This window comes from Chelonia mydas, chromosome 15 (genome assembly GCF_015237465.2).
Source record: "Chelonia mydas isolate rCheMyd1 chromosome 15, rCheMyd1.pri.v2, whole genome shotgun sequence".
Lineage (NCBI taxonomy): Eukaryota > Metazoa > Chordata > Testudines > Cheloniidae > Chelonia > Chelonia mydas.
In genome coordinates this window covers 4,574,976-4,647,064 of record NC_057856.1, presented here as the reverse complement: position 1 = coordinate 4,647,064, position 72,089 = coordinate 4,574,976, and the positions used below count along the sequence as shown (strand labels likewise).

General features: G+C 47.7%; 1 long non-coding RNA gene across 1 annotated transcript; it reads left to right on the top strand.

The window, feature by feature from the left end:
* The first annotated feature begins 20,278 nt into the window (after positions 1–20,278).
* LOC122463047 lies at positions 20,279–55,726 on the top strand. Its single transcript, XR_006286023.1, has 6 exons — positions 20,279–20,326; positions 42,695–42,765; positions 43,372–43,575; positions 44,101–44,209; positions 54,434–54,516; positions 55,593–55,726. It is a non-coding gene; the product is annotated as an uncharacterized LOC122463047 (long non-coding RNA).
* The last annotated feature ends 16,363 nt before the right edge of the window (positions 55,727–72,089 follow it).

Sequence of the window (72,089 nt, the reverse complement as noted above, 5' to 3'; positions counted from 1 at the left end):
TGAGCTGCGCCCCTGACGCGCTCTTGCCTCTCCCTGGAAGGAGCCCAGCCCTGGATGGCGGTGCTCCCTGGAACCAGCTCTGCAGGCCGAGTCTGGGTGCCAGAAGATGCTCCCTGAGGCACTTGCTCGCTGCTGCCCTAGCACTCCACCGCGACATTAGACGGTTGTGTTTGGCCCTCACCAGCCCTTGCTTAGTGGGCTGAAATTGGCACATCAGCCTACACACCTCTCTCTCAAAGACGCCATTACCAGTTCCCTCTACCCCCCCGGGCTCTGAGGGAAAGCTGAGACGTGTCCTGAGTCACTGTGTGGGATGCATAGAAACCCTCATCCATTACACCCACCTCGCCCCCGCCCCCGTGAGCACCCCACACCACAGCTCCACGCCAGCAACAGGAACACACACAGGCCTGCAAAGAGAGCGAAGGTTAGGGGATGGGAGTAGCTCCTGGCTCCCCAGTCGATAGAGCTGCAGTGATTTGCACGAGGCCCTGCTCTCCACGTTCTCCTGGCTAGCGGATTGGCACTGAGGCAGTTAACCAAATGAGACCCACCCGTACAGGTGAATGCCCCCTTCACAGAAGAGAGTGACCGCGCAGACACGGCAGTGACAGTGGCGAACGGCAGCAGCCAATGGAAGCCTGGGAAATTCATTGAGTGCATGTGATAGAAATAGAAGATGTGGCTGTCTCTGGGGTGCGACACTTCACACAGCAATACGGCAGCGTTCCCAAAACCCCCAGCCAGAGACCTGGCACTAACACAATTCACATCCCTTCACAAATAGCACCGCCCACTTATCCATTATTACTGGCTGGAGGGAGTGGCTGGTAACTAACACTGCGTGTGCTAAGGATCGCTGTGGATTCCAGCTACACACTTGGCAGCCACAGGTTGCTGTGTGTGTTACTGTACACGGGATGCGGCAGCTCCCCCATGCTCCTGGCACTTAGGCAATTAAATGAGCCAGCCAATGGTCTGGGGGCAGCTTTTGCTATTAGGATGGTGCATGTAGGGGGGAGGGATAGCTCAGTGCTTTGAGCATTGACCTGCTTAAACCCAGGGTTGTGAGTTCAATCCTTGAGGGGGCCATTGAGGGATCTGGGGCAAAAATTGGGGATTGGTCCTGCTTTGAGCAGGGGGTTGGACTAGGTGACTTCCTGAGGTCCCTTCCAACCCTGATATTCTATGTATATGCACATACAATTACCTGGTGTAAATATGACAAGAGACACTGAAATGAAGTTGCCTGATTAGCCAATATGTCTCCCTCTCTTCCACAGTGAGGTAAGATCCCAGGCTATTTAAATCAGGGTCCAAAAGTGTAGCTAGACATCAGGACATTTAATGTCTTTTCCTGTTCTCCTCAAATCCTCTAGGCCTCAGCATTGCCTAAAGTCCATCTAGTATTCCCTGTTCCATCCCGTCCCTGAGAGACTCACCTGCCAAATGACCTGCCCAGCCCCTGCTCCTGCTCAGAGTCTTAGGTCAGGGAGCAGAAGGATCGTGCACAGACTGCAAACAGCAAATCACAGCCTGTGAACGTGAGTTACGTGCTGTCTTTCAGCCAGCCATAGGCTCACATTTGTCTTTCCAAATGAGGCATCGAACCCTGGCAGATGGCAAAGTCGGTGAAACTAGGGCTGACCAGTGAATGATAATTCCATTTCCCAGTAACGTCTTCGGTTTCAACATTTGGTTTTGTTCCATGCTGGAACAAAACCAAATACTTTCCCCATGTTTTGGGGCACCAGCTTGAGTTGAAACATCTGCTTTCAGATTGACACCTGGAGTTTCCAGGAAGGCTAGAGTGTCTGTATGGAGCCTGCTGGTTAGGGCACTCGTCGGGAGAGTGCGGTTCAAGGCCTTGCTTTGCCTGATTAAGAGCAAAGTTTTCATCCCTGATCACACTCAGTGTCCGTCGCCCTCAGAGCAGCGACGTGAGCCTACATTGCTATCAGGCCAGAGCCCAGATCACCAGGCTGTTGATTGTGAGAGCGTCTCTCTCAGCAAAACATTTTGCCTTAAATGAAATAGTGTATTTTGTCATGGTTTCGTTGCTGTGTAGACTTCTGGGCTTGGGCCTGAGCTCTGGGACCCGCCTATTTCATGGAGTCTGACAGTGTCTACACGGCAATGAAACAGCCCCATAGCCCGAGCCCAGCAAGCCTGAGTCAGCTGGCACGGGCCAGCCACAGGTATTTCATTGCAGTGTAGACATAAAAAAATCCCTGTCTCCGGCCCTCAGTTCCCAAGTGCAAATGGGACTAGCCTTGCAGTGCCACATAGGGCTGTTGGGAGGATAAATACATTCGAGACTGAGATGCCCACATACTAAGGTGATGGAGACCACAGGAGTACCTAAGAGAAATAGTGATTTGGCAGGGTTCAAGGTAGGAAATGGGAGAGGAGAGGGTGTTACTTCTGCCCCTCTCCCAGTCTGAGAGCAGCCAGCTATTTCCGTTACAGTGATCAGTAACAGGCATTGAAATCATTGTCCTTCGGCTTCAGAGTTCACAACTGCAGAAGTTCTCACCTTCTCAGAGCTGCCCCCTTGTAGAGACAGACAAGCAGCTCTGCATCACTTCACATTCCTGGAAACCTGAAAGGCTAAAAACTTAGATTTAAAACCCTTTTTTCCCCAACTACCATTCTGCAGTAAGTGACGGGCCCACAAGGGAAGTGTGTCTTTGCCATCCTACTGAGCTGTGGCGCAGTCTGAAATCTGCATGCCGGCACATTAAAGGGAACGGATTAACTGCGAAGATGCTTTAATGAACAGTCAATATGTTTTGTGACTCGTGAAAAGGAACTCCTATCTAACTAAAGATTAAGAAGGGATTGGCCTGAATTTACGGGACTGAGCTAAAAGGAGACAATTACAAGTGTGGCACTTGAGACGTGTCGGACAGGCCAAGCAACTGGGCCTAACAGAACAGCATTCCCATGCAGGGAGCCCTAGGACACTCATAGCGGGCTTTGACCACAGTGCATTCAGTTACACTAGTCCAAATCTGGAGTCACTCCATTGACTTCACTAGGGTTCATCTGGATTCCTGTAGATGTAACGGATAGCAGAATGAGGTCTCCTTTCCTATCTAACTACATTTACAGAATAATGTAATGTACCTTTCTGGAGTGTGGGTACAACTGGGGTGGGTTCTGCTCTCATTCACAATGGTGCAAGTCACGAGTAACTCCACTGAGGTCACTAGAATGATCCTGGTGTTAAACCAAAGGGGATCAGAATCAGTGTAAGATCTTTGGGGATAAGACTTAGGTCCCCAGTCTCTGTAAATCCTGAGGAGTTCCACAGAGTCACCAGTGGATAAGGGACACCAGCTGTCACAGCCAGCATGGTTTCCATAGGCTTTGTTAGTTTATGCTGTTACAGACCCAATAAAAAGGAATAACAGAATTTGTAACATTGGTGAGCTTCCTCTTCTCTGTGACTGGGCTGAGCTTTCCACCCAGATCCTGGAATAAAGAGGAGGAGAGAAAATTCACCACTCTAGCTTCCTGGAGGTTACTGAAGACTGTCAGACCACTGGGAATTTGTTAAGAATTTTGTTAGAGTTTGTTCTTGTCCCTCCCCCTTTCCCACCTGTTGTCACCATACCTGTGGTCATGTAATTTTTAGTGCCGTTAACTCATGATTTTATTGCAGTTCTCACATTTAGTGTTTTTTTAGAAAGCTGCAGCTCCAGGATTCACGTGATTATGTGAGAATCTGAGCTTGCTTTCTTTCCAAACAGTAAGTTTCTAGGCCTCCTGGTTGTGGAGAAAAGCTTGAAAATGTGACCTACAGGCTCAGAAGCCAGAACACACACACACACACACACAAAGAGGGCTATGTCCTTCTATTTCTGCTAACTGCTGTGAAAGTGGTGATGGCATTTATCAATATGTAGGAAATAAGATAGAAATAAGCAGTGGTTAGCTGCAACTAAGCATGCTCAGAGATACCCAGGAAAGGCCTCTGCTAGGAGCTTGCTGGTTAAAATGGTTAGAGAAAGTCAAACAAAGACAATTACTTCTGCTCTGACACTGTCCACGCTGACTCACATGTGGCACACACCACAGCTCAAACACACAGCGATGAGACAACAGTAGCAGCACAGACATGCCAATGCAGCAAAACTCACAGCAACCCCCACATAGGATGCGCACGCACATGATTCAAACACAGGGACATACACACAGATCACAGCTGCCTTACAAATACAGGCCTACGCTCAGGGCAGCAAAACACACACACGTCTTCTCTACAGTGCAGGAGCTCCTCTGTTTTCCCAGAGGATTGCCCCCTTTACATCTTGTCATCTCAATTTCATATTTTCCACAAAGGCATGATGAAGACAGCCCTGAAAAGAACCCCAGCAAACACCTTGCCAGAGAGGGAAAGAAGAACACAGAACTCTTTTCTCCTACTTGTGACAAGTTTTGCAATATTTTCCCCTTCAGCAGCCAGTCCCATTGTGCTGGCTTTGTGTGGAGTGCAGCAGACAGCACAAAGGTGGCGTGTGCTCATGTTACTAGGGGAGTATGGTGGGGAAGGTGTCCATGTTTCGTTAGCCCCACCTCTGCACAGAAAGCCGGAGACAAAGACTGTGGGAATCAAAGGAACAGGAGACAAAGTTTACATCTCTCTCCCTTATGAAGTGAGAAAAACTCCTTTTCTTTTTGCGAATACGGACTAACATGGCTGCTACTCTGAAATCTCCCTGATTGTTACTCTCCCACAAAACTGTGAGGGAAACCCAACTGTTCGGTTGTTCTCTCTGCTCCTCCATTGCGTAGAACATGGGTAAGGATCCCGTGTGAGGACTGACTAGCTTGCGCTGCTAGAGTGTTTGGAGTTGCTTGGCTGGAAGGCACTGGGAAAGGGTAGAGGATGCTGAGGCCTCCGACCCTGAGGATTGAAAGCAGGTTTCTGGAGCAGTGTTATCCCTGTGCTGTCACAGCTCCCAGAAGCTCCTATGACACACAGCTGGCTCCCTGAACTCACTGAGTGCCTGGCACCAACGTCTGCCACTGCGGGGGGAGAATCCTGCACCTGGCTTGGAGGGCCAGTTTGCTAGCAAAGAAGCCAGGAAGTGATTTATTTAAGACAGGCACAGGGAAGCCACCTGAGTGTGGATGCTAAAGGATCTGGTGCCAGGGTGTGGGAGAATGCCTTCACATGCAACAGCATCGCAGTCCTGCTGCACACGTGACCACAGATGGATTGAACTCCGCCCTTCCTGCAGACCCACCTTATAAAAACACATCCGCACCTGATGGAGCTGGCATGGAAACACAGAACTCCCTCTCCTGCTGAACCGCATGACTGCCTAAGCCGTGAGCACGCAGCTCACCAGCTGTTCAGGAAAACAGCTAATCAAAGACAGAGAGAAAAAGCAGCTTCTTCCTTGCTTAATATTGGGAGACATTTATTTTATCATTGATTTTTAAAGACGAAGGTACATCTAGCCAAAGCCACATGAGATAATGCTAATACTGTCCCACCAAACAATATCATGTTCCTGATGCTCTAAGACACAGAGACAGAGCTTCACCCGGCTGTACAGAGTTGTGCCATAAGTTGTCCCTGGAGGAGAAAGTGGGAGAAAAGAAAAGATTCAAAAGAAGGGGAAGGAGAAAGAAGAGCTGCCGCTTTTTTCTAAAGCAGGTGAGTTTAGATCTTGGAGATATTAAGCAAGAAGAAAGAGTAGTAAATCTGTGTGCCGTTCTGGTTGACCCATCTCAAAAAAGCTATAGTAGAATTGGAAAAGGTACAGAGAAGGGCAACAAAGATAATTAAGGGGCTGGAACAGCTTCCATCTGAGGAGAGATTAAAAAGACTGGGACTTTTCAGCTTGGAAAAGAGACGACTAAGGGGGGATATGATCGAGGTCTATAAAATCATGACTGATGTGAAGAAAGTGAACAAGGCAGTGTTAGTTACCCCTTCACATCATACAAGAACCAGGGGTCACCCAATGAAATTAATAGGCAGCAGGTTTAAGACAAACAGAAGGAAGTATTTCTTCACACAGCGCACTACCAACCTGTGGATCTCATTGCCAGGGAATGTTGTGAAGGCAAGAACTATAACAGAGCTCATAAAAGAACTAGATAAATTCATGGAGGATAAGTCCATCAATGGCTATTAGCCAGGATGGTCAGGGATGCAACTCCATGCTATGGGTGTCCCAGCTTCTGGCAGTCAGAGGCTAGGGAATGGATGATTGGGGATGGATCACTCAATGATACCTGGTTTTGTTCATTCCCTCTGAAGCACCTGGCATTGGTCACTGTTGGAAGACAAGACACCGGGCTAAATGGATCATTGTTCTGACCCAGTATGGCCGTTCTTATCCGCAGTTATGAAATTGGGCACACATTCTGTTTGTCTACCTAAACTCAATATGCATCTCAGATTGATTCATGGCCACATTCTACATGTGTGTGGGGGGACGGGGGGAGGAGAGATGCATGCATGTGTAAGCGAACAAGGTCAGTGTGTAGAGAGTTTGTGTGTCTGTGTGTAGGGGCAAAGGGAGCATACAGATGGGCAGTGTTCAGAGATAGGGTGTGTGCAATGGAAGATACATATGTGCTGTCTCCATCTTTGTAAAGCATATTCTTTGCAGTCAGGTATGCTTACCCTGTATAAACTGCTGGCTAGCCCTTTCTGATTGTATCGATCTGCCACCACTGGTTAATACCGCAAGTCCCTGCCTTGATCAGTACAAATGTTGTCACCTAGAGGCTGACCTTTTCCCTTTCACACTCCCTTTAGCAAAGTCCCAGCTGACTGGAAACCAGCAAAGGTTAAACCTCTTCAAATCCAGTGAATTCCCCAATTCTAACAATACTGGCCCAGTGCAGTCTTCTCAGCCATCTCAAAACAAACTGGAGAGAGCTCCCCTGAAAGAGTCAAGGCACGGCAAAAGGACACACATCTCATTAATCCCAGTCAATCTCTGCGCCCTTTCCTTTCAACTAGCTCAGCTCTTCTGAAATGTATCGATTAGCACGGCTGAGCTCTGGAGAAAGGTCAGCTTACAGGGGCCGCCTGCTTCGATCGGAAGGATCTATTAGACTATGAACCATGCAACTCTGCTCTCCAGCTTCCCACCCAGAGGGCTGCACACCCGCTTCTCCATCCCTGATGCATCTCAGCTTTCCTCTGAATCATTCTCATCTCGAAGGCCTGCTGGCCACAACTTAGAATCATAGAATCATAGAATATCAGAGTTGGAAGGGACCTCAGGAGGTCATCTAGTCCAACCCCTTGCTCAAAGCAGGACCAACCCCAACTAAATCACCTAACACTCAAACTAACCCCCAAACTAAACTTCCTCCTACTTGGTTAGAAACGAACAGAGGTATAACTGGAAGGATGGGATGCTGCAGCCAGCACCTCTTAAACTTATATCCCCCATCATTCCTCCATATGCCAAACCCATGCGGCTCCCATCAGCCATGCCCAGCATTTACTCGTGCCATACTAACATTCCAGTTGCCACATCCACTTTCCCCACACGTCCTTCTCTTCTTTTGCCACCTCCCTGTGGTATGATGCTATGTCATGGCAGAACCACCAGAGGCAGTGTGGGCCAGTGCGTGGGACACTGGAATAGGCTTCAGCTTCCAACTTGGCCACTAGCCTACTGCATGAACTTGAGCAAGTCCATCCACTCCTACCCTTTGTCGGTCTTCTCTATGTCGACTGCAAGTTCCTCGGGGCAAAGACTATCTCTTATCGTGTGTTTGTGCCACAGCACACACATTTAGAGGTATCGAGCTTCATTGCAGCCTGTACAAATGCTAACAACCAGACAGGTTTTTAGATCATGAGACGCTAGCATGTCTGCTAGGGTGAGTGTGTGCATGACATGGTCACTGGGGATTGGCTAATAAAACAGTGCAGAACCCCACCCGGGGTGCGGGACTGGACTTCCTTCCCTCACAAGGACAGAGCTGATACAGTGTGCTGAGAGGGGAGAAAATAAAGCAATGAAAACAAAAAACCAGGAGAACAGGGGGAACAAAAGAGGTCCCAGCACTTTGCTGCCAGACAGCACAACCCATGAAAGGGAATGAGCTGCCTCAGCCTGCTAGAGAAACAAGGTGAAAGTAGGTTTCTTTTCTTATCCTTACCACACGCAAGTAGAGTTAAGTCCCACATGGTAGAGATGGAGGAACCTTGTTAAATCTAGTCCACCTCCCAGGCACCATGGCAGGGCTGCACCACCCACGATACTTTCCATATCCAGGCCAGTTTTCACAGTCCCAACAGATGGGGCATCCCACCCCTCCCCTTTGGAGATGATTCTACAACCCAACACTTCTCCCTGTGAGGCAATTTTTTTCTGATAGTCTGCCTTTATTTTCCTTTTCTTGATGTTACCCCATTACTCCTAGTTATACCCCTTGTGTCACATTAAATTATCTGTCTGCACTTCTTATGTATACTCAGTTAATGGCATGGCACCCACCTCTCACAAGCGTCCCTTCTGCTCAAGTATGTCTGTAGTCCTTAAACAGTCCCAGCCCTGGTATTGGGCTGCAACCCCAGGGCTTCATAGAATCATAGAAGACTAAGGTTGGAAGAGACCTCAGGAGGTCATCTAGTCCAATCCCCTGCTCAAAGCAGGACCAACACCCACTAAATCATTCCAGCCAGGGCTTTGTCAAGCCGGGTCTTAAAAACCTCTAAGGATGGAGATTCCACCACCTCTCTAGGTAACCCATTCCAGTGCTTCACCGCCCTCCTAGTGAAATAGCATTTCCTAATATCCAACCTAGACCTCCCCCACTGCAATTTAAACTATTGCTCCTTGTTCTGTTATCTGCCACCACTAAGAACAGCCAAGCTCCATCCTCTTTGGAACCTCCCTTCAGGTAGTTGAAAGCTGCTATTAAATCCCCCCTCACTCTACTCTTCTGCAGACTAAATAACCCCAGTCTCCTCAGCCTCTCCTACTAAGTCACATGCCCCAGTCCCCGAATCATTTTTGTTGCCCTCTGCTGGACGCTCTCCCATTTGTCCACATCTGGACACAGTACTCCAGATATGGCCTCACCAATGCCGAATAGAGGAGAATAATCACTTTGCTCGTTCTGCTGGCAATGCTCCTACAAATGCAGCCTAATATGCCATTAGCCTTCTTGGCAACAAGGGCACACTGTCAACTCATATCCAGCTTCTCATCCACTGTAATCCCCTGCTCCTTTTCTGCAGAACTGCTGCTTAGCTAGTCAGTCCCCAGTCTGTAACAGTGCATGGGATTCTTCCATCCCAAGTGCCCTCCCTGATTGGCTGCTTCCTGCACAGTCTCTCTAGGCCACTTGGTGAACAGCTCCACTGCTTCTTTCCTGAGACAGGTGTGGCAGGATCATAAGGCCTCTAGCAGTGGGCTTCTGGGCCTAGTCCACCCCATCACAACCTCTTTCAGATATCTGTGGGCTGACCATGCTCCTGAGTCAATCATCACTCAACCAATCTATACATATTCAGATCTTTTTAATTTGTCCTAAAAAATTGAGCCCTCCAGCCCCAGGATAACGTGGGCGCTCTTCTGTGAGCTTCCTCCAATTTCTCAACAACATCCTGGGTCACAGAGCACTTAGAGGGACTGCAAAAACTCAATACCCTCCCCCCCCTACACACATCTGGAAAAGCTGGCCCTGTGATTAGGCCATTGACTTGGGAGACCTGGGCTCAGTTCCCTGCTCTCCCACAAACTGTTTGTGTGACGTGGGGCAAGTCTCTGTTCCTCGTACATCGAAGGGGGAGAAGAGCACTGCCCTACCACACAGGGATGCTCTGAGGATAAATCCATCACAGACTGGGAGGTGCTCTCAGACACTGTGGCCAGGAGGTCCAGATAAGTACTATAGATGGATTCTGAAGGATCTGCTGAGCATGTCAAAGGGGGCATACATTTGGCCAAGATCACTAAGTAAAATAAAACAAAATTCATTGAGCAATAATGTAACCAAACCAGACAGAAAATGTCCCTGCACTGGGGTAAGACAAGCATCTAGCCAGATGCTTCTCCACGTGGGCACCAATGATACTGCCAAGAATGACCTTGAGCAGATCACTGCAGACTACGTGGCTCTGGGAAGAAGGATAAAGGAGTTTGAGGCGCAAGTGGTGTTCTCGTCCATCCTCCCCGTGGAAGGAAAAGGCCTGGGTAGAGACCGTCGAATCGTGGAAGTCAACGAATGGCTACGCAGGTGGTGTCGGAGAGAAGGCTTTGGATTCTTTGACCATGGGATGGTGTTCCAAGAAGGAGGAGTGCTAGGCAGAGACGGGCTCCACCTAACGAAGAGAGGGAAGAGCATCTTCGCAAGCAGACTGGCTAACCTAGTGAGGAGGGCTTTAAACTAGGTTCACCGGGGGAAGGAGACCAAAGCCCTGAGGTAAGTGTGGAAGTGGGATACTGGGAGGAAGCACGAGCAGGACTGCGAGAGAGGGGAGGGCTCCTGCCTCATACTGAGAAAGAGGGGCGGTCAGCGGGTCATCTCAAGTGCCTATACACAAATGCACAAAGCCTTGGAAACAAGCAGGGAGAACTGGAAGTCCTGGCAAAGTCAAGGAATTATGATGTGATTGGAATAACAGAGACTTGGTGGGTTAACTCATATGACTGGAATACTGTCATGGATGGATATAAGCTGCTCAGGAAGGACAGGCAGGGCAGAAAAGGTGGGGGAGTTGCACTGTATGTAAGAGAGCAGTATGACTGCTCAGAGCTCAAGTATGAAACTGCAGAAAAACCTGAGTCTCTGGATTAAGTTTAGAAGTGTGAGCAACAAGGGTGATGTCGTGGTGGGAGTCTACTATAGACCACCGGACCAGGGGGATGAGGTGGACGAAGCTTTCTTCCGGGAACTCACAGAAGTTACTAGATCGCACACCCTGGTTCTCATGGGAGACTTCAATCATCCTGATATCTGCTGGGAGAGCAAGACAGCAGTGCACAGACAATCCAGGAAGTTTTTGGAAAATGTAGGGGACAGTTTCCTGGTGCAAGTACTGGAGGAACCAACTAGGGGCAGAGCTCTTCTTGACCTGCTTCTCACAAACTAGGAAGAATTAGTAGGGGAAGCAAAAGTGGATGGGAACCAGGGAGGCAGTGACCATGAGATGGTCGAGTTCAGGATCCTGACACAAGGAAGAAAGGAAAGCAGCAGAATACAGACCCTGGACTTCAGAAAAGCAGACTTTGACTCCCTCAGGGAACTGATGGGCAAGATCCCCTGGGAGAATAACATGAGGGGGCAAGGAGTCCGGGAGAGCTGGCTGTATTTTAAAGAATCCTTATTGAGGTTACAGGGACAAACCATCCCGATGTGTAGAAAGAATAGTAAATATGGCAGGCGACCGGCTTGGCTTAACAGTGAAATCCTTGCTGATCTTAAATACAAAAAAGAAGCTTACAAGAAGTGGAAGATTGGACAAATGACCAGGGATGAGTATAAAAATATTGCTCGGGCATGTAGGAGTGAAATCAGGAAGGCCAAATCACACCCGGAGTTGCAGCTAGCAAGAGATGGTAAGAGTAACAAGAAGGATTTCTTCAGGTATGTTAGCAACAAGAAGAAAGTCAAGGAAAGTGTGGGCCCCTTACTGAATGAGGGAGGCAACCTAGTGACAGAAGATGTGGAAAAAGCTAATGTACTCAATGCTTTTTTTGCCTCTGTCTTCACGAACAAGGTCAGCTCCCAGACTACTGCACTGGGCAGCACAGCATGGGGAGGAGGTGACCAGCCCTCTGTGGAGAAAGAAGTGGTTTGGGACTATTTAGAAAAGCTGGACGTGCACAAGTCCATGGGGCCAGATGCGTTGCATCCGACAGTGCTAAAGGAGTTGGTGGATGTGATTGCAGAGCTATTGGCCATTATCTTTGAAAACTCATCGCAATCGGGGGAGGTCCCGGACGACTGGAAAAAGGCTAATGTAGTGCCCATCTTTACAAAAGGGAAGAAGGAGGATCCTGGGAACTACAGGCCAGTCAGCCTCACCTCAGTCCCTGGAAAAATCATGGAGCAGGTCCTCAAGGAATCAATTCTGAAGCACTTAGAGGAGAGGAAAGAGATCAGGAACAGTCAGCATGGATTCATCAAGGGCAAGTCATGCTTGACTAATCTAATTGCCTTCTATGACGAGATAACTGGCTCTGTGGATGAAGGGAAAGCAGTTGATGTGTTGTTCCTTGACTTTAGCAAAGCTTTTGACACGGTCTCCCACAGTATTCTTGACAGCAAGTTAAAGAAGTATGGTCTGGATGAATGGACTATAAGGTGGATAGAAAGCTGGCTAGATTGTTGGGCTCAACGGGTAGTGATCAATGGCTCCATGTCTAGTTGGCAGCCGGTATCAAGCGGAGTGCCCCAAGGGTCGGTCCTGAGGCTGGTTTTGTTCAATATCTTCATTAATGATCTGGAGGATGGCGTGGATTGCACCCTCAGCAAGTTTGCAGATGACACTAAACTGGGAGGAGAGGTAAATACGCTGGAGGATAGGGATAGGATACAGAGGGACCTAGACAAATTGGAGGATTGGGCCAAAAGAAATCTGATGAGGTTCAACAAGGACAAGTGCAGAGTCCTGCACTTAGGACGGAAGAATCCCATGCACCGCTACAGACTAAGGACCGAATGGCTCGGCAGCAGTTCTGCAGAAAAGGACCTAGGGGTTACAGTGGACGAGAAGCTAGATATGAGTCAACAGTGTGCTCTTGTTGCCAAGAAGGCCAATGGCATGTATAAGTAGGGGCATTTGGGATGTATAAGTAGGGGCATTGCCAGCAGATCGAGGGACGTGATCGTTCCCCTCTATTCGACACTGATGAGGCCTCATCTGGAGTACTGTGTCCAGTTTTGGGCCCCACACTACAAGAAGGATGTGGAAAAATTGGAAAGAGTCCAGCGGAGGGCAACAAAAGTGATTAGGGGACTGGAACACATGAGTTATGAGGAGAAGCTGAGGGAACTGGGGATGTTTAGTCTACGGAAGAGAAGAATGAGGGGGGATTTGATAGCTGCTTTCAACTACCTGAAAGGGGGTTCCAAAGAGGATGGCTCTAGACTGTTCTCAGTGGTAGCAGATGACAGAACAAGGAGTAATGGTCTCAAGTTGCAGTGGGGGAGGTTTAGGTTGGATATTAGGAAAAACTTTTTCACTAGGAGGGTGGTGAAACACTGGAATGTGTTACCTAGGGAGGTGGTGGAATCTCCTTCCTTAGAAGTTTTTAAGGTCAGGCTTGACAAAGCCCTGGCTGGGATGATTTAATTGGGGATTGGTCCTGCTTTGAGCAGGGGGTTGGACTAGATGACCTCCTGAGGTCCCTTCCAACCCTGATATTCTATGAGAGTCTGGCAGCAAAAGCTGACGACAATAACAGCAGTTTATAGGAACCTAGTCACAGCTTCATTACTGGTAAATATGGTACTACTGCTGTACTGAAAAACCAACCCCACTCTTCCTTCTCTGCTATTGGCCCATCTCCTTCCGTGGGATTCTTACATCAGAGGTCAAATCAGCCACGTCACTCCTGTGGCCCCAGCATCATTGTGGAATTGTGACATCAGAGGTAAATCAGCCAATCACCTCCCTTTCTCCTTACAGTTTTGCACATGGGCCTTATTTGACCTCAGAGCTTTGCGTTAGCCAGTCATGTTCAATCTAGGATTACTAACCCATGAGTGAACCTCACCTCAACTATCATCGGCCCCCTATCTACTGTCATCAGAGGCTCACTTTAACAGAGAGCACAGATAATCTTCTGCCTATCAAAGCAATGAGTTCCCTTCGTAGGGGCTGCTGCCAGGAAGTCAGTTCTCTGCTGTCACACAGAGGAGAAGGGCATTTCCCCAGCTGTTGACTACCATGTGGAAGCAACACTTGATAATATTTTTCTCCCTCAGCAAAAGCATATTGATTATATCACAAGCAGGATTACTGCTAAGTGTGCTGGCATTAGGTGTATCTCTGACTGTGTGTGATCGATGCCACGTCAGGATTTGCTGCTGGGATTACTGCGAGAGAATCCACCTCAGATTTCCTATCACATTCCACAGCCACTAAATGCCATGGTGATTCCCACACTGGGAGCATATCGAATTAGAGATGGCTGAACCAGCTGTGGTAACCAGGACCAAGCCAGATCTTTGCTGAGAAGCTAATGCCACCGGCCTTTACTGAGGTTCCGAAGAGCCCAGTTCACTTTTTGAATCCAATATTGTTCTAATGTCCGTGTTGCTGTGACTCACAGCCAACCCCTGCTCCCTGCAACATTCCGTACAGCACACAGGCCTTTTCAATTCAGCAAGGGTTGCTATACCCAGGTACTCCCATTGGCTCCAGTGTCTGGGTTCTGTACACGGCGCTGGAAGGAGATATCCTGAAATACATGAAGAAAGCAATGCCCAGGCCCACCCTGATCATACGTGAGGTGTGTGCACCTAGGGAGCTGCAATGCCCTGCTGTGCTCTGTGTGGGACCAAGCGTGGCTCAGTGGTTTGGGTGCCACTTAGAAGACCTAGGGATAAGTCCCTGCTCTGCCCCAGACTCCATGTGTGACCCTGGAAAAATCGCTTAGGGTGTGTCTGCAGTGCACGCTTCTTTTGGCGGGGTGTAGTGTAGATACTGTTGTGGAAAAACCACCACGCATTGTGTTTGGTTCAGAACAAGCATGAAAGCCAGCTTTATTCAAGCATGCACATACAGGGAGAGTCAGCCTGAGCTGCTTTGCTGTAAACAGAGATACAGGAGCTTATATTGCTGAAAACCACAATTTGTTAAACTCACTTCCTTCAACAGCGTTTTCCTTATTTGGCATATAGTGCAAGCTTCAACCGTAGCTTTGCCTTACTTGGAGTTTTGCAAAAACAAGCTTTTCCTGTTATTGACAGATGTTTTCCTTTCAGGTTAACAGTTTTTCTAACTTCTAGTGGTTATGGTTACATTTCTTATGCTGTGCTGTTTGCAATCAACCCTCAGTGGAATTACTCTGGCCTTTGATCTCTGGTGTCCCTTTTCCAGCAGGCCTGAAGCCTTAGCTGGCTATAAAGGCAAATCACTGGACGTATCACTGTCTCTTCCTGAGGTTGTGCCTAGGTTCCCTTTCGGGGCCCGAGGCAGGGTTGTCGTCACAACCACTTTGGTTGTTTTCAGGAACTGAATCTGCCGGTTGGAAATCCCCAGCGTCTGGGTCTAGACGCCTTGTTTTCTTGCAGTGGGAGGCGTGGATCCAGTTGGCGAGTCCCTTGCACTTGACCGCTGTATGGGTGGTCAGTAGAACCTGGTAGGGGCCTTTCCAGTGCGGTTCCAAAGAAGTTTTCCTCTGATATACCTTAGCATATACCCAGTCTCCAGGCTGAAGAGGATGGCACGGTGTGTCAGCTGGTTCCACCAGAACACTTTGGACCTGTGAGTGGATAGACCTAATACAATGAATTAACGTCTGACAGTATGTCATAAGAGTATCATCGTTTAGTTGCAGGCCCAATTGGCAAGGGAGTGGGGGAGGGGATGCTGGCATACACATGGGTCTGGCCATAAGGATTTCATATGGGGACAGGCCATGTTTGTGTGCAGGTGTGCTCCTCATATACATGAGAGCAAGGGGTAGGGCATCAGGGTATTTAAGGCCAGTTTCAGCACAGATTTTAGAGATTTTGTTCTTTAGCTCCCCATTTTTGTGCTCAACCGCTCCTGCACTTTGAGGGTGATGAGCACAATGCAAGTGTTGGGTGATGTTAAGAGCCTACTAAATTTGTTGCATGATTTGGCCTGTGAAATGGGTGCCTCAGTCACTGTTAATAGAGAGAGGTAGACCAAACCAGGGAATAAAATCCCTTAACAATTTTTTTGTTACGGTGAGGGAATCAGCCTTGGTACAAGGGTAGGCCTCTGTCCATCCAGAGAACATACTCATAAGAAAAACACTTTGGCATATTGATAAAATTGATCTGAATATTTACAAAAGGTCTCCACGGGGTGGGGTGCGCAGCTGATTTTGTCCAAAATGGTCTGCCACTATTGTGGGCTAGGCAGGTCGGACAAGAATTGCAGTACTGCTGTGCCATAATGGAGAAATTTGGGTCATACCAATGATGCAGTACTGAAGCGATCATCCCCCCTTTGCTCACATAGAATATCAGGGTTGGAAGGGACCCCAGAAGGTCATCTAGTCCAACCCCCTGCTCGAAGCAGGACCAATTCCCAGTTAAATCATCCCAGCCAGGGCTTTGGCAAGCCTGACCTTAAAAACCTCTAAGGAAGGAGATTCTACCACCTCCCTAGGTAACGCATTCCAGTGTTTCACCACCCTCTTAGTGAAAAAGTTTTTCCTAATATCCAATCTAAACCTCCCCCATTGCAACTTGAGACCATTACTCCTCGTTCTGTCATCTGCTACCATTGAGAACAGTCTAGAGCCATCCTCTTTGGAACCCCCTTTCAGGTAGTTGAAAGCAGCTATCAAATCCCCCCTCATTCTTCTCTTCCGCAGACTAAACAATCCCAGCACCCTCAGCCTCTCCTCATAAGTCATGTGCTCTAGACCCCTAATCATTTTTGTTACCCTTCGCTGGACTCTCTCCAATTTATCCACATCCTTCTTGTAGTGTGGGGCCCAAAACTGGACACAGTACTCCAGATGAGGCCTCACCAGTGTCGAATAGAGGGGAACGATCACGTCCCTCGATCTGCTCGCTATGCCCCTACTTATACATCCCAAAATGCCATTGGCCTTCTTGGCAACAAGGGCACACTGCTGACTCATATCCAGCTTCTCGTCCACTGTCACCCCTAGGTCCTTTTCCGCAGAACTGCTGCCTAGCCATTCGGTCCCTAGTCTGTAGCGGTGCATTGGATTCTTCCATCCTAAGTGCAGGACCCTGCACTTATCCTTATTGAACCTCATCAGATTTCTTTTGGCCCAATCCTCCAATTTGTCTAGGTCCTTCTGTATCCTATCCCTCCCCTCCAGTGTATCTACCACTCCTCCCAGTTTAGTATCATCCGCAAATTTGCTGAGAGTGCAATCCACACCATCCTCCAGATCATTTATGAAGATATTGAACAAAACCGGCCCCAGGACCGACCCCTGGGGCACTCCACTTGACACCGGCTGCCAACTAGACATGGAGCCATTGATCACTACCCGTTGAGCCCGACAATCTAGCCAGCTTTCTACCCACCTTATAGTGCATTCATCCAGCCCATACTTCCTTAACTTGCTGACAAGAATACTGTGGGAGACCGTGTCAAAAGCTTTGCTAAAGTCAAGAAACAATACATCCACTGCTTTCCCTTCATCCACAGAACCAGTAATCTCATCATAAAAGGCGATTAGATTAGTCAGGCATGACCTTCCCTTGGTGAATCCATGCTGACTGTTCCTGATCACTTTCCTCTCATGTAAGTGCTTCAGGATTGATTCTTTGAGGACCTGCTCCATGATTTTTCCAGGGACTGAGGTGAAGCTGACTGGCCTGTAGTTCCCAGGATCCTCCTTCTTCCCTTTTTTAAAGATTGGCACTACATTAGCCTTTTTCCAGTCATCCGGGACTTCCCCCGTTTGCCACGAGTTTTCAAAGATAATGGCCAAGGGCTCTGCAATCACAGCCGATTCACATGCGCCAATTCACATGCGCCAATCCATGGGACATACGAGCAAGATAGGGGAGCACTGCTTTGGGCGCCACCAAGCTGCTGTCTGGGGAGCACCAAAAGGCATCCTGATGCAAAGTACATCCATCCCGCCTCCATCCGTCCTTCTCTGGTTCTGGGGATGAATTTTGCCTAAGAGCTAAATCATGGAGAGAGGCAGGCACGCAGGGGAACTGTGAACTGAGGAAAATAAAATCAAATGGAGCCGGAGACCCGGAAAGTGCCACCTGTCTGGCAGTAGCATCTGCCAGTGCATTTCCTCTGGTATCATCATCATAAGGTTTTTGGTGCACAGTACATTTTACAATGGCAATGGCAGAAGGGAGTTGAAGGGCAGAGAGAAGAGCATTAACAAAGGGCCCATTACTAATCTTTGCCCTCCCCGCCCCGAAGTGAGAAATCCTCAGTGTTTCCATAGTTGCCCATAATCATGAACTACCCCGAAGGCATATCGAGAGTCTGTGTAGATGGTAACAGACTTGTCCTTGGCTGAAGTACAAGCACGGGTAAGGGCGACAAGTTCTGCGACTTGGGCTGAGCGTGCTCCCGGAAGGGAGTGGGCCTCCACAGACTTGTGTTGGGAACAAACAGCATAGCCGGCCACGAGCAGGCCTGCAGGATTTCTGAGGCAGGACCCATCTACGTAGAATAGTAGATCAGGATTATGAAGCGAGGTATCCTTTAGATCAATTCTAGGAGTGGAGGGTTCTGCTGTCTCAGCTAAACAGTCACGAGGTTTTCCCTCAGTTGCCACAGGAAGCAGGGAAGCAGTGTTAAGGACAGGGCAGTGAGTAAGGGTTACATTTGAAGCATTTAAAATCAGCATTTCATACTTAGTTAGTCTAAAGTTGGAGAGGTGCTGGGTTGTCCTTTTCAGAAGCAGAGTGGTCACAGCATGCGGGATGGCAACACATAAGGGGGAACCCAAGACGAGAGTAGCAGAAGCCTCCACAAGGGAAGCGGCTGCAGCTCCCGCCCAAAGACAAGGAGGGAGTCCAGCTGCTACGGGGTCCAAAGGTGAGCTATAATACACTATGGGGAGTTGTTTGTCACCATGAGTTTGAGTAAGGACGCCCAAGGCTATTCCCTCCTTCTCATGGCAGTAGAGGGTGAAGGGCTTCTGGTAGTCAGGTAAATCCAAGGCAGGGGACCTGGTAAGAGCCTCCTTGATTTTAGTAAATGCTTCCTCGGCTTTTGCGGTCCACAGAAGAGGTTCAGGGACCTTGTCAAGGGTTAATTCTTGCAGGGGCCTAACAATAGCTGTATACCCAAGGATCCACTGTCGGCAATACCTGGCCATACCTAGGAAGCTGCGTATTTGTTTCTTAGTGGTTGGTTTAGGGACCTGGAGGATGGCTTTTATTCACGCAGAGGACAAGGGTCTCTCTCCAGCTGAAATATCATGTCCCAAATAATGGACCTTGGGCAGACAGAGCTGTAGTTTAGACTTGGAGGCTTTATGACCCTTCTTGGCTAGAGCTTGCAATAGCGTAAGGGAATCAGTTTTAGAGGCCTCTAAAGATGGCGATGCTAAGAGTAGGTCATCTATGTATTTGACTAGAGTGGACCCCATTTTGAATTCAATGTCATCCAGATCCCTTTTGAGGATCTGAGAGAACAAGGTGGGTGATTCAGTGTAACCCTGGGGTAACCTGGTCCAAGTGTATTGACATCCTTGGTAGGTGAAAGCGAACAGATATTGACTATCTTTGTGGACAGGGATAGAGAAGAAAGCCAAGCAGAGGTAGACAACCATGAAGTAAATGGCAGAGAGAATAATAGCAGGGTTCGGGACAACTGGGTAGATAGGGAGAACAGCAGCACTGACTGCACGGAGACCCTGGACAATGCGCCAAGTCTGCTTGCCAGGTTTCCTTACAGGTAGAATGGGGGTGTTACATTTACTGACTGTAGGAATAATAACTCCTTGTTGAATTAGTGAGGTAGTTACTTGGCAGATTCCCTCCTTGGCCACTCTTTCAAGAGGATATTGCTGAACTCTAGGAAGGGGCTTTGTCGGATCTAGGCGAATTTGAACTGGTCGGGCAGTCCTGATGCACCCTACCTGGTTGGTGTGCTCAACCCAGAAACAGGGAGGAACCTTGGCCAGCAATTCCTGTTGCAACAAGGAAAGGCTGGGGTCAGTCTCCTCTTATGGGGCGCCTAACTGCAGGACTGCCAATACCTCATTTTGACTGGGGTCGGGGCATCCAAATACACACTGTCTGGGGTGCAATAAATTGTACAGTTTAATTTGCACAGCAAGTGTCTTCCCAAAAGGTTAACAGGTGAGCAGGGGCTGAGGAGGAAAGCATGGTGCTCAGACAGAGGACCGATAGAAACAGTCAGAGGTGAGGAGGGAATAGGAGTGTTGCTCACTCCCACTGCATTTACTATTTCTGAGGTGTCATAAATATAAAGGGAAGGGTAAACCCCTTTAAAATCCCTCCTGGACAGAGGAAAAATCCTCTCACCTGTAAAGGGTTAAGAAGCTAAAGGTAACCTCGCTGGCACCTGACCAAAATGACCAATGAGGAGACAAGATACTTTCAAAAGCTGGGAGGAGGGAGAGAAACAAAGGGTCTGTGTCCGTCTGTATGCTCCTTTTGCCAGGGACAGAACAGGAATGGAGTCTTAGAACTTTTAGTAAGTAATCTAGCTAGGTATGTGTTAGATTATGATTTCTTTAAATGGCTGAGAAAAGAACTGTGCTGAATAGAATGACTATCCCTGCCTGTGTCTTTTTTGTAACTTAAGGTTTTGCCTAGAGGGATTCTCTATGTTTTGAATCTAATTACCCTGTAAGGTATCTACCATCCTGATTTTACAGAGGTGATTTCTTTACTTCTATTAAAAGTTTTCTTGTAAGAAAACTGAAAGCTTTTTCATTGTTCTAAGATCCAAGCGTTTGGGTCTGTGGTCACCTGTACAAATTGGTGAGGATTTTTAGCAAACCTTCCCCAGGAAGTGGGGTGCAAGGGTTGGGAGGATTTTGGGGGGAAAGACGTGTCCAAACTACGTTTCCCACTAAACCCAGTTAAAGTTTGGTGGTGGCAGTGGAAATGCCAAGGGCAAAGGGTAAAATTAATTTGTACCTTGGGGAAGTTTTAACCTAAACTGGTTAAAGTAAAAGTGCTGGTAAAAGTAAGCTTAGGAGGTTTTCATGCAGGTCCCCACATCTGTACCCAAGAGTTCAGAGTGGGGAAGGAACCTTGACATGAGGTTACTGGGGGGGAAGGGAAATCGCCCGCATAGAGAGTAGATTGCGAGGCAGCGGTATCTAGCAGGCAAGAGGTAAGGGTGCCATTAATTACACAGTTTACACATGGTCCCATCTGGTTCAAAGGAACAAGGGAAGTGATGATGTCACCCATCTCCTGGCTATCCTAACAGCTTTGAGGGCATAAGGGAACAGGGGAAGAATATTGTGGTGAAAGGGCAAGGTCAATTGACCAGTCATGGCAGTAGGGACAATTGCTTTTCCAATGGCCCACCTGTCCACAGAAGTAAAAGGTGTCATTACTTTGCCTCTGGGTAGGGAGATGGTGGGGACCTCTGTTGGGTCTCCCTCCTCTTCTCCTTAATGGGCAGTTGCTGTGGGGTTTCTGTATATTCTGGATCTGGAGGGTCATTAATTTAGTTTCAATGTCGTCCTTTTCCTTTTCTAACTGACAGTAGTAATGCTGGGTGGCTGCCAAAATTTCATCTGGGTTTTTTCCTTCCCAATCCACGGTACCAATTTTTAATTGGTCTCCCAATCGTGGGTTGAGTCCTTGGACAAAGGCAGCCACCACGGCTTGTTTAGCATCTTGCTCTGCATTATCTATGCCAGAATATCCCTCGAAAACCTGCTTAAGGCACTGCATATAATCGGCAGGGTTTTCTCCTTTAATTTGTCTACAAGCACTAATTTTAGTCCAATCTGCCTTTTTGGGCAGATTTTGAGGACCGCATCCAACAGGTTGTTCCTGTGAGTTTAAGTCCCAATTATGGCCTTGGTCGTCATTGGGCCAATTTGCCTCACGTAAGTGGCAATTTAATGTTTCCCTGGGTAGGACTGCTCTCAGGAGTTGATTTAAATCTGCCCAGTTCGGGTTGTAACAGCTTATGACTGTTCTTAATTCTTCTTGGAATTTGACAGGGTCTTCCCTTATTTTAGGGAATCTTTCAACCAAATTATACAAATCTGTGGGAGACCAAGGGGCATGTACAGTCACCAGGATTGCCTGGCCTGACTCACTTAAACCTGGGCCTGGGAGTTGGAGCAAGGGGAACGTTGTCTCATGATGGGGAAACAGGGACAGAGGGTTGAACATGGGGGGCCCCTGGGATTGTAACTTCTGTAGTCTATCACGAAAGCTTATGCTCAAATAAATTGGTTAGTCTAAGGTGCCACAAGTACTCCTTTTCTTTTTCTGTAGTCTAGTATTCTTTGCCGGTGGCCCAGATGAATTTTCCGGCAGTCCGTCTAATCGGTTAAATAGGTATCGAACGGAGTCTGTGGGATCCGGGGGCGACTCAGGGGACAGGGGTGAAATTGATGCTGATATCAGTGCTACTACTTGGGGAAGGGGTCCCTGGATAGTGGAGTCAGCCTCCAGATTGTATTTTGGTGGAGACATGTGGGATCTATTGGCCCCTCTATTTGTTCCGCCTTGAGTGGATGGACCTGCGCTAACGATCTCCCTATCCAGTTTGCCCTGGGCGGACGATCCTGCACCCGGCTGTCTAGGTGATGTAGGGGCAGCCAGTTGCCTACATTCTAAGTATAAATCTATAAGATCTCCGCATGGGGCCGAGGGTTTTTTTTCTTGGAGAGGCCTTAAAGGATAAAGGGGTATCTGCTGGCCAGCCGGGGTTTGGGGAAGAGTTAATTTCTCCTTTGCCTCTTTTAATTGCCTCCTGGGAGTCCTTGAGACTCCTCATTTGAGATTCATGGCACTGTTTTTTTGTTTCCCCATACCAATCGAAATATGCATCAAACTGCCTTGTCCAACATTATTGGCAAGAAGTGCGCCTCTGAGGTGCACAATCTTGTCAAGGTTGAAAATTCCCTCTAAGGGAAACTGTAACTTCAGATTATCCCTGGTATACCAATTTCTTTAGAAACTTGCAAGTGAAAGGACTATAATTTGCATACATGTAGTATGCTGGTGTGCCTTTTGGCGGGACGGTGATCCTTTTTGACTCACCAGCCCCTATTTTTTACCTGGCGAGGCGGGAATCATCTTGGATCCTCCGGCCCCCAGTATCCTGGGCCCTTTCCTGGCAAGGCAGGGATCCTTTTGACCTTCCAGCCCCTACTGCTCTGCCATAAACAGAGATACAGGAGCTATATTTCTGAAAACCACAATCTGTCAAACCCATCTCCTTCAACAGCGTTTTCCTTATTTGGCATATAGTGCAAGCTTCAACCGTAGCTTTGCCTTATTTGGAGTTTAGCAAAAACAAGTTTTCCTGTTATTGACAGGTGTTTTCCTTTGCGGTTAATGGTTTTCCTAACTTCTAGCAGTTATGGTTACATTTCTTAAGCTGTGCTGTTTGCAATTGCCCCTCAATGGAATTTTCCACAGTTTCTTCTTATGCTTCATATACACAGTTAGCTTGACAAAAGTTATAGGCCTAGAAGTTTAGGCCTACTAGATTTTCCCTCACAATACATAGCCTCCAGCCCAGGTACAAATAGCAGCACAGAAAGCAAGGCACAGCTTAGGCTAGCAAACACACTCCTGAAGGGTGGGATATGTATGTAAGTGCAAACCTCCACGCTTCCTTCTCACCCACTCCTCTCCATCTGCACTTTTCTTTTCCTGCTGCTGCCTGCTGCTGGCACCTGTCCCCACTGCCAGAGCCTTTCACTGACACGTGTAGCTAAACACTGCAGTGTGGACGCAGCTTGCTGTTCACTGCGGTTTGTAGCTACCCGTACACCACTCACCACCATTAGTGCTCTGTAGGGTTGATGTAACCTGAGTCTTTCTGGGTTCCAGTTCCCATCGGTGCAGTTGGGATAACCGTCCTGCGTAAGGATGATTCTGAAATGCTCAGGTACCGTGGTAGAGAAGTTCAGATAAGTATCTTAGCAGGATAGCAATGGAAAGGGGCAGCAGCTAGCAGCTTTGCTCCTGTGCAGAGACAGCAAGTGTTGCTCCAACCAGTCGCTGCAGGTGTGCACACACTACACCCTCTCCTAGAGAACTGACTTGCGTTTGTTCTGCTTGTTTGGGGTCCCCACCTCCCACAAGCCCCACTACAACCCAGTCCATCTGAGATGAAAAGTGCACATTTTTGTCCTCAGTGTCTGGACCCACCAGGCTGATAAAGTACACTGGCATAAAAGGCACTAGAGAAATGTAAATGTATTCTTTGGATGAGGCACTTGGATTAGCATGGAAATCTTTACATTTCCACCCCACATCTCTGACCTCTGAGGTTCCTTGATTACACTAATCGGTATGCCATCTCCTTGACGGACTCCAGCACAAGGGTGGGAGAACCTCCCCCGGAAGGTCCCTGCCTGTCCCTCGGAGCGGAGATCCCTGGAGCGGGCACTTTGAGTGGCAATGCTGCCATTGGGAATGCACCAGCAGGAGCATGTTGCTTTTAATTATTTTGAAAGAGGGATGATTTTTCCCGATCGGTTCTCGAACACAAAGCCAAGTCAAATTTCAGCAAATAAACAAAGCTGGCCGTTATGTAATCTGCTTTCTTGCAGCATCTCTCTTTCAAGATGCAAGTCTCTGGAAGGCTTTGATTGCAGAAACTAGGGCACTTGCTACCTTGACAACATTTCCAGACGTGATCTGAATACAAGCCCCACTCGTCACCAGACACCCTGGATTCAACTAGGGATCCCTAGCCAACCTATAAGGAGTCTCCTGCACTCAGGGCTGTTTTTAGGACAAAGGGCTCCATGAAGGACTGTCATGGGGCACAGCTGCCCTGTAGAGCCCCTTCTGGGCCAAGCATCACATGCCTGGCACTCTCTGACTCAGTTTCCCTCCATGAGGTTGGTCTCCGCAGCTCTCCACACACTGGTTTGTGCTGGAGATGCAGCTCAGGCCTCTCGTCCAGTCACCAGCCAAATTTAACCCCTTCTGAGGTAGCAAGAATCCAATTAAAAACTCCCAACAAACAAAAAAGTTTGTCTGCCTCCAGTGGGCTTCTCTTTGGTCCTCCCTCTAGGCTCTGTTCTCAGCCACTGCTGGGCTCTATTTCTTGCACCCTTCCCTACTCTGGTATAGAGCGTGTAGCCCCCTGGCTGGTTTACCTGGCTCAGGGCCTTCCACAGGAGCTCACCTGGTTCTTCTTCCACATGGGGTTGGAGCCAGACTGATCTTGCTATCAGTCCTTTGATAAGGCACAGCTTTCCATTAATCTATCACCTGATCCTTCTTAGTCCCGCCTCCCTCAGGCTGGGAAGCAGCTAATTAATTATAGCATCAGTGTGGCTGGCCCCAGCTCCCCTTAAAGGGGCCAGTCACTCTGTGACAGGGACCTCCATGCTGCCAGAGGCGCTTGGTGGAATTTTATTATTTATTTAGCTTGATATGAATATATGCAGTGGTGAGCTGGAGCCGGTTCGCACCAGTTCGCTAGAACCGGTTGTTAAATTTAGAAGCCCTTTTAGAAGCCCTTGTCCTGAGGGACAACCGGTTCTAAAAGGGCTTCTAAATTTAACAACCGGCCAAAAGTGGAGCCTTAGGCACCAACTCTGTGGGTGCTCCGGGGCTGGAGCACCCACGGGGAAAATTTGGTGGGTGCAGAGCACCCACTGGCAGCTCCCCACCCCGTGCCTGGCCCCAGTTCACCTCCGCTCCGCCTCCGCCCCTGAACGCGCCGCCCCGCTCTGCTTCTCCGCCCCCCCTGGCTTCCCGCGAATCAGCTGTTCACCCCGGAGCACCCATGGAATCAGTGACTAAGGCACCACTTTTGATGTGATCAGTGGGGGGAGCAGCCGCTCCCCCGCTAGCTATGCTCCCCCGCCCCTAGGAGCCAGAGGGACCTGCCGGATGGTTCCTGGGAGCTGCCCCAGGTAAGCACCGCCAGGACTCCACACCTCACCCCCCAGCAGGTCCCTCTGGCTCTTAGGGGCAGGGTGGGCACCCACTATGGTGGCCCACAAGACCCTCCTGCCCGGTTCTGGGGGCAGTCAGGGGACAGGGAAGGGGGATGGATGGGGCAGGGGTCCCGGGGGGGGCATCAAGGAACGCCGGGGGTTGGATGGGGCAGGAGTCCTGGGGAGGTGGGGGTGGGCCACGACCTCCTCATGGGGTGAGGGGGGAACCGGTTGTTAAGATTTTGGCAGCTCATCACTGAATATATGTACATAACTACGCTCCTCTCCCGAGCCCCAATCTAGCATCATAGCTTCAGCTGCTTTGCCAGGGTTAGCTGACGAAGCACAGTAATGTATATGATGCGATATGCTGCCCTTGCCCACAAAAATGCCAACTCAGAGCCCTCTCAGCCTCCCCAGAAACCTAAGGACATTGATGGGTGCACACAGCACGCCCTGCAGATTTAGGCTGATTTGGATTGAAGGATGGAGTCAGTTCCATAGTCAAGGGGCATTGATTTGCCCTGCCAGCAATTCCCTCCCTTTTAAACCAAGAGGGGTCTGGTTTGAGCTGATCTCCACTGATCTGAAATGCATCTGCGCAGTAACTCACAGGACAGAGATGTCTCCAAGTAGGCAGGTCCCAGGCCGGTTAGGTTCAAACGATCTCCGCCTCACCACCCACACTAGCCAGTGCAGATCCCAGAACATGTGGTCCCAGTGAGACACTCCGCTTAGCATGCGAGAAGCTGCATTCTGTACCAGCCTCCATTTCCCAAAGGATCTAAGCAGTGGAGAGCACTGCAGTAAAAGACATGGTAGCAAGGCCGGCATGCGGGGATAGGATTGCAGGCTCCTGGCCAGACATAAAGGATAATGGTTGCCCTGGCAGCTGCAATTTGATTGTCCAGCAGTACCTGGGACTCTAAACAGCCCTCCAAACTGTGAACCTGAGGGAGCGGGGCCTTGGGGGAAGAGGTGGAGTAGGAGGGGGGGCTCGGGGAGAAGGGGCAGCACAAGGGTGGGGCCTCAGGGGGAATCGGCATTGGGGTGGGGAGAAGGGGCTGGGCAGGGCCTCGGGGAAGGGGTGGTGTGGGGGCAGGGCAACAGTTCAGGTGCCAATGCCCCCCCTACAGCTTTTGGGGAGTTTCTGCCCCTCCTGGGACAGGGTGAAAATTGATTCCCTGCTTCTGCAGGATGTTGTTCCAGAGGTTTATTGACAGTTCAAGTGACTTTTGAGCAAAATCCTCTTTTTTCTGATTAATGTCTACTGCAGGGAAAGACAGGTGTATGTTTTTCAGAGCTTGGGTGCTCTTCTGACAAATTGTTTGGCAAGTGATATTTTAATTTGGGGGACTGATTTGAATTGTATTCTGAATGAGAGATTGGATAGGAAGCATTTGGAACCATGTCCCCTGTCTTCTCCATGTCTTGCAGCACTTGTACAGGCTTCTTATTTGACTGAGGTGTGGAGACATTTTCACCCTTATGTGCAACAGGACACCTAGTTGGGTGATAGTGCCAGCTCTTTCCCTGTGGCTCATTTGGACAGTTTTTATGTTTTTACTCATCATTTATCTCGTTCACTCTCTAGTTGTATTGTCCCGACTGGGATTTCGGATCATAGTTTGGTCTTAGTTGTATTGTCTCTTCTTTTCTATTCAAGACCGTCTTCCTTACTGGCATTGTAACACTTGCCTTTTATAAGACATTCGCTTTCAGAACTCTTTCAATTATTTTGGGGGAGCTGGGTTTTCCTCAAAGGATGTTTTCCCTTCCTTGAAGCAATGGTGGGAGGTGAGTAAAGTTAATATTCAATGTTTTTCTCAGCAGTACACGCAGCAGACAATCTTGGGCTTTCACTGGGGTCTGGAGGAGCTAGAGTTGGGGATTGGGGAACTTTGAAAAAGACCTTTCATGGCAGAAATGATGCTGGGTTCCTTGAAAGCTTGAAATATAAAAAAACCAGCTCTTGCAGGACCTGGTGGATAGCAATGTTCAGGATACTGGTGTTAGAGGGCTTTCCTTTCACTCTCTCCCCTGGTTCTTGTCATGCAGACAGAAAGCAGAAGACCAGAAGTCCGAAGTGCAGGCAATTAGATGTTTATTGGGGTTAGTTTCCATCAAGCATGTGTCCCATAACTCTGACACTGCAGAGCCTTGTTTCCCAGTGTCCCGTTCTTCCCTCCTCAGCAGGCATAATTATACCTGAAATGCATGCCTACAGTCCTACCCCTTACATTTTATGGTTATTTTCCATTTTGGGGCATTGTGGGTCTCGGATCTTCATCCCACCTCTTTTGTACCCATAGGAGGGGTAAGGAGTGAGGTTGTGCTGAGGTCAGGGACAGGCCTTTCTCTGGCCTTTTAGTGTTTTATACCTTCCCTCCAATCCCCGCTTGCCCCTCCCGACTGCTTGCTTGACCTTGCCTTGAGATAGGAGTGGAGGCAGTCTTCAAGTGTGCATGCATATATTACACTCCCACCATGCCCAGTAACACTTTAACTGTTCTTATCTGTTCCCATTATACTAACAAACCCATCTAGCTGGGGAGAAGCAACATACACAGTGTCTTTGTCCTTTGTTCACACATATTAGTAAGAATATAAGTGGATCAAGGATCAAACGGGCAAGCAAGACCCATAATTCTATCTCAGGTAAAGATACAGGCCTGAATCCTTCATTGTCACTGGCACTCCTAACAACTGGTTAGTGCCCAATTTTTCAAGGCCTTTCTCAAATGGATGCACCTATCTGGTTTTTCTTCAGCCTGGAAAAGAAACATTCAGAATGGAAGATGATTGGTCATTTCAAAACATCATTGGGCTGAGTGCTTTCAGATCCTGTGGGGATTAGGAACTTTGCTGTGAATTTTTTCTCAGTGCTGTAGCTGCAGAACCTGTGTGTCCATCTGAGATTTGGCAGCTCCTTGAGGATCTTCTTAGGATCTCAGCATTGGATGTGGACAGACATGTACAGGACCTGACACTCTCAGAGTTGACTTCCGTTCTAAATGTCTTTGCTCCGAGGAAGGTGCCTTGATGGTTTGCCTATTGAGTTTTGTCTTTGGGGGCCTGGCTGGCTCCAGGTTTTTTCAGGAAAGCCTCAGAGAGAAGATATTGCCACTCAGTTGCTGCTGAGTGGTTCTTACCCTGTTGCCTAAGAAGGGGGACTTTTGGGAGGTGAAGAATTGGAGACCTGTGTCCCTGCTTTGTTCCAACAAGAAAACGTTTTCAAAGGCATTGGCAAATAGTCTGAAAACCGATTGGTTCAGTCATGCACCCTGATTAGATCTATTGAGTCCCCAACAGGTCCATTTTTGATAACCTTTTCCTATTGCAGGATGTAATTTTGACCTCATAAATGTTTGATTTGCATGTTGAGTTGATTTTCCTTGATCAAGAGAAGGCCTTTGATCATGTAGATCATGGATTTTTGTTTCACACCCTTTGTGCTTTTGGTTTTAAGCCCCGGGTTGTCTCCTGCATTCAGTTACTGTATAATTCTATATGGTGAACGGTGTTTTGAGTGCCCCATTTCTGGTCAGTAGGGGAATCAGACAGTATTGTTCCCTGTCTGGTTACTAGACGCTCTTTCTATCGAGCTTCTGTTATGCATGTTGCGAAAGCGTCTTTCTGGCCTTTCTCTTGCTGTTCCAGCTTGAACTCCAGTGAAAGTCTCTGCTCATGACTGACGACATGACTCATGATTGCGATGTCCAGGTTTTGACTGAATGTCAGCACTCTTTTGAGCAGGTTTCCTCTGCTTGCATATGTTGGGGAAGAGTGACAAATTCCAGCTGAGGCCTCGCATGGGGGCTATTGTGGAGCCAAACTGGCTTTAAGGCACTGGGAAATATGCTGAGACCGGATGATATTTTGGGTCATAATTGGGAGGGAGTTAAGGAAAAGTAGGAGGGGAGGGTGCAAAGGTGGAAGTGGTGTTTGCCGCGACTCTCCTCCCCAGGGCAGATGTTAGTCACTGATCATTTAATTGCCTCGATGTTTTGGCATAAGTGTGTTGTTCTGGATCCCCCACCACTCTTTTTAGAAAAGCTTCAGAAGGGTCCTGTGGACTTTTTCTGGGTTGGCATCATTGGCTGAGGTAGGGAATTTGGTAGCTGCTTGTAGCAGAGTTGCTACTTTTTGGTTACAGTCTCTGCAGCAGCCGCTATTTGTCAATGAGCCAGTTCCTTGGAAGCAACTGGCCTTTGCCTTTCTTCAGGAGGTAGGGCCTTTGGGTTTTGATCAGGAACTTTTTTGTTGGACCCTGGGTTCTTCAGTTTTGAGGTGTTACCCAGTTTTTATCCGACCCATTTTATCGTTTGGAGATTTTTTAAGCTGAGGCCGCAGAATAAGGGGCTGGAGGTCCCAGGGCTGTTTGCTGAACCCCTGGTTTACAACCCTGATGTGAAGATTCCTAGTCTTATTTCTAGGAGTCTTGTTGCTTCTCTTATTGCAACAGGTGCAACAAAACTGGTTCATTTAATTGATTTTACTAATTTTAAATGGGTCTCAGCGGATCTCTTGTCTGTCAAGCTGGGTTTTCATTCTGTTCACTGAGTTTCTCGGTTTTTATCAGAGGTGGAATCAGCTTTTGCTAGGTGCAGTATTGCCAGTTTGGACAGCTGCATCCTTGAGCAAGCCATTCCTGGTTATATTAATGGTTCTATTTTCTTGCCTGTTTCTCCCTCTGTGGATGTTGACAAGTCTGACAGCTCGCTTGCCTTTAGCGGGCTTCTGGATTTACCTTTAGTAGCTTAGGCCACAAATCATTGTATATGCTTGTGGAAAAGATTTGTCATTTATGAACACGTGCTGATTATCCTGATGCAGTATGGAGAAGACAGATTCTAGTGATGGACTCCAGCCAGCCAGCCTGGAGAACTATGTACAAGCCTCCAATTGTGAAGAGGATGGGTGATCTCCAGAGGAGACTTCTTCACAGAGCTATTGCTACGAATGTGTTTGTGCATCGTTTGATTCTGCAGGTGTCCATGTCATGTCCTTTTTGTAACATGGAGGAGACTGGTTTTCATGTTTCTTACTTGTTCCACGTTACAGCTGTTATTTGTTTTACTGCAGTGTATTATTCAGTTATTGTCCCTTGATTTTTCTACTACCGTATTTTGTTTTCCTGTTAAGTACAGGTTCACAAATAGATCTGTGGTTGCCTTGCAAACTTTATTTTGGGTCAAGCAAAGATGGCCACTTTAAAAAGTAGAGGATGTAAATTATTTCGTACTGGGGTTGTTGACATTCTTTGTTTTTTTAGAGGGTTTACATCTTCATCTGGAGTTTAGATATTGTACTTTTGTAAGTGATTTGGGTCAGTTTATTCAGTGGTGGACTACTGGATATGCACTCTGTATAGTTTGGGATGGGCAATTATTTCTGACTTTATAATTTATTTTCTAGTTGTTACTGGTTTTATTAAAAGCCTCTCCCAGAGTCGTTTCGGCCAGAGAGAGCACAAGCATGAGAATGACTCCATAGCCCAGTTATTGGGGCACTCTTTGTTCAAATCCCTTATCCCACTGGGTGGAGGGGAGGACTTGAACTGGGCGGCTCCCATGTCCCAGGGAAATGTCCTGACCAGTGGGCTGTCAGCTCTGAGGGAGAGCCTTCTCCATCTCCTCACCAAAGCAGCATACAGCACCTGTCCCCAAAGAGGATTCCTGGCTAGAAGCCGACCTAGATGGCTGCCTACAGCCTGGACCTAGGTACTTATCTCTGGGGGTGCTTATCACACACCCCTGCCATCGACATCTCTCATTGGCTAGCTTAGGCAGCTCCCCACCTAGCCTGCTGGCTTTTTATGAATCACAGACTACGGTGCCTATCTCTGCCCATTCATTGTGTAGGAGCTTAGGAAGTAGCTCAGACTTTGTGTATTGCAGTGATTTTCCCAAGCACCTAAAAGTTAGATGCTGTGACACTCGCTCAGCATTACAACATGTCACACTTTCTGTGCATTCAGGCCTTTCTCGGTTGCAGTCCTGTCGACCTTTTCCATTGGGTTTCTTCTTACTATGTAAAAGCCCACGTGTTCCTTTGTTTAGGCAGCTGGCTTTGCAACAGCGTCTAAAGGATTTTTATGCAGTTGGAATCATTTTAACATTAACATTTTCCCTGGATTCTTTTATGGCTTTGTGCAAGTTTTCCTGCTTTTGGACGCCTGTTGGATACCCTACAATGACGGCAATGTGCATTCATCTGCACAGGGCTGCCCTTTCTCCAGGATGCTGTCACTGCTCAGCCATTGGTCCTCCAACTGCAGTGCTAATTTCCCATTGTCCATATTTGCCATAGGAACTTTGCGAGCTCTCCTGGGCTCTGCTTGTTTTAACGCCTTTTGCTCTGCCCTTGGTTTGTTCTTGTGCCTTTTGGAGTTCTTTTTCAAGTGCTGCCTTTTTTAGCTGGCAGCGGCTTGAAGTCTGGTTTCTGCTTTGTCACAGAGTTTCCTGGCTTCTTCACTTTGGCTTCCAATTTCCTCTTTACAGCCTCACTTTTTGTGCACTCACCTTTCTGGCATCAGAATATCCCAGCTAATGCTGCTGGGAAACCAGGCAGAGCTCTGTCTCCTAGCTGTGCTTTCATGGCACTGCCGTTGGGACAGGCTGTGAGCATGGAGGTGTGCTCAGCTCTCGCTGAGTCAGTCTCATCCCCTCGCTGCTCAAGTACTTGGAGTTCTCACACACTGGTGCTGTGTCTCCCTCATGCACAGCAGATGGTCCTGAATGCTCTCATCTGGGATTGGAAGTGGGTTTTCTTGCTATAGCAGGGACTTACCTGGTGTGGCTTTGGGTCAGTCCATTGCCTCAGATTCCCGCTGTGTGCCGCCTCAGTTTCCCCTCTCAGATGGTCATCCACCAGCTCCCAGCATGACTAGGTCACTGAGAGGACCTAGGGACAGATTTAAAACAATATGTATGTGCCCAAAGGTGCAGTTAGATGCCTAGTGGAATTTAGAGTCACCTATGTGAGTTAGGCACCTAACTCCCATTGACTTCCTCTCCGTGCCCACTCGCTCCTCTATGACAGTCTGTCATTTCTCTGGGGCTCAGCTCCAGACCTCCCAGGCTCCAATCAGTCCCTGCTGCCCATTGTCGACAGGGGTGACTGTACCTCTTCACATGGTGGCAACATTGGGAGAACCCAAACCGACTCTCTGCTCTCGGTTTCCAGCCTTGGAACATTAAACAGCTGGCTGCCTGTCCCCTAGCCCCACAGGCCCTGCCTTTCCTTTCTAGGCCTATTCCTATGCCGGGGTGGCCAACCTGAGCCTGAGAAGGAGCCAGAATTTACCAATGTACATTGCCAAAGAGCCACAGTAATATGTCAGCAGCCCCCCATCAGCTCCCCACACCAGCTCCCAGTGCCTCCTACCCACCAGCAACCCTGCCGATCAGCGCCTCCCCCTCCCTCCCCGCACCTCCCAATCAGCTGTTTCATGGCATGCAGGAGGCTCTGGGGGAGCAGGAGGGAGGGGAAAGGGGGTGGAGTGGTTGCAGGGCTGGTGGCAGAGCCAGGGGCTGAGCAGTGAACACTTCCCAGCGCATGGGAAAGTTGGCGCCTGTAGCTCCAGCCCCAGAGTCGGTGCCTAAACAAGGAGCCGCATGTTAACTTCTGAAGAGCCGCTTGGGGCTCCGGAGCCCCAGGTTGGCCGCCCCTGTCCTAATCACTCACCTGGCCGCCTCACCAGCCCCTTCCTGCCTGCTGTCTTGCCCTTGAATAGTGCAGTCCCTTCCTGGTCTGCTCCCCAGAGTCTCTCTCCTGATTGAACGGAGAGTTCCTGCATATCTGGCGGCAGACCTGGTTTGGGGTCACATCTCCCTGCAGGGTGACCCTTGGGTTTATTCCCTCCCCCTGGGGGAGGTGGGCTAAGCTTGGCACATGTGAGCCTGAGCCCCAGCCCCCTGAAAGGCCAGCCCACACTGTGACATTGCTACGTCTGGCATTCCTTTCCAGAGGCTGGGTTGGCCGGGTAGCCTCTTAGGTGGGAATACAACTCACTGCCTTTTCTGCAAAGGTTTGATATCTAGTCTTACTCCTATTGGCTGTCCCTGCTGGGACTATGGGCTTCTGGACCTGCGGCAAGCACACTGCTTGTAGCTTGGTCTCCATGCCCAGGGCCAGTGATTCTGCCATTTCCATAGCTTGTCCACTGTCCACCCGTCTGTCCAGCATAAGCTCTGGCTGTGTGAGAGCTCTTCTTTGGAAGCCTGGAGCTGCTCTAATTTACACTGCAGCTGGTTCAGCCTCCGGCCAGCCCAGAATCAAGTTTGTCAGACAAAACAGATAAATAATTCCTAGTGCTGGCTGGGAAAAATGTCCCCTACCCCAAAAATGTTCAATGAACATGACTTTTTTGGCCTTTTGTCGGCAATATTTTCTTAATCGTTGGGCAGTGGGAGGGGGTGGGGCGGGGCAGGGCTGGGGTTGGCTTTTCCATAAAGACCTGAAAAATTTCAGTGATAGGAGAAATGTTTTCTTAAAAATGTCTGTTTAATCAAAAAGCCTTTTTCCACAGGAAAAAAATGGATAGGAAATTGTTAACCAGTGCTAATAATTCCTGATATTGTTTGTCTAAGAAAGCCATTGTTGTCCACAGTGATGTTCTGTAACTGTACATGGGATGGGTGTTGTCCACCAATCAGTCACTCTGGTTAGATACGAAAGGTTGTGACATCAGAGATAAATCAGCCAATCATCCTTCTGTGTCCAGCTGCCCCTTCTCCCCAGTGGCTTCTGACATCAGAGGTAAACCAGCCAATCATCTTCTTGTCTCTTCATTCCCAGTTCTATGACATCAGAGAAAAGTCATATACAAGAACAAGGGGATAGTCAATGAAACTGAAAATTGGCAAATTCAAAACTGACTAATGGAAATATGTTTTTCATATAAAGCTCAAATACCCTCTGAAACTCATTGCCACAAGAAGCCAAGAGCGTAGCAGAATTTAATATGTGGTTGGATCTATCTATGGATAAAAAGAATATGCTGTTATAACAGTAAGTATTTAAAAATAAACAGGAGTTTGGAAGGCATGTAAGCCCTCATGTTTCAGGACCTAACCTACCCACCAGACCTGGGTCCAGGTCCTGGCAGGGTGAAAGGGCTCAAGCAATTCTGCTGTAATCCCAGTGCCTTGAGAGACACATCCCCACTGCACCATGCCCCACCAAGGGGCTCTCATTTCTCTGGCAAACGCGCCTCCAGCCTCCACAGTACCTGCACCAAGGTGCCTGGCAACAAGACCGAGGATCAGTCATTTCACTGCTCCCTAGTTAGCTGTTTGGTAATAGCAGTGTTGATGTTCCCACAGCAATTGCTATTAAAGAACACTGATACCTTTTCCCCAAGGGAGCACATATGTTACTGAATCCTTCAAGCGGCAGTAAGTTACCTGCAGATACTCAGTATAATTCCATGTGCCTATTGACATGACTATTTAATTAAAGAACATGTAGCCACAGCCTGTGCAAATCTCCTCGTCAGTTAGGCGTTATGCCCGGGGGATATATAACACGCCGTTAAAGGAGCAGAACCGTGTAACATTTTCCCTACACAAACAGCAAGCTAAAATTTTCTGTCTGGATGATTTTTAGTTTAGTTTAAGGGAAAACAAATATAGAACATAAGCTTCTTTGCAGGAGCTGCGTGTGTCTGCATGCATATGTGTGTGTCCTTTGCAAAATGGCAGCTGCCTCCTGCCTTCAGCAGACTCCAAGAAATTTAACAGTGCAACATACAGAAAAAGAACTATACCATTTACACAGTGGCCTAGAACTTATGCCATGTGGAGCAGCAGACCTAAGCCAAATTACCCAACCTGCCCTATTCTCTATGGCTACACCCCAACATGAACCTTTGAAACAGTTACATGAAAACCTGGTGGCGAGGTGCCATCCTGTGATTTCCCTCTCATCTGAGAACTGCCCCCATTGTAGCAATGTGTAGAAAGGAGTACAGACTGCAGGAGGGTAGAGTTTGGAGGATCACCAGGAAGTCAGTCTGTGGGCACATGGCTGGAATGCTAGCCACAGTTGCAGCACCTCTGTGATTAGTTCACTCACTAAAAAGCCAGTTTAGTTTTAGAAACATGGAGTCCTCTCCTGCAATTACCCAGCTTGCAGGATATGAAATATGGGGGCAGCCATCAGTCTGGTGAGACCCACCACAAGAGTGGTGTGATTAATAGGCAAACAAAGCAGCAGCTAGACACAGCGTAAACAGGCAGCATAGGGGGACTCAGAGCACTGGGACAAAAACCTCGCACAAGCATGGAAGCGAGAACTGAATCTGTACACAGAGCTTACTGGGGAAGTAGAAAATGAAGGTAAAGCTTTTTTACTCTCTTGTTTTGGGAAAAGGGACAAAAAATGAGTGAGACACTTGCCAGGAGTAATGCCTGTAGCAGCTGATAAAGGTGTTTGATGAGTGCTGGGACCCCAAACAGAATAAGGTTGTAGAGAGCTACTGTTTGTTTTACCAAAAAGCCAGAAGCAGAAGAGGGACTGGACAGGTATGTTACAGCATCCACATGTAACTTTGGAGTCATTTGTGGGACATGTGATTCCAGTTTACAGGAGAGATTGTTGAGAGAAACAGATCTAACCTAGTGAGAGCCTCCAAATAGCAAGGGAAGCTGAACTTTCCAGGTAAAAGATCAAAATAATGACAGCTCCTACTGCAGAATAAAGTACCTAATGTCAAGCTAAAGGAACTCAGGAAGCAGGGCAGAGACAGACCAACCAAGAATGCAGGCGTCAGCATGCAGGGTATATACTCGGCAAAGGTGGAAGGTGTGTGGGAAACAGAACCACTTTATATCCCCATGTTGCAGCTACAGAAGAACACAGCAGCAGTGACTGAGGACGGAAGAGATTCCCAGTGAAGAGGAGGCCATCTGCAGTGTGACTTTAAAAGATGCAAAGACTCTCAGCATTCATGCATGGCAAAAAGAAGGCTGCCAGCTATTCAACAGCTGTATTTGCATCTATGCCATTAGGGCAAACAACCAGTTCGATTCCAGTTGGATTGTGGAGCCAATTGCAACATAATTCCAGTAACATTGTTAGGAAGCAATATTAGACAGAAGTGTGGCCAGGTGCTGGAGACATACAATAAGGAAAGGCCCAAACCAAAGGATGCGAAGGGAGACCAGTAATTTATATGGAAGGCCAACTATCTTGCTGGATTCTGCACAGACCTGTCAGAACCTGTGAAAACTGGAGACAGTTAACACACAATGGTGCAGTGTGGGGACGGTCAGAGATCCATCACAGGCATTTGAAATAGTAAAGGCAATGATAAAAGAGGCCCATAAAGCACTACAGCCCTGAAGAGTGAGCAGCTAGAGCTGCAGGGTGATGCCTCAGAAGGAGGCCTAGGAGCAGCACCCATGCAAAGCCAGCAGCCCGTAGTGTTTGCTAGTGGAGCCTTGGTGGACACAGAAGGGGGATGTGCTCAGACAGGCGAGAAGCTCCTGGTGTGCCCCGTGGAATGGCAGCTTCCATCAGTTCCCCTTTGGCCACAAGGAGGCCGCACAGTCTGTGCATGAGTAGACCTCACTGCAACATTGTCGTCAAACCCATTTTCTGTCGGCAAATGTCATTTTGACTCAACTGAATTTATTCACAAGGTAGCATTGATTGCTTTTTCATTTCAGGGAAATGCTGTTTAGGAAAACTTTTGAAATTGTGATAGGTTTCAGAGTGGTAGCCTTGTTAGTCTGTATCAGCAAAAACAACAAGGAGTCCTTGTGGCACTTTAGAGACTAACACATTTATTTGGGCATGCTGTGTATTTATACCTCCCTACTGTATGTTCCACTCCATGCATCTGATGAAGTGGGTTTTAGCCCACGAAAGCTTATGACCAAATAAATTTGTTAGTCTCTAAAGTGCCACAAGAACGCCTCGTTTTTTTTAAAATTCTGTTTCTAAATGAAATTTTCATTTCCCAAATGTATTTATTTTATTTTAATGTTGATATTACTTTTGTTATTTTGATATTATTTCATGACATGGCAGTAGTAGTAGTGCATGACATGACATGTCACAACATATGACTTGACATGCCACATTCTGATGAGTATAACAGTTGAAATGGTCTGTTAATGTATTTTATGATAGTTCATTTTTTAATTATTTTATTGTATTTTTAAAGTCATTAAGGTCAGCTGCTACTTGGCATTTATTGAAACATCTTATCTAATTTTTGTAGATCTAGGTGTCACCTCTGTGTTTTAACAAGAAAAGAAGCTAAGCACTCGGGAGTCCGGGGCTGGATGTACAAAAGGACACTAGCCAGGGATCTGTGTAAGCTAGCCAGAGGGAGATGCTTTCCAAACAGGTGTGTGCTAAACCTCGTCCCTCTAACGTCCCTCGTCCCTCTGCTAGTGATTCTCAGCTGGGAACCCTCATTTGAGTTAGAGAGACTGTGCTGTTTTTGCAAGAAGCCGGGGATCATTTGGAAATAGGAGTCATTTGGGCCAGAGAGAGAGAGAGAGAGAGCAGATGCATGAGCATGACTCTGTCACCTGGTGGTTAGAGCATGCATCCAGGATGTGGGAGACCCAGGATGCAGCTCCCTGCTCCCATGACTCTTTCGTTATTTATCCAGAGTAGGACAGATTCCATTGGAGATACTGAGATGTACCTACATCAGATCCCTGCTCAAATATCTTCTCTTTATTTGGTGGAGGGGGGACTTGAACCAAGGGTCTCCCTGTCGCAGGTGAGAGCCCTAACCACTGGGCTAAAAGTTATCTGGGAGCTCAGCTCCCTTCCTCCTTCTTTGTGCAAGCTTGCCTATGGGGGCCTGATCCAGTAGGCAGCCTCTGACCATGCTGCTGGATCGGGCCCTTCAGGCAACTTAGGCAACTAAACACCTGTCTTCCCTGGGTTTGTGACTGACACTTAGGTGGGAGACAGACACCCAAACACCAATTGGACACACACCCAGACGCAGAAACATAGGCACTGAGGCAGCTTTTACTGCCAGCACTGAGGCACCAAGTTTAGGTGCCTGAAGAGTTCAGCAGTAGTTTTGTGTATTGTAGTGGTTCCAAAACTGGGATTTAGGCACATAAAACAGGGACTTAGGCACTGAACTCCTTTTGCGCATTCAGCTCCCAGAGTTCTGATCAGAGCAGCTGCTGTTTTCAATTGCTTCTTTCCTTATCCATCCATGTTCCCGTAGCAGAGGATGACTGAGCAGGCGACAATACAGACAATGAGGCAACGGGACTGCTGCCTACCGCACTCCTTTCCTTGCATGGAACAGTCCTTGGGTCTAGAAGAGAGCTGGGGGAAGACACAAGTTGTGGACCTGGCCAAGGAAAATAAAGATTTCAAAGTTATGAGTTTAGAACAAGCAACACATTAGAAACCTTGCAGCCTTTGAGTTATTTGATTGCCAGGCAGACCCCAGAGAAAGAACCCAAGGTTTTTTAACATTATCTGCTCAGCTACTTCTGACAAAGCTTCAGAACTCATGAGGAGTCTTTTATCAACTGGAGGAAAAGGACAAATGCAAGAGCAGCCACGACCGATCATAATTCAATGTGCGGGTGAACCTCCGGGGACTGGCATTTTTCATTTCATTTCTCTGTTTGCAAAGAACTTGGCATAAGTCTTGTTTTCATTTAATTTCTCTGTTTGTAGAGATCTAGCCATTCATTCTGGCTAGAGATCAGATCAGTGGCGCTACAGAAACACAAGGTACAGGTTGTTCTCAAGTGGTGCAAAGCTAGGGAAGTGGGGGAGAAAAGGGCTCTTTATTAACAGCCCAAATATTGACAGGATGCTGCAAGGAAAGAGGAAAAAATGCTGCTTCCGAACTAGCCCCAGAGGACTCCTAGGCAATTGCTGGAGGAGACTTAATCTTCTGTTTGTGCAACATGATAAATACAGTCTGTCATATTGGAGATGCCAGTTTTCTGAATTGTATTAATGCATGTGCATGGGCGGGTGTAGGTCTGCGTGTGTAGAGGTACATGTAGGGTGGGGGGATGTAAGTGTGGGGGTAGCTGTGTGCACATGAGTGTGTATGCAATAGTATGGGGCTGTACATATACATGGGTGTAGGGCTCTGTGTGTCGATGTTTTGGGACAGGATCTCAAGGAAAAGTTGTAACCACTGAGTCTCTTCTACCAGCTGTGGATGCCTGTGGACAGGAAGGTCAAGCTTTACTTTGGCTTCAGCCAGAAAACACACTTAGGCTTCCCGTTGTCATTTTCTTCTTTTAAAAATGACAGGAAACCAGGGCAGAGTGAATGGGTGACAATGTTTTCCCTGCAGACAGATTCAATGCTTCTGGATGAGTGTCTGATACAGCCTACACCCAATCGCATCAAACATCCCAACCCAAACCCACAGGCACTGGCTGGCAAACAGCTACAGCACGGGATATTATTTGCTCCTCTGAAACCTGTTATTTGGATGCAGTGGTGACTGATACCAAATAAAATACCCTGTGGAGAGGGATTTGCAGCTTCTGTGAAATACAGGCAGGGAAAACAAAGCTACCTCACAGGGAAAAGGCACATTTGCCCAGAGAGCTAAGTGCCATCTAGATTAACTCCCAGCAGACCCACTGTCCATCCTGCACCTCCCAGCAGAGTTACCTCCAGTAACTTCCAGTATAGAGGGTGAGAGAGAACGTAGCCCGTTAGTCTGTGCACAGGACTAGCAGCAATAATTTAATTTCAGCTGTGACAATGGGTCCCATGTAATTGTAGGCACTTCCCTGCCTCCGTAGCTCCATCTTTGAAATGGGGATAATTATAGATACTGACCCAGCTCACAGCATAGTTGTGAAGATTAAAGTTTACAGGATGCTTAATATTAACAATATATCCAGAACTAATATTAAATTGAGGTGGTTGAACAATGCTATACATTCTCTACCAAAAATGTCAATAGTCATAGTCAAAATTTTTCATGGACTTTTACAATGTTTCGATTAAATGAAAACCAATTTTTGTTTTGAATTTTCAGTATTTGAAATTTGACTTTTTTTTTTCATTTTTGTTCATGGGGGAAAGAAGTCTTTAGGAAGGAAGAGAAAGGGAAAACAAAACAAAATCCCCAAACCTGACATTTTGCTGTTGAAAAATCAGAAAATTTCACCCATGATGAATTTTTTTTCTGGGAAATTTTTGTTTCAGTTGAAAAGCTGTTTTTCACTGAGAAAATGTTTCACTGAAATGATTTTGTCTAGCTCTCTGTGGGTGGTGCAGAAGTGTTGGCTATAGAGAAGGTTGCCTGACACTTGTTAGAAGACCCTGGTTTTGATTCCTTATAACTTTGCCAAACTTTAACTGTTTGGGCTGAAATTTCCCATGCTGAGCATCTGCTGCAGGCTGAATATTTTGAGAAAAAATCAGCAAAATGGTTCAGCCATTTCTTAGAGTGAGGTTAGGGAAAATACATTGTTTTTTGCCCATGTTAAAAAAATTCTTACCACTGTTTCTTTGAGATGCTCTAGGGCCACCGTACTTTGGAGGAAAGACTGAAAATTTGCCCAGCGTGTCACCACAGTGTCAGGGAGGAGCCTTTTGCCATCTCCATAAATATCCATGCAACTTTGGCCAAGTTACAATCATCTGAAAATCTCATCTCACACAAGCTCAGCTAAATTCTCTGAAGCTTCTGTCTGCACTCAGCATGCCCCATGCCCTCACACCTCCTGCATGTGATCAGGTCATGCATGTACCATGCAACTGAGCATGCTCCCTGCAGGGAGCTGAGCAGGATTTTCCCTACAGCTTCTCCTGGCTGACAGGCTGTTGTAGGGCTGGGCACCAGACATCGGAGCAGGGGTCCTACCTCTCCTGTGCTTTCAATGATCCCCCTGCTGATGCCCAGGCAGCAAGGTAGAGAAGGAGGAGGAATGGAATGCAATGCAGAGGAGTGAGGCTTGGTGTGTGTGGGGAGGGAGTGATGAAGGGAGATACTGGGACAAAGGAGGGAAGATTGGGATGGGGGACTAGACTGTGGAGCTGAGGAAGAGGCAGTAGGGCTGAGAAGCTGGACTCTGTGGGACACAGGATGCTGGACTAGATGGACCTTGGGTCTGGTCCTGTCTGGCAATTCATATGTATCTTTTACGCACATGTGGGATTGGGCTTTATCATGGAATCCCCAGGCAGGGAGATGTGGCTAGTCCCAGCTCCCTTTGTTCTGGGCAGAGAATCTACCCTTTAGTTTCTTTAAGCCTCCTTGCCTTTGTGTCTGTCCTTCATGCTTTCCTCTGTATTTCCCTCCCTGCAGCAAACCCCATTTCCTCTCCCATGGGCTTCACTTCCACCTCCCTGAAATGCAGAGGGCTTCTGGGAGACAATTAATTTGCACCTGCAGAGGTGCCAGTTGTACGTGGATCCCAGAGCAGTGGGTTGAAAGGCTTATTACTATTTGGCAGTAGATGCTTTAGAACCTGGCTTATCAACAATGGATTACATTGAACAAATGAAGGAGATAAAACAATCAATGGCAAAAAATGTTAGAAGGGGAATCTGGAGGTCCATGGGAAGCTATGTACATTCAACAACAGGCATGTATTGCCCCACCAATGAGGTATATAAACACTAGAGCTGGGGTCAGGAAATTTTTTATGAACCATGTTTTTGCTGAAAAGTGTCCATTTGTCAAAACCAGTATTGTGAACAATGAATCTCACAGCTCAAAGAATTTGGGGGGCGGGGGAGTTTCAAAATTGTTGAAATGTCCGGTTTCAACACTTTTGAACCAGGACATTTTGGTTGTTGAGTCAAAATGACCTCTTGTTTAGAATAAACAATTTTTTTTATAAAAAGGTAAAATTCTAGGCAAAATTTGTAATTTTGAAACAAAACATTTTGATTGACCCAAACTGAAATCTTTTCCAGATTTTTGGTGCATGAAGATTTTCTAGATTTTGACTTTTCCTTTCTGATTTGGGCAGGAAAACCATCTCCTTCCCAGCTCCAAGAAACACCCATTGGTACAGCAACCACGCTAACTGTGAATGGAAAGGTGGGTATTCAACTATATGCATCTTTGTGCACGTATCCCTGGGCTCCCTCCTCTGAAAATTTAGCTTTTACTGGGAGCACTTTCAATTATCAAATGTGGGTTTGGGGTTGTTGTTGTTTTCATTTTATTAGCAGCCTCGGCTTTCACTGGTCAGCAGATCAGATTTGCCTTTGACAAAGGCAGAGGTTTTACTCAGTTCTATGGCTTCACTTGTCTGTTTTTAGTTGTGTGTGTAGTTGTACCTCTGACCTTCACCATTATACCCACGGTAGCTGTGTGGCATTCAAACACACTCCTGGATGACTGGCCCTTATTTATGAAGAAAGGCTAAATGCAAAGGGCCAGACCCTAGGCTGTGCTTTGGGTTTGTCCTGCTCCAGTGGCTTCCTGCTTTGGAAACAAACTCCTCAGCCATTCCAGCCAATGACAGCGATCCAAGCAGTTGACGCTGGCCCCTCATTAATCACTCTCAAGATTTGCCTGGGGCTTGCTCTAATTGATTTAGAGCAGAGCTTCAACTCCCCAGAAAGGGGAAAAAAATCAATTTGCCAGGTTTGGCTCCAATTCGTCAATCCCCTTTCCAATTCAGTTCATTTCCTTGGGCAGCTTCCTGCCTCAGCGGTGTCGGGATAGACTGTCAGAACGATGCGCCTGAGCGGCATGTGCAGCAGCACGTAGGTCCGTGTGCAGGTCCCTGTTTCACACAAGGAATTCTGGTGTGGAGCTGGTCCAGCTGTTTGTTGGGAATAAAACTCATTGTGAATCCCACCTTTTATCTGTCTGTGAACAGACCACAACTCCTGCTGGCTTGTAAGTGCATTTTAACTATTCCCTGGGGGTCGGGGTGAACGATTTTCAGATTCTGGGTTGTTTGGGAACTATTCAGCTGGACTTTTTGCTTTTTGTTCTTTGTGGTGTGTGACTGGTCACTTAAGTCACATGGTATCAATTCTCTTCTGGGATTGCATGGCAAACTTGTGAGAGGAAGGACTGTCCAGTAGGCACTAGTCTAGGATTTAATGTGATCCAGGAACTTCTTAGTGCCAGCTGGCAGGGAGCACTGAGTGGGTGCATAGGGGTTACAGGGAACTCCTGGGTCTGGTATTTCATTCTACCTCACCACAAGAGTGTCACGTGAGGTCTTGAATAAAAGCCACTTTGGTCTCAATATCATTGTGAAATGTATGTCCAGATACTATGTAAAAAGTTGAAAATATGTTCTTCCAGTCTGTAGGAACGGGTCACCGGCCAAGGTGAAAAGCAGGTTTCCTGTCAGACACGAGATATTTATCTAGCTATCTGTTCCATGTAAATTGAGTATTGTCTCATTCACAGTGGGTCTCCTTGCACTAGTCTGAACAGAATGCAAATGAAGGATTGTGGGGACTTCAGAAAGGAACTCACAGGAAGAGAAAAACAGCGAGAGGAAGAACCCTATCAGGAGGTGACAGCAGAGGTTTGCTTTAGTATATTGGGGAGAGGGGAGCGGCAAAGGAGATACCCAGGAATCCTTTTCTGAGGAAGTAAATGTGCTGTGAGTTTGTTTCATGTAAAAGGGGGTGAAAATGCTGAAGACCGTTAAGTGAGAATAGGCTTCTTTAAACAGGAGGGTAACCTGTTAGTTACGGTTAGGAAGCATGTTATGATTTCATTTTGTACATAACTGTTTGTTTCTAATGTCCTTACTCACCATCACTTGACTTTCTGGTCTTTGAGAACAAATGTACTCTCATTTTCACTATAAACATCTCTCAGTGCTGCGGTGCTGAGCATAGCGCTGGGCCTGGGCCAACTCTTATAAGCTGGTTGTTCTGCTCCTTGGGGAAGAACAGGCCTGGTTGTTCTGTGAGCACCCAGTGGAACAGGGGCTGGACTCTACAGGGAATGGTCCAAGGGCTGGTGTGTGCCTGTCACTACCTGTACAAAGAGAGGGAGGCCTGCACAGACAAGACCACTTCATGCTAAGGCCAGGAGGTGGTCAGGTGCCTCAGCGCCCTGGGAAGACGTAGGTTCATTTCCCTGCTCTGCCACAGACTTCCTGTGTGACCCTGGGCAAATCCCTCAGTGTCTCTGTGCCTCAGCTCCCCTCTATACAACAGGAATAATAGTGCTGCCCTGCTGCACAGTGAGGAGCTGCGGGGACGATTGTGACATGCTCCAGTAGTATGGTAATCAGGCCATATAAGTACGTTAGATAGAACACAACAATAAGAGAACAGCAATACGATTGTTCACATGGAAATCTGGATATCCATACAAAGAACCATTGTTCACAAACCTGTGCAAAACCTTTCACACAACTGTTGGCAAATAGTAGCTGGTGGATGTTTGTGAATGGAGAAGCAGTTCAGAATCTCAATGCATGTTCGTGATCATTGCTTTGAAGCATTCAGCCACCTAGCCTGAGATGCATGCTCTTGAAAATCTTGACTATTAGGCTGTTGTCCCATCTCAGATCCCTCTTCTCTACTCACCAGTCCCTTCATATTTCAGGCTCAAAGAGTGTGAAATTCAACCATTTGCCTTCTTGGAGTTTAAATGAAAACAAATCTGCAAAGAATGTTTTTGGAAAAGTCTCCCCATTCATGTGAGAGACAGAATTTCTTACTGTCCCCACTTCTCCAACAGGAGCAGCAATTCTTGTACTAAGTAGGGATTTGGGAGTATTTACAATAAGCACACTTCTGATACACCTTCTGCCTCTCATAACACTGGGTAAAATGAGAGGGCCGGGTAAGAGCGAAATGTTATCAAATGAGAACTAAAACCATCTATAATCCCTTTAATCCAAATTGGATTAATTATTTTCAAAAAGTGCGAAAGGAGCTTATATTAGATCAAGAGCTAAATGGATTGAAGTAGGTCACAAGGTTTCATGGGTTGGGGGTGTTTAAAGCGAAAAACGAGGATTTCTCAGTCAAAAAAACTTTATTAAACAATTGCTAATTGAAAAGAAACTGGCTGATGAGCTAGCTACGACTTTGGAGAGATTTATATTCACTTTTAAGATCGTTACAAATCGCTGACTAACAGGACACCTCAGAGCACATGCCTTGCAATGAGTGTCATACATTAAGTCAACAAAATTTTAAAGACTCTTCATTTTAAAGTCTGATTACATTCAAGAGGAGTTTGGAGCAGATGGGATGCTAGTCCTCAGGAGTTTATTGTTCATGTCCTGATGGGCATGCATCTTGGACCGCCACCTTCTGCCTGCACTCCTGAGATAAGCTAAGAAGTATTTTTAAAAGGTGGCCATTTAAACACATGAAGAACTGCTGCAGTCACATGAGCTTTGCTGGCCTATATGTCTGCAAGGCAGAGTTTTGTGCAGTTTATTAGAAGTGGTGGGTGACCAGACAGCAAATGTGAAAAATCGGGACGGGGGTGGGGAGTAATAGGAGCCGATAAAAGAAAAAGACCCCAAAATCAGGACTGTCCCTATAAAATCAGGACATCTGGTCACCTTACGTGAAACTCAACACATTTAGCTCATACTTGATGGTCCTGTCTACCCTGCTGTGTCCTCTGGGTCAGGAAACCATTTTGAGCCATGGGTTTTAGAAGGAGCTGTTGCTGTGCCAGACCTGCTGCCCACTGTTTCGTCTGTGGAAGGTGAACATGCTTTTAACAGCAGCTGTAACACTGTTTTCAAGACGGAGTTGGAACAGGGAAAGCTGGGAGCAGGCACATGCATAGGGTGGGAACCTTCACCCAGAGCTTCTCCAAATCATCTTAAGGGATCACCCTCCAAACAGCCCTGCATAATGCTCCTTTCAATTCCCCCCGCAGCTGCCTGCATTCTCCTAATACTGCCACATAATGGCCCTTCCATTCCCCGACTCTCTGAATGCCCACCCCCAATTGCCCCACCTCCACTCTGGCTCCCTCAAAGCCCTGTCCATCTCCCATCCCCTGCATGCCCCCTCCAACCAGAACACCCCAAATGGTTCTCTCCAACCTCCCGCCTACGACTGCCACCACTGCCAAATTCACCATTCACCAAACACCCCAACAGCTTCCCCTTCCTTTCCCTTTTCAGCTGCCTCCCCGTGTCCCCAGTCTCCCCCCGCCTATCCCCTTCCTTTCCCATCCAACAAATTCCCCTCTAACACCCCATTCTTCCCCTCCAGCTGCCCCTCTGATTTCTCATCCAATCACCCTCTTTCCCACCCACCCGACTTCTCCCTCCCAATCAGCCCTGTCCCTTCCCCTAAACTCCAGCAGCAGCAGCATCCCTCTATCCATTTCAGTTTCCATGCCCTCCAGCGACTCTCCCCATAGCCTCAAATATGCTCCCCTCTTTGAGACCCACCAGCTAGTTCCCAATCCCCTCTCTTTCTCCCCCTCCCCCCAGGCATTTCCATGAAGTGCCTCCCCAAATAGCTGCCCACCCCTCACTCCTCACCCCCATCCCCTAGAGAAGTCATTGGTATAAATATCTGTAATGATGACATATGAACTGTTTTAGTACTATTGAATAATTGAGTCATTACCTTAAACTCTTCCAACAACTTGAAAGATCCTGCTGCTTAGCTAAAGAATTTGGCTTAAGACTTCTGAACTTCCTGGGCTGTATTAATTAAAATAAAAATTAAAAATAAATAAGAAAAGGAGACAGTCCAGAAAATAAAGTGAAATGGTGCTGTGGCAGGAATAACCAAAGTCAGTGTCTGCATTTCAGAGGACAGATTCAAAGCTTTCTCAGGGACAGATAATAGTGTAATAGATTCCACACACAATAACTAAAGTCTTGTTACAAAATGACAATCTTAGCTCCTTTGCTATTCTAGGGAGATAATTTTGTTCTCAATATTGAAATGAATGGATCCTTTCATTTAGTAACTTGCCATGTCAATCAACACCTTACACGTCCATCTATGCAACAGTTTTAACCAGAAATTAATCCCATGGCTAAAAATCTAAGTAGTTTCCTTTTAACCACTTGCCTTTGGATTATCTCAAATATTCTCTTTCCAGGTAGTAATTAGCATTGCCCACCCTGTGTTAGGGGGCTTATTCCTTCACCCACTTACTTCCCTGGTCCTTCTCGCATGAACAGAGAGCAACAATACCCGAAGTCCAAAGGTGCAAACAATTCGATGTTTATTGGGGTGAACTTCCAGCAAGCATGATTCCAGTTTCCTTCCTTAGTGTCCACCTTCCCAGCTCTGACACCACAGAGCCTTACACCTGTGTCCCTGTTCCCATTCCTACCCTTAGCCAAACATGATTCCAATTTCCCCACCCTGTTCCCATTTCCCCCTCACACTCACTTCCTGATTGACTGCAGACTATATAGTAAAACTTGAGTTCTGCTTAGCTATACCTTAACCAATCATTTTCCTGAAATTTAACTAACCAATCCTAACATATTGTAACATGATTATTTAACCAATTATATCCTACTACCTTAATTAGTTTACACCCAGCAAAATTAATTATACAGCAGACAGAAACAATCACAGAACCAGACAGAGATTATACCAACAAACAATGGCAAAGTGGGAACTATAATGACAAAACAATACAGAAGTGAGGATTGCACATCCCAGCTATTGACTTCTTGCCAGACAGGATGCTATCAAACTAAGTTTCCTTTTACATCTTCTAGGCACTTCCCTTTCTCTGGAGGTGATCAGCATTATCAGGACAGGATTGTATCCTAACAGCCCAATAGCACCTTATTTCAATGTGACTAGTTTCAAATGTGAGGATGTGACCATTCGCTTCCCAGCTTATGGCTGCCTCTGTTGCTTAGCCAAAGGCCTTAGCCTAAGAACAGGGCCTCAGACTGTCACAGTAAGAGAAGGACCTTACACTGGCAGACAGTGATTTTGATTCTCTCTTTTATACCTCTAACTAGCCGAGTGATAAGAATACACCTAAATTCTTAGCATATAGACCTGTACAGACAGGCCTGAATATCTATATCCTAACACCCTGTACTCATGGACACACTTTAAAAACATATTACAGGAACTGAAAAACTAGAACCCACATCTGCAAAGCCTGGGTTGGCTGACAGTGCCACCAGGAGGCAATGCAAACCTGTGGCCAGGGAGCATTGTGAAGAGTAGGCACCACAGGAAGTACCGCCCAAGAGACCCAGAGTGACAGTACCCTGCAGCCCTCTGATTGGCCAAGTGCCCCTACTTAACCCCAGGAGTTGGCCTAGGAAGTTATCTGGGCAGTCATACAGACTTAGGTTGCTGCAATGCTAGACTTTGCCTTGTTTCTGACTCCCTATTCTAGCCTGGAACTGCCTCTGGTCTCTGACCCTGGCCTGATTTTGACCCAGACTCTTGTTTACAGTACCTGGCCTCATGACTCCCATCTCTGGTAAGCAGACCTCAGCTTGGCTCTTACTGCTAGGACAGACTGCCTATGCCCCAGTCCTGTTTAGAAATGTAAGATGGGACCTGGGCTACATCTACCCCAAGATCTCATTTCCAACAATGACTAATCCCAAATGCTTCAGAGGAAGAAATAATCTTCCTTGAAGGGAAATTTCTTCCTAGTTCCCTTTCCCCTGCAACCCCTAAATCTGCCTCCTCCCCCATGTCTGCTGGCACCCCATTACCTGTAGCCCCCAAATCTGCCTCCTGCTCCCATGCACTCTCCCCATCTCTCCGTCACAGTCCCTCTGCAGCTCCCCACAGTCCCTGTGTCCTGCCCAACCCCTGAGCCATAGACTGGCAGCCATGTTGTCGGTGGGCCTGGCTTCAGTCCCACTGAGAACAGTGGGAGGCAGCAGCCACCTTTATTAAGGGCAGCCTCCCTTCTATATGCAGGGAGACTGTAGGGAAATGCTGGCATCTTGCTGGCTTCAGCCCCATTGACAGTAATAGGAGATGGTGGCCATTTTGAATATGGGGAAATTCATGAGTTGGGGGTCTTTCATCGTGACAGGGGAAAAAACACCCCCAAAATCCCTAGAGTGGTGATAAAACCGTGAGAGTTGACCATGCTTCATCTCCCCTCTCAGCCTTCACTTTGTTAGGCTACACAAGTCAAGCTCTTTTAGTCTCCTCTCATAAGATAGGCCCTCCATTCCCTTGTAACTTTACACCCTCGTGGCCAAGATGGAATCTGCTCTGTAGGCAGCTCTGGCCAAGAGAAGGCACACACAGGAATGCAGCAGGGAAAGTCCCTTTTGCCCCAGGGGCACCTGTTCCAACCCCCCCGCCCCTTATTCACAGAGGGATGAATGGAGGAAAAACAATGGGAGGAGGGAAATATTGCGGGGGGGGGGGGTATTAAAACAGGGTTACATTCGACAGGAGGGCTCACGGGCCCAGTGGTAGCACAGTCTGAAAGGGCAGGCACCCAGCAATATGTCTGCACTCAGCGTTCAGGAGTCCTGGGCAGAGTTCCAGACCAACAGCGAGTCTTGGGTGCCCCTGGTCATCTTCGGCTCCAGTAAACTTTTCCCAACAAACCCCTCTGGTGCCCTCTTCAGCTGCACTCTGCAAACTCACACAGAATGACAACCTCCCCACTTAGCTAGCTAAAGCTTCCTTCCTTACTCCCAATGCAAGGTCACCAGCCCCAGTACTCACCGCCCCATACAGCTCTGGGCAGCAGTGCTACTGGGTGCAGCTCTGGATTGTCCTTCTTGGGTGATTCTTTCCTGGCACAGTGCTCGTCCTGGCTCCTGTCCTGGGGCGTCCCCCGTCGGTTGCTCTGTCCCTACTGGGCATCGGGCAGGATCTCGTCTATTTTGCTATGTGAGGGCCTGCTTGCTGTTGCCCTTCTGCCTGGAGTTCCAGCCACGCACATCCTGTTACTCGTCTTCTCTCCACTCTCTTCCCACCCCAAAACAGCACTTCCTCTGCCTGGAACAATCGTAACAAAGTTGAAGGGGGCCACGCTCTCTAAAGGGGTTACACCCTGATCATCCTAGCAGCTCTTCTGTGCACATCTTCCTGTTTGACTTCATCTGTTGTTAACAGGGGTGAGGAGCATTGTATGCAGTGTTCCAGATGAGGTCTTACTGCTGCCTTGTACACTGGCATTAATACTTCAATATTTCTACTGGAAATACCTCGCCTGATACATCCTAGGATCACATTTGCTTTTTTTATTACCACATCACATTGGTGGTTCATAGTCAACCTGCGATTAACTAATACACCCAGGTCTCTCTCCTGCTCTTTCATTTCCAACTGATAAGCCACCAACACCATACAGCAGAAATTCTTATTATTAGACCCTAAGTGCATGATCTTGCACTTTGGGCTATTAAATTCTTTCCATTTCTATCTCTCCAGTCCTCTGTGTCATCCAGTTCTTTTTGAATAATATTCCAATCCTCCTCTGTATTGACAAGTTTCAGAGTAGGTATCTGCAAAAAGAAAAGGAGTACTTGTGGCACCTTAGAGACTAACCAATTTATTTGAGCATAAGCTTTCGTGAGCTACAGCTCACTTCATCAGATGCATGCAGTGGATGAAGTGAGCTGTAGCTCACGAAAGCTTATGCTCAGATAAATTTGTTAGTCTCTAAGGTGCCACAAGTCCTCCTTTTCTTTTTGTATTGACAAGGACTCCCACCTTTGGGTCATCAGCAAATTTCATTAGTACGCTCCTAGTGTTTGTGCCAAGGCCCTTGATAAAATATTAAATAAGATTGGTCTGATTATCAGTCCTCCACTAGTAACCTCCCTACAGCCTGATAGTTCTCCTTGAAGCACAATCTGTTGTGGCCTCCCCTTTAGCCAGTTTCTTACCCACCTTACATTTTCTGTACTAATTCCCATCTTCTCCAGTTTAATAAATAATTTCCCATGTGATTCCATCCCGAATTCTTTACTGAAATCCAGATAGATTAGATATACTGTATTTCCCTTGTCTAAGAAATCTGTTATCTTATCAGAGAAAGACATCGGATTAGTCTGGCATGCTCTACCTTTGGTAAATCCATCTTGAATTTTATCCCATTTATCTCCATGTCTTCAATTATTGTTTCCTTCAAAATTTGTTCTAAAGCCTTGCATACTGTTTAGATCAGATTAATGTAATGCCTGGATCACTTTTTTCCCTTTCCTAAACATAGGTACCATCTTTGCTATTCTCCAGTCACGTGATATCATCCCCAATTTGATATATTTATTGAAAATCCTTGATGTTGGACTTGAAATTTCATGTGCCAGTTCTTTCAATATTTTGTCAGTTAGTGGATGGCTTATGCTGTGAAGCAAGATTTATATCCCATATACTTTGACCCTGCCTCATAGAATTGTAGGCATTCTCATATCCATTTAAAGGTCTAATCCTTTGTTTGAAATCGAAATAGCTCTTGGTCACAATGACATCCTGCAGCATAGGTTAATTCAGTCTACTTGGGGATTATGACTGAATTTTTCTAACTTCAACTTCCAGCCATTGGCTCTTCTACCAGTTTAGGACTGTTCTAAACCATAATACTGAGGTCATCCCAACAGTTCCTGAACACTGGAATGCAAGGCTGCCCTGTCCACACCCCTGTTCTCATGACTTTGGCTCCTGCAGCAGTGGCCAGGAGAGAGGTGGCTACCCTGACTCTGTCACCCATGGCTCTCCCTACACAGGGGGAACCCTCAAGTGGCCAGTGAAGCTGGCTTTAAGGAGGCACAAACCAGCTTTCACATACCAGAGAATCTGCACATAATGTATTGATCCATCCAGAACATAGCGCTATTGTGCCATCACTGTCTTTGTTATCACTGGGTGAGGGATCACTCAGTGCTTCACAACTAACTAGCAACCTTGTAGTTAATTGAGGTTTGTGTTAGCTGGAGAATGCCGCATTATCTGGGGCCAGACTGTGGCCCGTTCTCCATGCTGGCACAAGGAGTAAGGCAGCCCCTTCCAGCCTTGTGTCAGTGTGCTATATGGCTGCTTCCAGAGACCAAAACACTATGTCCCTACACACACCCCTCCTGGAAGTGGATGGAAGAGAAGGGGAGATGAGGCTGCGCCACCATTCTGCCCAGATGGTGTAGCTATAGCAACATGTCAGGGAGCATGTACTGCACTGGGAATAGACCCACTGCAGTGTACTTGCTCCCCAGAGCAGCGGGGCACTGGGAAGAAGATGACTTTGATTGATGATCTAGCTCTTAATTAGTGTTGTTAATGACTTTATGCTACAACTTTGCTTCTAATATGCAGCAGATTGTCCAGCCTCACCCCTTACTTCTGATGATCTCTCAGTGAGACTTGAGACACCATGCTATTCCAGCATAAATCATGTTATTCCTTCCTACAATGTTTGATACAACCGCTAGCACTTCCGTAACACACACAGGAAAGCACATGACACAGCAGATGCCCCCCAGTGCCCAAGAACCCCTTTGCCAGACTGTCACTCGCCTGAGTGCATGGCCATAAATTGCTTTCAAAGTTTTTGCCCTTTGGTCAGGAGAAGCCTGAGCGCTGTCTTTATTCCGATCCCCTTCACAGTGCGTGAGCAGTGGGCAGGACTCGCGCACCAGCCGCCCGGGAGCCTTGGAGCTATAGCAGAAACAGGTTTAGTTGGTTCTACACAGCATGATGTTCACATGCAGACAAGGTGCTTCCTGAATCCATACGGGCTAGTCAGCCCATGGCTTACTGACAGCTTAGCATTTCCTTTCCTGCTCAAGAGAATCAGATTGGTAGCTGTTGCAAATGGCATGGTGCAGTCTCCACCCAGCAGCACTGGCCAATACCCAGGTGTCTCTGCTGGCTGCTATGTGAAGGGTGGAGAGGTGACAGTGATCTGTGGGCCCAGTGCCCCGGGAACAGGTTTATCCTGGGCCAATGCTAGAAGGGGGCAGAGCAGTGGCCACATTCTGCCACCCTTATTCATGCTGAGTGGGTCCTCCTTGGGGTTGACACCCCTAGGGTTAATCAGGGTGAATAAGTGCATAAGCATCTAACTCTTTGGGATTTGTAGCACCACTGGTGCTGACAGTCCTACCTCTCTGGGATTCAAGGGCAGAGGTGCTCAAGCATTGCAGGCTCTCAGCGGCTGTGAGCACCCAGGAAGGGCCAGGCACAGCCTTATCTGAATGACGTAAGTACCAAGGCCAGCCCCAGGCCCAGCCCCCACTCAGCTCTGGTTGTTTTGTGGATAATGGTAAGAATCAGTGTCCCGAGCAGTTATGCACCTCCACATTCTGGGGCCATGTCTTGTAACTTACCGGGTGTCCAATGTAGCTTAGTGTCCATGAGGCTCGATTCATACACTCTAACATCCATCCAGAGAGCCCTCATGGAGACAGAAAAAGATAAATTTCAAACACTGATTCCTGCATTCAGGCTCATTACTTCTAGTTGAACTGGAGCGTATCTTTTAGAAGAAGATTCAGGTCTGATTTAAAGACTCCAAATGCTGGACAATTCACCACATCCCTCGGTGAATTGTTCGAAAGGTTGACTACTCTCACTGTTAAAACCTTGTGATTTGTGATCTGAATTTGTCAAACTTCTGCTTCCAACCATTGAATTGCATTCTGTCTTTGTCTGCTAGATCAAAGAGCCCTCTATTAGAAATCTCTTCCTAGTCTACAAGTAACTACACAGAGAACAAGTCACCTCCTAACCTTCTCTTGGATAAACTAAAGAAATTGTCCTTTTTCAGTTTCCTGCAGGTTTTCCAGACTTTGAATCATTCTTGTGGGTCTTTTTTGTTTGTTTTCTAGTTGCTCATCATCCTTTTTGAAGTGTGGACACCACAACAAGATACTCTATCCAGTAATGGCCTCCCTGAATGCCCTATACAAAGGTAAAACCACTTCTCTACTCCTACTCAATATTCCCTGGCTTATACATCCAAGAATTCTGTTATCTCTTGCATCATATTGGGAGCTCATGTTCAGTTGCTTTCCACCATAACCCTGTAGTCCTTTTCAGAGCCCCTGCTTTCCAAAATGCAGTCCCTATCTGGCAGTGTGACTGATATTCTTTGTTTCTAGATGTGTGTCCTTGCACTGGCATTATTTTGCGAGGCCAGGCTATTAAGCTTGTGCAAAACTCCCCATTACATTAGTGACTTTGTTTATTACAACTCCACATGCATTACAGTGACTTTGTTACACATATGACATATTCACAAAACATTGATATTTAATATTTCAGAAATATTTTTCCATTCATAATGTATTAAATTTGTCATTCATATTTATTAAACATGGGTAATGTTGCTATTTCTTCCACAGAGTCGGAACCTAGCAATTCCCTGACCCCGCCCCTTCACCATGCACACTCTCACCTATCTCCACCGTCTGTCAGATCCCTGTTTTTTTTAAATGCTCTTCTAATAAGAGAGCTCAAGGAAGTGCAGTTCCCATTTTAAGACTAGAGGGGGCTGCTTTCTGTAAGTAATCTTTGTATGACATATGCCTTGTGAAGTATCGCTTGAAAACCAATAACTCGCTGGTCAATAATATCATGGTGAAATGTATGTAGCAACATTATATGTAAAGTTACGAATTCCTCTTGTATGATGTTTTCAGCACATGTTCAAACCCACCTAGCCCTGATTAGGCAGGAGTGGTTAAGCAGGGCTATCTTAAATAAAGGCATGCCTGTTTACCTCAATTTATATAAGAGTGGTAAACATGGTCCTTGAGTCAGCAAGAGAGAGACAAGGCAAATCTTCATGTCAGCATACACAGGGGAGGAAAAAGAGAATGGGGGCACTTTCACCCCCAGACTCCACGTTGCTGCCTTTACTGCTTGAATAAACTGTGCTTTGAGGGGTGGTCCTCAGAAGAATCCACTGCACAGGGGGGACTGAACTATGCAAGTGGATGGGCAAAAACAACCTGGGGATTCTCTTTCTCTCTGTCTCTCACACAGAAACACATACTTTTTCACCTAAGAAGACAAAGGAACCAAGCCTTTAGACTTTGTGGGGAGATCCTGACTTGAGAAGGGTGTCAGCTATGTTGCTAGGAACATGTGGTAAAGATTTTACCTTGAACCAACTCCAGTTTGTTAAGTCTTAGCTATTAGGAAGAGTTTTATTTTTATTTCCCTTGGAACCATTTCTGACTTTAATACCTTGTACTTGTACTCACTTAAAATCTATTCTTTGTAGTTAAATAAACTTTTTTATTCTTTAATCAAAACTAATCCTGTCTTGTCTTTAAACTGAATTGTTTGATGTTGCCAATTAAAGAAGCAAACTGTTGTATATTGACCCCTTACGGGGCAATGGTCCTCTAATATCTGAACTGCAGTGCAGAACACACATTTTGGGGAAGATCTGGGACTGGGAATGTGTTGGGGTTACCCTGCAAGTGGTAACCAAGGCTGGGGAAGCCAGAGTTGACTGGAATGTTTCTGGCAAGCTGCAACTACACCCGGACACTCAGGGTGTGACCTGCATGCTATTTGGCTGTTTGTGAGTGTCCACGTAGGAGCTACAGCAGCAAAGCATTGTGAGAAACTCAAGGTTGCAAGGCAGGTGGTGACACAGCCCCTCACTAGTCTGCATTGCACCCCGGAATGTGATATGTGCATGTGATCTTGAGTTAGGCAGGCTGCCATAGTTGCAGGTTGCTATTTTTAGAGGACAGGACACTCAGCCTGCAGGGGACCCTCGTTCGGAATTGGTCCCTCCCAGAGCGGCTGGTGGTGGAAACTGAAGAAGAATTTCTTGTTACAGGCAGGTCACCGCCTGGGCCTTAGGACCACCAGGAGGGAGAGGCTCAGACCCAGGAGAGCTGTGAGGAATCCGAAGGGGCACAAGCCAGCAGATCTCCTCAGTGCTAAGGTCAGCTTTACAGCAAGTGAGAAATGTCCTACTCCAGCTCCTCCCACCATTCCCTGAGCCAGCAGCTCTCACTTGATTGAATCGTCTGCAGGAAGAACCACTGGGGAGGTGGGATCGGATCTAGCTGCACAGTATCCCTCCAGTCACGATCTGGATGAATTTTGCACAACGTTTTCATCTCACATATTTGACAGGGGATGTTTTCGATCCCTTGCCTGGCTCACTCAGGGCACGTACTGCAGCTGATCTTCCATTTCCTCTTGCCTGGTCAGCACTTTCTGGTATCTCTTGGGCTGTAGCCATAGGCTGGGTTCAACTCCTGTCTTTAATGGCCATTAACTCCTGCTGCTTTCAGTATCTTCGTGGGATTCCTTTCTGCTCCCACCCAGCACTGTGTTTTGGGGGTGCGGGGCAGGAAGCAGCACTGAACAGTGGGATCAGCTCTCCACACGCCCACTGAAGCAGAAGTGTGCGTCATCCAAGGATCAGGGGGCCTATTCTCTCTCCCACCCAAGGCATGTGAGTAAGGAGTGAATGTGCCAGACAGCTTGTATCCTCGATGCCTTGGGAGTCAGTTCAGCCTCATCTCTTTCTGTGCGTGTGTCTCTTTGGTTTCCTGCCGAGGAAGCCTCTTGCAAATGTGCTTAGCACAGATTTTCCATTAGCACTTCCTCAGTGAGTGGCAGATCCTGCAGCATGAAGTGGGCACAGACCCTTGCCTCTGCTCTCTGACCCCACTTTCTGCTGTGTCACACGCTGAAGTCTGCAACTGAATCAGAAACTGGGCTTCCAGGCTGCAGGGCTCGTTCATCGCCACTGCACCAGCTTGTGCACAGCCCTGAACAGGTGCCAAAGGAGATGCTTAAAGCCCCCCTGCCCTGTTGCATCCTCCACCAGAACCTGAGGCAGGCTGGTCCCTGGGTTTCTCCAAGCTCAGGGACTCCAAGCTGCTGGCACCACTAACCTCTTCAAAGCAAGCGTGGGCCATAGAATCATAGACTCTCAGGGTTGGAAGGGACCTCAGGAGGTCTAGTCCAACCCCCTGCTCAAAGCAGAACCAATCCTCAACTAAATCATCCCAGCCAAGGCTCCTTAAAAACCTCAAAGGAAGGAGATTCCACCACCTCCCTAGGTGCATGGGATTCTTGCATCCTAAGTGCACTTGTCCTTGTTGAACCTCATCAGATTTCTTTTGGCCCAATCCTCTAATTTGTCTAGGTCCCTCTGTATCCTATCCCTACCAGTGTATCTACCACTCCTCCCAGTTTAGTGTCATCTGCAAACTTGCTGAGGGTGCAATCCACGCCATCCTCCAGATCATTTATGAAGATATTGAACAAAACCAGCCCCAGGACCGATCTTCGGGACACTCCGCTTGCTACCGGCTGCCAACTAAACATGGAGCCATTGATCACTACCAGTTGAGCCCAACGATCTAGCCAGCTTTCTATCCACCTTATAGTCCATTTATCCAGCCCATACTTCTTTAACTTGCTGGCAAGAATACTGTGGGAGACCGTGTCAAAAGCTTTGCTAAAGTCAAGGAACAACATGTCCACTGCTTTCCCCTCATCCACAGAGCCAGTTATCTCATCATAGAAGGCAGTTAGATTAGTCAGGCCCAACCCCCTAGTGAGGCAAGCCCTGCTGCTACTTGTGAGATATGTGAGCTGCATCCCTGCAATGGGTGTGCAATGGCTACCCTCCCTTGGTGCTCCCTGCAGCTCTGTGTGGCATTGTCCCTGACTCAGGCAGGATGGGCTGAATGCCCAATGCCTAACTTTTATGTACCTAAAAATCACAGGAGCAGAGTGCGACTCACCAAGTCTGAACTAGAGGCCTAGGCTCCTGTGGAATGAATGGGAAGAGACAGGTGCCTAGACTCCCATTCACAAAAGCCAGTAGGGCAGAGGCGCCAACCTCCTAAGTTCCTGGGGAGTGCATGACCCCCGCTCCGTCCCAGGTCTCGCCACCACTCTACCCCTTCCCCCAAGTCCACACCCTTGCCCCGCCTCTTAATGCCCCCACTCCGCCTCTTCCTACCCCTTTCCACCCCTCCCCTGCCTCTTCCTGCCCCGCTCCTCCCCCTCCCCCCCAGCACCTCCTGCACGCTGCTGAACAGCTGATCATCAGCAGATGGGAGGTGCTGGAGGAGGAGAGGGAGGAGTTGATCTTTAGGGCTGCTGGTGAGTGCTGAGGCATCCACTATTTTTTTTCCATGGGTGCTCCAGCCCTGGAGCACCCACGGAGTTGGCGCCTATGCAGTAGGGAGCCACCTAAGCCAGCCAATCAGAGTGGTTTTTGCTAAGCCCCACCCCTCTCATGGAGATAGCCGCTCCATCCAGGCTGCAGGGAGGTGCCTCACTCTTCCTGTGAACCCTCTTTGGGGTTAGGCACCTAGGCCGTTTTGCCAGTCGGAGAAGGTGGTCCTGTCACCACCCACCTTAGAACTTTTAGCTCAGTGGTTAGAGCACTTGCCTGGATACGTGAGACACAGGTTCAATTCCCCCTCTGCCAGAGGGGGAGAAAGGATTTGAACAGGGAATCTCTGGAAGTGCTCCAGCCACTGAGCTGTGGGCTATTCTGATGTGGGCTCCCTCCCACTCTCCTGCTGAAGCTGTTCCACTCTGGATAAATAATTAAAGAATGATTATAGGAGGGAGACTGGACCCAGGGTTTCCCACCAGCAAATTATACTTTGCTGCACTTACCCATCTCCAGAATGCTCAGAGTGTCTTTTCTTCTTGTCATCACCATAAGTGCTTGTTGGCTCCTAAGCTCTCAGTAGAAAAGGCAAGAGCTGAATGGGCCATGGAGACTGGACCCTCTCTTGAAACATTTAGTCCCCCCGCCCCCCACCCATGTAATTCCGTCCCCTGCACTCATGCTCTGCTCCCCGTATAGGATGGCCGTCAGAGGCCCACCACAGGATGTAGCAGCATGTGCTCTGTTGCTAACCTGCCATGGATTAGAAAGAGATTAAGAGTGAGAAAACAGAATGGCAAAAATAAATGATCAGTACTCAACGTGGAAAGAAGCCAATGATGAGATCCAAATGAGATGAGATTTGACAACAGCCTAATTCACTACACAACCTGATCATTCCCCAAGCAGTGCCCATCATGGTCACTACATGCAGTAGAGGTTCCTGGGAAAAAGAGCATGTGACCATTTAATTACAGACAGCATCATAATGGATATGTGCAAAGGACAGAATGCAGGGTGCAGCTGTAAATCTGGCATTTCCTAGTTTTCAATTAATTGATTTTGCAATCTACATGACTTTATTTTAAGATAGCTTTGCCATGGTATGCAACAAATGTAGCTATCAACGATTTGATGAACAGGGAGGTGGCAAAAATTGGCTGATGGCAGAAAATGATTTAGTCAGTTAAGATCTGAAAAGAATGTGAGGAGCTACAGAAGGATCCAGCCAAGCTAGGTGATTGAGCAGCGTTTTGAGAAGCAGGTGAGAAGTCAATGTAAATAATTGCAAGGTGATGCAAATTGGAAGGGACAGTTGGAACTACTCTTACACATGGATGGGTTCTAAATTACAGTAACTAAATGAACATATCATTATGGGAAGCTCAATAGCAACAACTATCCAATGCTCAGCGAGCTCAAAGCTACATCTATGTTACTCAAAACTGCCGGTTTCAGGCAGGTTTGTACTCGGCACACTTGAGCCATGCTCTGCTGCTGCTACCTGTGTTACTGTGGCTATACTGCTAATCATGCTCACACTAGACTGATGAGAGATCTCATGAGTATGTGTATGTAAGCAGGGGACTCAGATCCTTAATGTAGATGTAACCAAAAAGGAAGACAGGATGTTAGGTTATGTTCAGAAAAGGGTTGCCTTTTATAAATAGTTTATAAAGGCATAATAAATGATTTGTAGGTATTTTAATAAAGGATTAACCCACTGGCATAGATGGATATAGAGACTGACAGGTCAACATGTTGCTTGTATTCATCAATAACACCTTCTAGCGATGTACTTATAACTGTCTATAACACATGCTACTCGTCTCTGTTACATGCTTATAATCTCTCCTCATCATTGATTAACCCTTTATATAAGGAACCTTCACATAAAGTGTGTCCAAGAAAGACATAGAGAATAACACTGAAAACATGATAATACTGCCGTGTACATTAATGAAACAATCTCATCTTGAATACTGTGTTGAGTTCTGGTCAAAAAGGACATGCAGAAATGGAGAAGGCTTAGGGAAAGGCTATGACAATGAGTGGAGACTTGAGATGACTTCCACGTGAGGAGAGAGTACAAAAATTGGGATCATTTATTTTAGAGAGGAGATGAATTATAGAGGAAATGCTAGAGGTATGTGTGACAGGATGCATCCCTGTATTCACATCCTACTCACTACTGTAATAATCTGTGTGCAAGGCTTGCCTTGCGAGGGATCATTTGAAAACTCATACCTTGCTGATCAGTAATATCATGGTAAAATGCATGTAGCAATGTTATGGGTTATGAAAATAAGATGAACTCATGACTGAGGTGTGTTTCCCAGTTAAGTCTGGGGAGTGGCTAAACCAGTTTCTCAAAGACAAAGGACAGGCTGATGCCCCAGTCAGATGTCAACAAAGCTGATGGGCCATCACCTGTCAAGAGGCCATTCTTTGGCAAGAAGGGGAGCCAGGGACAAAGAGATCTGAATATTAGCAAAGAGACAGTATGAAGTCTCCTTCCTCCTCCAGAAGAAGAAAGGAATATTCAGAAGAGGATTGGGCAGTACAAGGCATACATTTCTGGGGGGAAATCCAGGTCTGTGAGAGTGTTGGGGTCACCCTGCAATATAACCAAGGCTGGGTGTGACAGGCGGGCTTCAGTTACACAGACACAACTGGGAGTGACCTGGATGCTGGTGGTTCTTTGTGAGCAGTCCAGGTTAGGAGTAAGGCATTGCAAGGCACCCCAGGTTGCAGGGCAAGAGTGACACAGCCCTCTCCACTCCCCCCCCCCCCCCCGCCCCACTGGTCTGGATTGCATCCTGGTATGTCACAGTATGTCAGACAAGGGATCAGTGATGAGCTGCCAAAATCTTAACAACGGGTTCCCTCCTCACCCCACGAGGGGGTCGTTGCCCCCTCCGCCCCCCTGGACTCCTGCCCCATCCAAGCCCCCCACGTTCCTTGACACCACCCCCCCCAGGACCCCTGCCTCATCCACTTCCCTCCCCTGTCCCCTGACTGCCCCCAGAACCGGGCAGGAGGGTCTCGTGGGCCACCATAGTGGGTGCCCACCCCACCCCTAAGAGCCAGAGGGACCTGCTGGGGGGCGAGGTGGGGAGTCCCGGTGGTGCTTACCTGGGGCAGCTCCCAGGAAGCATCCAGCAGGTCCCTTTGGCTCCTAGGGGTGGGGGGTGTAGCTGGGGGGGAACAGGGGGACTGGCCGCTCCCCCCACTGATCACATCAAAAGTGGTGCCTTAGGCGCCGACTCCCTGGGTTCTCCGGGGCTGGAGCACCCACGGGGAAAATTTGGTGGGTGCAGAGCACCCACCGGCAGCTCCCCACCCCACGCCCGGCCCCAGCTCACTTCTGCTCCGCCTCTGCCTCCTCCCCTGAATGCGCCACCCCACTCTGCTTCTCCGCGCCCCCAGCTTCCCGCGAATCAACTGTTCGCGTGGGAAGCCGGGGAGGGCTGAGAAGCAGGCGACAGCTTCACACTCAGGCCGAGGGTGGCGGAGGTGAGCTGGGGCGAGGAGCGGTTCCCCTGTGCCATCCCCCCCCCCCCGGTTACCTGCTGTGGCGTGGGCGGCCCTCCTCGTGCCCCCCCGCCCCAGCTCACCTCCACCTCCCTGGGCCTGAGCGCGGGGCTGGGAGCTGCCGGTGGGTGCTCTGCACCCACCAAATTTTCCCCGTGGGTACTCCAGCCCAGAGCACCCAGGGAGTCGGCGCCTAAGGCGCCACTTTTGGCCAGTTAAATTTAGAAGCCCTTTTAGAACCGGTTGTCCCTCGTGGAACAACCAGTACTAAAAGGGCTTCTAAATTTAACAACCGGTTCTAGTGAACTGGTGCGAACCGGCTCCAGCTCACCACTGCAAGGGATGGCATAAAAGGTAAATTGAACACTTCTATTTATGCTTCTGTATACTAGGACTCTTGGACACCCAGAGCCACATTAAATTAAAAGGCAACAAATTTAAAACTAATAGAAGGAAACAGTTTGTTACACAATATATAATTAACCTGTGGAACTCACTGCCACAAAATATCACAGACCAAAAAGATCAGAAAGAAAAGAGGAATCTTTTAAATGAATAATAGGAACACTCAGTTACAGGAAACAGGATAAACATTTAGAAGGGATATAAAAACCTCATGCTGAGAACATAAGCCAGCCATTAACTCCGTGAGATTAGGAAGCAATGTCTCCTCTTGGCACGTTATTGTAAGCTCATTATGAGAATTTATTCCATCTGCTACTAGCCACCATCTTAGGCACCAGATGGACCACTGATTCAGTCCCATGTCCTATGCTCTCAGCTGTTGAAGTGGAGACCAGGTCAAGAATAAAGCCTGCTGGTGGAAGGCCATGCGTAGGAAGCTTGTTTTGCTGCTGTCTGTCACTGTGCAGCTGCACAAAGAACTTCAGAGCCTGGGAGTGTTGATCCACCACCAAGTTCATTTTGAGACTCAGTCCAAGGAGATAGAGGAGAGCGGCTCTGAGAGCTTCCTGGTGGGACCTGCCAAACCTAGTTGAAAAAGCTTTGACTCAGCAGTTTTCCACTGGAAAATGCAGTTCCATAGAAACTGAAACACTTTGCAAAGTCTACACAATTTCACCAACATTTCCTTGCAGATAAAAAAGGAGGCAGGGAAATGTTCCACAAATGTCAAAACAGCCCAATTCCTTTCAGCATCTTCTGGGTGGAGCGTCCCTACTTTTTCCTTTCAAAATGACTTTTCATTGAAAACTTCTTTTTTTTTGTATTTTGCATTGAATTGTACATTATAATATCAAGCAAAGTCAAAATCAAAATGGAGACAAATCCTTCTGATTTTGTCACAGTGAAACATTTTGAACAATCCCAAATGATTTTGTTTTTCTCTAAATTTTCTTTTGTGGAGAATGTCGACATTTGGGGGGTTTATACTGAATCAGAATGAAATCAAATTTCAAAATCTCAAATACCCCCCAGCCCCCAAACATAATTCCCATGTATGGCACAGCTCTAGTACCTATAAATGGGAACGACTTCCCTTGACTTGTTCAGATCAGCTGCAACCCCCCAGTCTGAATCTAGCTGCAAGAGTGGAGCTGTGAGAAGCTAATGGGAATGTGAGATGCTTTCCAATCTGTTAAATCAAAGTCGTGCATATGAGTTGTGTTACAATGCCTACAATGCTAAGGGTAATACTGGAAGAGCTGTGGATGAACATATTGATTTTCAAAGCTGTGTGGGAAAGAAACATTGTTGCTTAATGCTTAAGGAGGTTTCCTACAATAAATATCCCTTCACGGGAGACAGAACACCCACCATCTGCTTTCCCAGCTCTGCTTTATCACCACAGAACCCAGGCAAAGAAAAGTCCATCAAGAAGGGTCTTCTCTGAATTGGTGTTTAGAATCTGATGATAAGTTGCAGCATGTCTGGGGGGGACTTTCCAATTGAATAAATACATCTCCACACTGCATCCAACCTGCTCTGCACCAGGAAAAACCGACAAGATCCAATACCTTTCCCTGAGCTCCCCATATTTTATTTTTAGTTTCGTTCTTCTTACCCCTCCAGCTACGTCATAAATTATTTAGCTGCTGCAGCTCAGACTTCTTCTTCTTCTTTTTTTTTTTTTACTGCCTAATAAAATCTATGAAATATAAATCTATTTTAGGCCTTTTTTTAAAAAGTAATTGAGAGCGGTGACATCCAAAACAGTAATTAAAACAACAATTCAAGCCAGGCTGTTAGCACTTTGTGAATGCACCAGGATATTGCACAAGGAAGACCATAAGGAAGCAGTTTGCTTATTACTGTTTAAAGATGTTCCCATCCCCCTTTTAAATTTAGTAACTTAATTTATCGATTTGTTGCTTAGTTGTGTGGTTTTTGTTGTTGGGTTTTTTGTTTTTTTTTTTTGCTGTTGGTTTTTGGTTTTTGCCTCCTGGCTCCATGTTTCCTATTAAATACATAATTCAGAGGGTTACATTGTTGTATGCTGAGTTGATTACATTTCAGTCAAGCGATGTGGAAAAAGCAAGACATAACTTGCAGCAGGCTGTGGAATTGTTAGAGATGGGATCGGATCGCCTTCGGATGTCACTGCTAAGGTCTTGTACTGAGATTTGAAAGGAACAGCAATTTCAGGTGTGCGGGGGGATGATCATTTGTCACTTAGAATTGTCAAACCTCAGCAGAGAAAGCCTGGCTCCAGCTGATGCTGAAGTGAAGGGAAAGATGGAAGTTTTCACAGATAGTGCGCAAGCCGCATTCAAGAAATGTATGAAGATGTAAAGTTTGGATAGATAAATAAATAAGAACCTGCAACTGCAGAAACAGAAACGGACTAACAAGGAAAGCATAAGGCATGTTCATAAATATAAGGCCCAGGAAAGGCCCAGGCAGAGGATAGTAACCCGTGGACTCAACAGGAGTCTGAAAGGTCAGTGGGGATAGTGGGGGGAGCAGGCCATGCAAAGCACAGAGCCCCTGCATCCTCACACACAATGGGAGAGTCACACCATGCTGTCTGCATCGCCCTGAGCTCCATGGTGCGGGGCTCTTGACCTCTGCTGCTCTACCTGGGGAGAGGCGTGAGGGGCGTTCTGTGTTTCCCAGGGCACTAAGGATGGGCCTGGGGCTGAAGCAGAGGCAGGAACAGACCTTGCTGGGGTTTGTCCCCAGAGCAAGAGGCTGAACTTTCCCTTGGCCCCTCTGATTTATCCCAGCTGGCAATGATGTAAGGATAAGGGGGAAACAGTCCCTGCACACAGTGGAGTCAAAACACCCCAAAGCACAGAGAGCTTCCTAGGCTGGAAATATGAGTAACTGCCACGCCTCACCTGCTCCATCCACCCCATAGTGGCACCCCATGCCACCCACTCACCCCTCATCCACCCCACCCCTCACCCATCTCCACTCCATTTCTTATGTCTTAACACCCACCCATCACAACCAGCCTCCCACAGATACCTTCTCCTACCCAGTGAGCCCCATCGCATCCCTGCCTCTCTCTCCACCTGCTCACCCTCTCCCCTGCTCTGACCCATATCCACAAGCAACTGTGCCACATGCACACCCTGCTAGCCCCTCATGCTGCCCCCCACAGAGAGACTCCCACACACGTCATGCCCCCCCCTCCACAAGGGTGCAGTGGGGCTGAAGTAGTGCTGCCATTTCGTGCTGGGTGTCTCTGATGGTCTCCCAAAGAGTAAGTTATAGCCATCTGGGAGAGGCATGTATAAACTATGTCAGCCCTGTGCTCATGCAACAGAGTGCTAAGAAATTCCAGTGCCAGGGCTGAGTATATATCAGCGGTGATCAGCTCCCCAGATCCTCTTCATGCAGATGCACAACTGAGACGTTTCCCACAAGACGAAGCGTTCCCCGCTCAGACCTGCTGCAAGCACTGTGTCATGTCAGACAGCCTCTCTCGCCCGGCACTGAATTCCTTCACTTGGAAGACTATAAAGTATGAGCAGGTTAGCTTTAAACATACACTAATATATATTACCTTATAAAACCAGATTGCCTCCTTCTCCGTTGTCTAGGAGAGCAGTAAGAAGTAATGGGTCTCAGATGCTGTCCTAGCAGAGGAGATAGCCCGCTGCCTGCCAAACACGTGTAATGCCACAGCCCTTTGTCAGCAGAGGGGAGAGTAAATGTCGGAAGCCTCAGACACACAGGGCTCCTGTTCTCTCCCATCCCCGTGGACGTCCTGGGAGCTGCATTCCTGCAGCCCTGACATTTTGGTTCGGTTCCAGGGCCACAGTCATAGAATCATAGAATCATAGAATATCAGGGTTGGAAGGGACCTCAGGAGGTCATCCAGTCCAACCCCCTGCTCAAAGCAGGACCAATCCCCAATCAAATCATCCCAGCCAGGGCTTTGTCAAGCCTGACCTTAAAAACTTCCAAGGAAGGAGATTCTACCACCTCCCTAGGTAACGCATTCCAGTGTTTCACCACCCTCCTAGTGAAAAAGTTTTTCCTAATATCCAACCTAAACCTCCCCCACTGCAACTTGAGACCATTACTCCTTGTCCTGTCCTCTTCTACCACTGAGAATAGTCTAGAACCATCCTCTCTGGAACCACCTCTCACGTAGTTGAAAGCAGCTATCAAATCCCCCCTCATTCTTCTCTTCTGCAGACTAAACAATCCCAGTTCCCTCAGCCTCTCCTCATAAGTCATGTGTTCCAGACCCCTAATCATTTTTGTTGCCCTTCGCTGGACTCTCTCCAATTTATCCACGTCCTTCTTGTAGTGTGGGGCCCAAAACTGGACACAGTACTCCAGATGAGGCCTCACCAATGTCGAATAGAGGGGAACGATCACGTCCCTCGATCTGCTCGCTTTGCCCCTACTTATACATCCCAAAATGCCATTGGCCTTCTTGGCAACAAGGGCACACTGCTGACTCATATCCAGCTTCTCGTCCACTGTCACCCCTAGGTCCTTTTCCGCAGAACTGCTGCCTAGCCATTCGGTCCCTAGTCTGTAGCTGTGCATTGGGTTCTTCCGTCCTAAGTGCAGGACCCTGCACTTATCCTTATTGAACCTCATCAGGTTTCTTTTGGCCCAATCCTCCAATTTGTCTAGGTCCCTCTGTATCCTATCCCTGCCCTCCAGCGTATCTACCACTCCTCCCAGTTTAGTATCATCCGCAAATTTGCTGAGAGTGCAATCCACACCATCCTCCAGATCATTTATGAAGATATTGAACAAAACCGTCCCCAGGACCGACCCCTGGGGCACTCCACTTGACACCGGCTGCCAACTAGACATGGAGCCATTGATCACTACCTGTTGAGCCCGACAATCTAGCCAACTTTCTACCCACCTTAGAGTGCATTCATCCACCTTATAGTGCATTCATACTTCTTTAACTTGCTGACAAGAATACTGTGGGAGACCGTGTCAAAAGCTTTGCTGAAGTCAAGAAACAATACATCCACTGCTTTCCCTTCATCCACAGAACCAGTAATCTCATCATAGAAGGCGATTAGATTAGTCAGGCATGACCTACCTTTGGTGAATCCATGCTGACTGTTCCTGATCACTTTCCTCTCATGTAAGTGCTTCGGGATTGATTCCTTGAGGACCTGCTCCATGATTTTTCCAGGGACTGAGGTGAGGCTGACTGGCCTGTAGTTCCCAGGATCCTCCTTCTTCCCTTTTTTAAAGATTGGCACTACATTAGCCATTTTCCAGTCATCTGGGACTTCCCCCGTTCGCCACGAGTTTTCAAAGATAATGGCCAATGGCTCTGCAATCACAGCCGCCAATTTCTTTAGCACTCTCGCATGCAACTCATCCGGCCCCATAGACTTGTGCACGTCCAGCTTTTCTAAATAGTCCCGAACCACCTCTTTCTCCACAGAGCGCTGGCCATCTACTCCCCATGTTGTGATGCCCAGCGCAGCAGTCTGGGAGCTGTCCTTGTTAGTGAAGACAGAGGCAAAAAAAGCATTGAGCACATTAGCTTTTTCCACATCCTCTGTCACTAGGTTGCCTCCCTCATTCAGTAAGGGGCCCACACTTTCCTTGGCTTTCTTCTTGTTGCCAACATACCTGAAGAAACCCTTCTTGTTACTCTTGACATCTCTTGCTAGCTGCAGCTCCAGGTGCAATTTGGCCCTCCTGATTTCATTCCTACATGCCCGAGCAATATTTTTATACTCTTCCCTGGTCATATGTCCAACCTTCCACTTCTTGTAAGCTTCTTTTTTATGTTTAAGATCCGCTAGGATTTCACCGTTAAGCCAAGCTGGTCACCTGCCATATTTACTATTCTTTCGACTCATCGGGATGGTTTGTCCCTGTAACCTCAACAGGGATTCCTTGAAATACAGCCAGCTCTCCTGGACTCCTTTCCCCTTCATGTTAGTCCCCCAGGGGATCCTACCCATCAGTTCCCTGAGGGAGTCGAAGTCTGCTTTTCTGAAGTCCAGGGTCCGTATCCTGCTGCTTACCTTTCTTCCCTGTGTCAGGATCCTGAACTCAACCAACTCATGGTCACTGCCTCCCAGATTCCCGTCCACTTTTGCTTCCCCCACTAATTCTTCCCGGTTTGTGAGCAGCAGGTCAAGAAAAGCTCCCCCCCAGTTGGCTCGTCTAGCACTTGCACCAGGAAATTGTCCCCTATGCTTTCCAAAAACTTCCTGGATTGTCTATGCACCGTTGTATTGCTCTCCCAGCAGATATCAGGAAAATTAAAGTCACCCATGAGAACCAGGGCGTGTGATCTAGTAGCTTCTGCGAGTTGCCGGAAGAAAGCCTCATCCACCTCATCCCCCTGGTCCGGTGGTCTAGAGCAGACTCCCACCACTACATCACTCTTGTTGCTCACACTTCTAAACTTAATCCATGACACTCAGGTTTTTCTGCAGTTTCATACCGAGCTCTGAGCAGTCATACTGCTCCCTTACATACAGTGCTACTCCCCCACCTTTTCTGCCCTGCCGTCCTTCCTGAACAGTTTATAACCATCCATGACAGTACTCCAGTCATGTGAGTTATCCCACCAAGTCTCTGTTATTCCAATCACGTCATAATTCCTTGACATCACCAGGACCTCCAGTTCTCCCTGCTTGTTTCCAAGGCTTTGTGCATTCGTATATAAGCACTTGAGATAACCTGCTGATCGCCCCTCATTCTCAGTATGAGGCAGGAGCCCTCCCCTCACAGACGTTCCTGCCTGTGTTTCCTCCCGGTATCCCACTTTCCCACTTATCTCAGGGCTTTGGTCTCCTTCCCCGGTGAACCTAGTTTAAAGCCCTCCTCACTAGGTTAGCCAGCCTGCTCGCAAAGATGTTCTTCCCTCTCTTCGTAAGATGGAGCCCATCTCTGCCCAGCACTCCTCCTTCATGGAACACCATCCCATGGTCAAAGAATCCAAAGCCTTCTCTCCGACACCACCTGCGTAGCCATTTGTTGACTTCCACGATTCGACGGTCTCTGCCCCGTCCTTTTCCTTCCACGGGGAGGATGGACGAGAACACCACTTGCGCCTCAAACTCCTTTATCCTTCTTCCCAGAGCCACGTAGTCCGCAGTGATCCGCTCAAGGTCATTCTTGGCAGTATCATAGGTGCCCACGTGGAGAAGCAGGAAGGGGTAGCGATCCGAGGGCTTGATGAGTCTCGGCAGTCTCTCCGTCACATCACGAATCTTAGCCCCTGGCAAGCAGCAGACTTCTCGATTTTCCCGGTCAGGGCGGCAGATAGATGACTCAGTCCCCCGGAGGAGAGAGTCCCTGACCACCACCACCCGCCTCCTTCTCTTGGGAGTGGTGGTCGTGGAACCCCCCATCTCAGGACAGTGTATCTCATGCCTTCCAACCAGCGGAGTCTCCTTCTGCTCCCTTCCCTCAGACGTACCATCTGGTCCACTCTCCGCATTAGTACCTGTGGAGAGAACATGAAAGCGGTTAGTTACCTGTGTCCGCGTTGCTGAAACCCGGACATTCCCCCTTCTTCTTCTGGAGGTCACATGTTGCCAAGCCTCTTCACTGGCCTCTTGGCTCCGCTGTGCAACCTGCTCTAAATCTTTAGAGCTTTGTGCCCGTAGAAGCATATCCTGACTTTTGTCCAGAAAATCCTCAGATTCTCGTATGCAACGCAGGGTCGTTATCTGTTGCTCTAGACCTTCAATCTTCTCTTCCAATATGGAGACCAGCTTGCACTTTGTACAGACAAAGTCGCTTCTGTCCTGTGGAAGAAAGACAAACATGGCACATCCAGTGCAGGTCACAACAGCTGAACCCCCCCCTTCCATATCACCTTCCTACTATGAGCTTCCTCAGAGAAGTTGGCAAGATGTGAGCCTCACTGGGCTCACTCCAGGCGAACTCCCAGGCAAACTCCTGCTGTGTGCTGCTCTGCTGTCCCCCGCTGCTCAGCTGGTTCGCCGCCGCTCAGCTGGTTCGCGAAGCTCTGGCTAGTCCAACCTAGCGAGGGACCTGCCCGTTCCCACCAGCAGCGCAGTATCTGATTGCCTCATGGACACACAGGGTGCCATTCTCCCAGCACACCCATTTTACAGAGAGACTGAGGGGGAGAGCCAGGCCCCATTGATGTCAGTGGGAGCAGTGCTCTTCACTTCAGTGGGGCCAGGAGCTCACCGTAAAGGTCTGTCTACACTGGAGCTGGAAGTGTGATTTCCAGTTTGAGCAGACACACCCGAGCCCTCTAAAAATGGAAGTGTGTCCAGCTAGCCCCATGATCATGTAGCTAGGGTCTCCGATGGAATTGTATTCAAGGGGCTAGCCAGGGCTACACTTCTATGCTTAGCAGGCTGGTTCAATCCGTATGTTGGCTCCAGCTGGATATTACACCTCCGGCATAGATTATAGTGACTTAGACTCATAGACTCTAAGTCCAGAAGGGACCATCATGATCAAATCTGACCTTCTGCACAGTGCAGGCCACAGCGCCTCGCCCACCCTCTCCTGTAATAGACCGATCACCTCTGGCTGAGTTACCGAAGGGCTCAAATCATGATTTAAAGACTTCAAGTTACAGAGAATCCACCATTTACACTAAACCTGTGAGTGACCCATGCCCCAGGCTGCAGAGTAACATAGGAATAGCCAGACTGGGTCACAACTGAGGCCCATCTCATCCAGTCCCCCATCTCCTGTCAGTGGTCAGAACCAGACACTGCAGACGAAGGTACAAGAACCCCACAGGAGCATATGGGGGATAGTCTGGCTCCACATTAAGTCTCATCCTGATCTCCAATAGTTAGGGAGCAGCTTAAGCTCTGAAGCAAGAGGTTTAAAGCCTGAAACGCAGGGTTCTCCTGTTGCTCTCATTCATTAGAGACACATCTGCTGTTTCATGTCTATTCGTTGCATTAGGAAGAGGGATAGAGCTATGGGGAGTGTTCATTCCTTCCAGGCTTCAGGCCATGGGTCCTGGGTAGAATTGTCCATCTTGAACTAAAAGTGAGCCAGCGGTGCCTTAGCAAGTGGGTCTGAGTAGCCAATTAGTTCATTTTACTATTTAACTGTGTTATTGCTGTAGTAGTCTCTCATGTTACTTCATATATAAACAATGTATGCTTAACAGATTTAAATGGTCAGATTAGAGAAGTATAAAACTGACTAGTATTTAGAAGTGATGAGTGTGTATTAGGTATTTAGGTAAAAAGAAAAGGAGTACTAGTGGCACCTTAGAGACTAACCAATTTATTTGAGCATAAGCTTTTGTGGGCTATAGCTCACTTCATTGGATGCATGCAGTGGAAAATACAAGTGGGGATATTTATATACACACAGAACATGAAACAATGGGTGTTACCATACACACTGTAAGGAGAGTGATCACATAAGATGAGCTATTACCGGCAGGAGAGCGGGGGAGAGAAAACCTCTTGTAG